Source organism: Setaria viridis, chromosome 2 (genome assembly GCF_005286985.2).
Source record: "Setaria viridis chromosome 2, Setaria_viridis_v4.0, whole genome shotgun sequence".
Taxonomy (NCBI): domain Eukaryota; kingdom Viridiplantae; phylum Streptophyta; class Magnoliopsida; order Poales; family Poaceae; genus Setaria; species Setaria viridis.
Genome location: NC_048264.2, coordinates 34,676,241 through 34,737,188, shown reverse-complemented (window position 1 = coordinate 34,737,188; position 60,948 = coordinate 34,676,241). Strand labels below are relative to the sequence as shown.

General features: G+C 46.9%; 6 protein-coding genes across 9 annotated transcripts; 5 read left to right on the top strand and 1 right to left on the bottom strand.

Annotated features, from left to right (window-relative positions):
- Positions 1-2,522: 2,522 nt before the first annotated feature.
- LOC117842340 (cinnamoyl-CoA reductase 1) lies at positions 2,523-5,846 on the top strand. Of its 3 annotated transcripts, XM_034722750.2 has the most exons (7): positions 2,526-2,732; positions 2,838-3,077; positions 3,241-3,410; positions 3,947-4,132; positions 4,328-4,490; positions 5,221-5,410; positions 5,502-5,846. In XM_034722750.2, the coding sequence occupies exons 2-7, from the start codon at positions 2,963-2,965 to the stop codon at positions 5,689-5,691; spliced, it is 1,014 nt and encodes a 337-aa protein (XP_034578641.1). In that variant the 5' UTR covers positions 2,526-2,732; positions 2,838-2,962; the 3' UTR covers positions 5,692-5,846. The 3 variants fall into 3 exon arrangements, with proteins under 3 accessions (XP_072147575.1, XP_034578641.1, XP_034578640.1); XM_072291474.1 differs by having other exon boundaries at positions 2,523-3,077; positions 3,241-3,414; positions 3,951-4,132; XM_034722749.2 differs by having other exon boundaries at positions 2,526-3,077.
- An 810-nt stretch (positions 5,847-6,656) lies between these two features.
- LOC117842406 (cinnamoyl-CoA reductase 1) lies at positions 6,657-9,039 on the top strand. The gene is made up of 6 exons (XM_034722856.2): positions 6,657-7,050; positions 7,166-7,335; positions 7,489-7,674; positions 7,950-8,115; positions 8,336-8,525; positions 8,667-9,039. Exons 1-6 carry the CDS (start codon positions 6,936-6,938, stop codon positions 8,854-8,856), a joined length of 1,017 nt encoding a protein of 338 aa, XP_034578747.1. The 5' UTR covers positions 6,657-6,935; the 3' UTR covers positions 8,857-9,039.
- A 210-nt stretch (positions 9,040-9,249) lies between these two features.
- LOC117842405 (cinnamoyl-CoA reductase 1) lies at positions 9,250-11,246 on the top strand. The gene is made up of 6 exons (XM_034722855.2): positions 9,250-9,496; positions 9,586-9,755; positions 9,874-10,059; positions 10,148-10,313; positions 10,498-10,687; positions 10,788-11,246. The coding sequence occupies exons 1-6, from the start codon at positions 9,328-9,330 to the stop codon at positions 10,963-10,965; spliced, it is 1,059 nt and encodes a 352-aa protein (XP_034578746.1). The 5' UTR covers positions 9,250-9,327; the 3' UTR covers positions 10,966-11,246.
- Positions 11,247-22,208: 10,962 nt separating this feature from the next.
- Positions 22,209-24,907, top strand: LOC117845615 (cinnamoyl-CoA reductase 1). 2 transcript variants are annotated; one of them, XM_072291473.1, is made up of 6 exons: positions 22,209-22,381; positions 22,498-22,671; positions 22,837-23,018; positions 23,127-23,289; positions 24,363-24,552; positions 24,639-24,907. In XM_072291473.1, exons 1-6 carry the CDS (start codon positions 22,249-22,251, stop codon positions 24,832-24,834), a joined length of 1,038 nt encoding a protein of 345 aa, XP_072147574.1. In that variant the 5' UTR covers positions 22,209-22,248; the 3' UTR covers positions 24,835-24,907. The 2 variants fall into 2 exon arrangements, with proteins under 2 accessions (XP_072147574.1, XP_034582571.1); XM_034726680.2 differs by having other exon boundaries at positions 22,210-22,381; positions 22,498-22,667; positions 22,833-23,018.
- Positions 24,908-26,167: 1,260 nt separating this feature from the next.
- Positions 26,168-29,431, top strand: LOC117845614 (cinnamoyl-CoA reductase 1). The gene is made up of 6 exons (XM_034726679.2): positions 26,168-26,494; positions 26,618-26,787; positions 26,940-27,125; positions 27,335-27,497; positions 28,101-28,290; positions 28,376-29,431. The coding sequence occupies exons 1-6, from the start codon at positions 26,350-26,352 to the stop codon at positions 28,575-28,577; spliced, it is 1,056 nt and encodes a 351-aa protein (XP_034582570.1). The 5' UTR covers positions 26,168-26,349; the 3' UTR covers positions 28,578-29,431.
- A 22,338-nt stretch (positions 29,432-51,769) lies between these two features.
- On the bottom strand, positions 51,770-54,761 carry LOC117843363 (benzyl alcohol O-benzoyltransferase). The gene is made up of 2 exons (XM_072291472.1): positions 54,129-54,761; positions 51,770-54,055 (listed from the first exon to the last, which is right to left on the bottom strand). The coding sequence occupies exons 1-2, from the start codon at positions 54,708-54,710 to the stop codon at positions 53,096-53,098; spliced, it is 1,542 nt and encodes a 513-aa protein (XP_072147573.1). The 5' UTR covers positions 54,711-54,761; the 3' UTR covers positions 51,770-53,095.
- Positions 54,762-60,948: the final 6,187 nt, after the last annotated feature.

Genomic DNA, 60,948 nt, shown 5'->3' with positions numbered 1-60,948 from the left:
TATTTAATACTTCTAATTAGTATCTCAATATTCGATGTGATAGAAAGCTAACAAACACCCCGCTTGTCTGCAAAACACGAGCAAAGTTTTACGGCACATTCTACTCTACTTATTACGGGGGCAAATTAACGAGTGAGTGTATATAAACTTACCCATCATCGTCGCATCCCCTGTCGGCTACGTGAGCTGATCCCTATCCGGCCGTCTGCTGTCCGGTGGCGAGCGGGTGTTCCTCGCACGACTCTCCATGCAGCCAGGGACGTCGAAGCAACTTGGTGGCTGCTGCGTTGCTACATACGACTTACTAGTACAGTACGTGTGCACAGTTTTATCGCACAGTATCAAAATTATAAATTAGATAACTGTGCCAGCGAAGTGTCATGGGAATGAAACTCCTTTCACATTTGATGAAACTCTCCACGTAAATGATATTGCCAAGTCAGCAAAATTGCTGATGTGGCATAAAATTTAATGTCCATAAATTTTTTCATGAAACTCCATTGAGACTGGGAGGTTCAAGATTGCATGTCTCGCGATTACTGGACCGTCTGGTCCCGTTTGGAGATAGAGACTAAATTTAGTCCTTATCACATCGAATGTTTAGATAAATATTAAATATAGGTTAATTACAAAACCAATTACATAAATAAAGGCTAATTTGCGAGACGAATCTATTAAGCTAGTCCATGATTTGACCATGTGATGCTACAATAAACATGTGCTAATCATGGATTAATTAGGCTTAATAGATTTATCTCGCGAATTAACCACAACTTATGCAATTAGTTTTATAATTAGTTCACATTTAGTCTTTCTAATCGGCATCAAATATTGGATGGGACTCGAATTTAAAATCAGTCCATGGATCAAACATCTGACCATCGCCGTCTCCAGTTAATTTGACCTTCTGATACCCACTCCCTGTCTCCCCATCACTGCTGGTCACCTCTGCCATGATGATGGAGGCATGGAGCATCAGCAGCGTACCGTCTGACCGAAACAAACCTGCAGCATTCATCGGCTCGCAGTTCTCTTCTCATTGCTGCCTGCCTTATACGCGCGTGGAACTGGCCATGCTCTACATGTTTTCGGTATGGCCGTATGGGCATGGCAGTACGACGACTCCATTCGGGGCGCCGCAGTGTTAAAAGAGGGCGGCAGCGCACACTGTCCCTGGCCCTGGTTCTCTCATTCATGCACGCGCGCATGTGCAATGTGATCTCTAGCCGTAGCCGGCAGCGTCTATCCATCTCCTACAATGATTTGAGCTGGGTTATCCAACGCTGGTTGATTGAGCCTGGGGGCCATGCCGCGGTATAGACATGGTAGGGAGGGATGTACAGATACTGATACACCAGCGTGGCGGCGTGCCGATAGGACACTGCGTGCCGAACCGAGCACGCCGGTCTTGTCGTCTTCGGAGCGAGAGCGACGCGCACGACGAGCGAACAGTGCGCGGGACGCCGCCGAGGCGATGGACGGCCGCCACACCAGGGGCGCGCCCGCCGGCCGGGGCCCGTGCGCGTGTGCGCATATACTTGCTAGTCGCCAGTAAATGCGGTCGGGCGACGCCGGCGGCGGTTGGGGCGGCGACGGGCGACGCTGGGCACCCGCGAACGGTACCGAGACGCGCGAATTTAATTAACGCAAGCGCGCGGCGGACGCGGACGCGGACACGCCGCGCCGTGTCGTCCGCCGTCGTGCTCTCCTCCGTGCATGCATTTGCGGCGGTTTTCTCCGGCGGGAGGTACTAGTAGACAGATAATGCGTTGGAATTGCTCGAAGTTACGTTGGCCACCAGCTCATCGCCGGTGGCGCGCTGGAGGCTGGACGTATACCCCTTCTCGCTCGCCGCCGCCGTGGGCGCACGAACCGCGCGTTCCGTCGCGGAGACCGATCGTGCGCGCACGACGTACGACTACCACCCTACCGCTCGAGATGTTAGCGACAACAAAGAGCGTTCTGTACGTTCGTATACGCGTGGCGGCAAGAGGCTTGGCAGGATCTTGGCCAACAGCGCTTCGGCCGGCCGTACGCCGGTGCATGACGGAGAGATGGATCGAACGGATGCTATAGCTGCCCAGTGCCCACGCCCACGCGAGAGACGGAGAGATGGATCGAGCGCTGGGTCATGTACTGTTCGTGGCGCATGCGTTCGGTGACGGTGAGCGATCAAGCCAAATGCGCATGTACTGTTCGTAACGAATCAAGCATCTCACAGTATCTCTCTTGCCTGCTGGGCTCGCTCATTAACTCGATGATCAGTACCTCAGTGCTTGTGGGGTGTGCGGTGTGCCCACTGTATCTGACGTGCGATCTCCGAAGAGATCCTCCGGACTGGAGTCCGGAGATTGAGACCCTGACAGCTGACATCTGTGTCCCGGGTTGGGCTGGGCCAATTGTAACTCGATGAAATGCTGCGCGTAGACGGGCCGAGATGGGCTGACCCTGACGTCGTATTTGAACCACCGGATCTCGAACGGAGGATCGTGATCGGAGGACAACCTGAAGCGGCGAGTCTTCACCTCACACGGCCCAAGGCCCAATCATTGAACCAAGCCAGTAGCCGTTTCCGGTCCGGGTCCTCTCGACGGCGGCGGCGGCGGCGCCGCCGCCGCGGCGTTTTCCGATGGTCATGGCGATCTCCATCCGGGACACCTTGGAGCGGCTGGGGGAGATGGTGGATGGCTCATGGCTGCAAGGTGGCTGACTGCGAGGTCCTCCGTTGCCGAGTCTGTCCCACTCCAACCACGTGCTTTTTGTTTCCTTCTGCACTTGTTTAGATGGGTCATACTGATTTACTCGGCGTGTTGTTTAATCGAATCTGCGGGTTCGAGGCTCCATCGATCTGCCGACTCGAGCTTAATTAACTGGCGGCGGTCGTATACTATGATACTATCTCGACGATTTCAAGTTGCGGGGTTCTCGCTCAGGAATCGGTGTAGGTGGAGGAGGGAGGGGCATGGCGCCGCCGCCGCGTGTGTGCGTGACCGGAGGCGGCGGGTTTATAGCCTCCTGGCTCGTCAAGCTGCTCCTCTCCCGCGGCTACGCCGTGCGCGCCACCCTCCGCGACCCAGGTAAGGATTAAGGACCCTCCTGTTTCTCAGAGTGTCACAGCTGCTCCTTCGTTGCTGATTTGTGTCTGTGTGCCGAACTGCCGATGTGCCTTGGAATGCTTCATCCATACTGCCATAAACCGATAGACGTGACCGTGCTAATTAATTGCGGATGCTCTATCAGGTAACCCAAAGAACGCCCATTTGAAGGAGCTGGACAAGGCCCCAGAGAATCTGCGTCTGTTCAAGGGCGATGTGCTAGAGTACGACACGCTAACACCAGCAGTGGAGGGATGTGAGGGGGTCTTCCATCTTGCCACTCCGGTGCCTGAAGATAAGATGGTTGATCCTGAGGCAAGTCCTTGCTCACTTGAGTCTAATGCTTATCTTAGTTAGCACTGTATCTACATGGATTGGTGGAGAATGACTAAGCTTGTATCGACCTCTGATTATGAATTGGTATTGGATCAGCTTGTGCTGTTCTAAGGTCACTTCTCAGTTAATGCATTTCCAGACTCCTATAATTTCAACCATGTTCCCACATATGCTCTAACTATTAAAGGATTAAAGGAAATGAGTAAGTAGGTTTTATCCTTGGAACCTTCAGTCGCTCATGCTTGCAAAACCAGGCTGTTTCTCTGACTTATGTTTTCAATTCTAGCTCTTGGAGAATATTAGCACAACCTATTGTAGCATTGGGTGAGTAATAAGTGAAAATTTAGATTATTATACGCTGTGTGTTAAGTCAGCTTATATCGTTAGGCTTGAATGCTGGAAGTGCTCTTTGTTAAAATGCAATGTTTGTTTGCACTGTGAATCTTGCTGAAAGTTTTGTGTTGTATGGTATGCTAGTGTTCTTTATTCACCACGTTGTGAATGCATCTATGCAGTCAGAAGTACTCGACCCTGCTGTGAAAGGCACCTTAAATGTATTAAAGGTCTGCTCTGCTGCAAAGGTTCAGAAACTTGTTGTCGTGTCCTCCAATGCTGCTGTGGATTTTAACCCGACTTGGCCTCAAGATACACTCAAGGATGAGAGTTGCTGGTCAGACAAAGAGTTCTGCAAGGAAAATGGGGTTAGTAATGCACGTTAGTACAGCAAGCTCTGCAGTAGCATAAACATACATTGTTACTCCATTTGTTGGTTCCTTGTAGTCATATCTCCCTTGAAAGATCTATTATGGTTTTTCCTAACATAGGCTAGTCTTTTTCCCAGAGATGATTTTTTGAGGGAGGTCTAAATTGGGACCTTCTGTGCTGTTTACTTGCAGGACTGGTACTCTGTTGCCAAGATTATGGCTGAACAGGCAGCCTTGGAATATGCAGATAAAAATGGACTGAATGTTGTTACACTTTGCCCGCCTTTGGTTTTTGGCCCTCTGTTGCAGCCTGTGGTGAATACCAGCAGCAAATTCCTCATCTATGTTATAAAAGGTTCCCTCATTAGTGCCTGCTCTTTACATTCCTTATATGTGTTTCTAGGTTTATCAATTCTTTGGCGAATTTAATGTTCTGACTCATTATGCTGATGTGCACCCTAACCACTAGTCAAGTTACGGAGTATGTTTTAATGCAAATTGTATCTATCCGTTTATTCTGGACTGCATTTATGTGGCCCAATCCCAATCTAAGGCCTTGAGATGAGATCACATTAATAGTTCCTGTTAGATGGATTTGTTTCAAATTCAAATGATGGGAGGGTTTAATATTGTGGTACTGATCATCACCTAGTATCTGTTGCTCACCATTATCTTTCCTGTCCCATGTTTGTCCTTTATGTTCTTTTCAGAAATAGCTGCTATGCCTTTTCTTAATGCTCTACAGCTGTTCAATCAGAACCTTCATCTACAGGCAGATTCTTCACAATCTATTGCATGTGATTCCAAATTTGGCTCATTTATTGCTGAAATTACATGTTTAAGATAAATACAAACGACAAAACCATGTATAGCATATTCAATGATAGAATTATTGTATCTTAGAAGAGTCTGGTCTACAATTATTCCTATTTTCCAGTGCATTAATGATGCTTTTACGAAACGAGTACTCGAAGGACTGATATTTCTCTCGAGCTAATCTCACTGTTGCATGCTGCAAAGTGCTACTACTGGGTACAAGTCGCTAGCTTGATTGCACTATATTAACTCCATTGGTTGGATTACAGGTGGTCCTGATGTGATGAACAACAAACTGTGGCACATAGTAGATGTCCGTGATGTGGTTGATGCTCTGCTTCTGCTGTACGAGAAGAAAGAGTCATCTGGGAGATACATCTGCTCGCCGAATCACATTCGCACCAAGGATTTGGTGGCCTTGTTGAAGAAGTTATACCCACAGTACAACTGCGTAAATAAGTAGGTTTCCTCATGCCAAAAAAATTCGGAACGCGTGTTGCTTTTACGCGATCTGATGAACACCCCACTCCTTTTGCTTTTGCGCTTGCAGCATCCTTGATGTCGATCAGAAAGCATCGCTAACATGCCAGAAGCTCATGGACCTGGGCTGGGAACCAAGGACACTGGAGGAGACGCTCGCAGACAGCGTCGAGTGCTATGAGAAGGCAGGCGCCCTCCAGGATGTGCCCGGGCATCCTTGCCGCCTTCCCCATCTCTTCCGTCTGGCTAGTGATCAGTGAATCAACTTGGGTGGCGGAGTTTCTTGGTTATGAACCCGTGGTGTCTCTCTTGGTCTTGGGCTCTTGGCACGCTGCTGAACTGTGAAATAACGAGGGGTCATTTTTTTTTCCCTCAAGAAAGAAAAAAAATAACGAGGTGCCATGTTCCAACGCTACGCTCTTCCTCCTTTCAGGATGGAATAAGGCCTGCTGCTCTCGTTGAGACGGTGGCCTTGCTGCCTCTCGACATATTGCCATATTGGCTCTGGAGTTGGAGATATGGAGTTCTGCTCGGGACACCCATAGCTGTCGAGATTGACTGCTGATGTGTTCTGGAGTCCATAGCGACAAGGTCACTGTGAAAAGGACATCCCTGCAGGTCGGGGAGAAAAAGATGTGCTCGGCTCCGGAAGGCAACAGTGAAAGACGAAACGATGCACCTGATGTTTGGAGGAATGGGAGGGGTTTCCGTCCGTGCACCGCCTCAAGTGACGCAAAGGACAAGAGGACTAGTGCCCATCCAGCCGAAGCCGATGGCTGGACGCGACGATCCCGGAGGACGTGCTCGACCGCGACGCACTGATCGTTACGCCTTAGGGGAGCATTTGATACGAGGTGCTAGACTTTAACAGTGTCATACGTTCGAATGCTAATTAGGAGAATTAAACATGAGCTAATTATAAAACTAATTGCAGAACCCTATGCTAATTCGCGAGACGAATTTATTAAGTCTAATTAATCCATCATTAGCAAATGGTTACTAATTAGGCTTAATAGATTCGTCTCGTGAATTACACTCCATCTGTGCAATTAGTTTTGTAATTAGCCTATATTTAATACTCCTAATTAGCATCTAAACATCCGATGTGATGGGTAAACCCTGTTGCCAAACAGCCCCTTCCGCGTCCCCTTTCAAAAAAAAATCGTTACGCGTCGGCACCTAGGATTCGCCCAAATCTCTCACCAGTGACCAGTCCGGGCGAGATGCGCGCGCGGGGAGCGTGCTAGCAAAGACAAGTGCTGCCTGGTTGTTGTTGCGTGGCATCTTCTGTCATTCACCGGTTAATAATCAACCAGTCTTGAGCGACTGCTCTGCAACCAGTTCACGATCCATCAGATCAGTCCAATCGCCCTGGCGATCCTCAATCTCGATTGACAGTTTCCCTGCAAATTGCGCGTGGACTAGCTAGAGAGCTCTCGGCCTGTTGCCGTTGTAGCCCTGCAGGCAGGGAGAAGCAACGAGGAGAGCCAAGAGGCAGCCGGAGATGGCGTCGCCGCCGCGGGTGTGCGTGGTCGGAGGCGGCGGCTTCGTCGCCTCGTGGCTCGTCAAGCTGCTCCTCTCCCGCGGCTTCGCCGTCCACGCCACCGTCCGCGACCCGAGTAAAACCTACCTCTATCCATTTTCACCGTTGTTTCGGCATCGGCACATATCCCTGGCTCTGTTTGAAAGAGCGTTGTCTTCTTCGACGCTGGCCGAATGGTGCTCGTCTTCCAGGGGATCCGAAGAACGCCATCCTGACGCAGCTGGACGGGGCCTCGGGGAACCTGCGGCTGTTCAAAGCCGACGTCCTCGACTGCGGCACGCTGGCGGCGGCGTTCGCGGGCTGCGAGGGGGTCTTCCATCCGGCTACCCCGGTGCCCGGGGACAAGATTGTCAACCCCGAGGTTCGATTATGTTGTTCCAGTGTTCCTAGATACAATGCACGTTTGCTGATACAAATGTTTATGGAAGCGGATTTACTGAAACTAGCCGAACAATAGAGTATCCCTGTGCTTTCAGTGACAGTATGTGCTGAAAAACATTGAATATATATGCAGAAAGAGTTGATGGATCCTACGGTGAAGGGCACCAAGAATGTGCTCGAGGCTTGCTCGGCCACGAATGTTCAGAAGCTCATCGTGGTCTCGTCCGTTGCTGCTTCCTGCTTTGACCCCAACTGGCCTGAAGGTAAGCTCAAGGATGAGAGTTGCTGGACAGACAAGGAGTTCTGCAAGGACACTCAGGTTACAACGCCTACTAGCCCTCGCATTAGTAGTAGATAGTTATGCAATTGCCAAAGCAATGAGATCCAGCAGACAACGCATGATAATTTGCTAATACATGAATCTGCATCAGAATTCATCATAGATAGATCCAGCATTTTCTGAAAGAATTAGTAAGTCCCAGTTGACCTGGTTTCCAAATCTGAACATTATCTTCTGCATTAGCGAGTACTTGTGGCAAATGATTGCTCGGAAGGATCACTAACTTGAGGACATTTACTTGCTGTGGTTTGCAGAATTGGTATTCTCTTGCCAAAACAGAAGCAGAAGAGATGGCGCTTGAATACGGCAAGAAAAATGGACTGCATGTAGTTACATTTTGCCCTGGTCTGGTTGTTGGCCCATTGTTGCAGCATGTGGCAGTCAATACCAGCAGCAAAGTTCTCCTATACATCATAAAAGGTTCACACCAATACACCATAGCGTATTTTATGCGGTACTTCTCATCTGTTACCTGGATACTACTACTAATTTTGAAAGCTTCAGTACAGTTCATAATCTGAAACAAAATCGAGCTATGTTCCTTATCTCATTATTTAAGCCACCTGAACAATTTAACAAACTTTCAAAGAGAACAGATCTTTCATGTTTCTCCCCTCTAATTCCATTTGTCTAATTGCAGGAGGCCCTGACACATTAAGCAACAAATTCTGGCCCTTGGTAGATGTTCGTGATCTCGCTGACGCTATGCTCCTAGCATACGAGAAGTCTGAATCCTCTGGTAGATACATATGCTCATTGGACCAGATGGACATAAAGGATTTAGTTTCTTTGATGAAGAGCATGTTCCCAAACTACAATTATACAGACAAGTAAGTGCCTTCATATCAGTTACATGTTTAAAGTTTTTCATCATAGAAAAAATCAGCAGGAGCTCTGTCATCCAATCAAGCGAGACAGGAACCCTTGGTGCTTGTGTACTTGCTATTCACAAATGGTTTGGATCAATGCAGAATGGTCGACGTGGATTACAAGGTTTATACCACATCAGATAAACTGAAGAACCTGGGGTGGCAGCCGAGGAAGCTGGAGGAGACGCTAGCGGATAGCGTTGAGTACTTCGAAAAGGCTGGGCTTCTGCAGGATGCAGACGGGAAACCTTGCCGGCTTCCCTATTTTTACCGTGTGAACGCTGAGGAATGAACGGGATCTGTGCTCTTATGATCGAAATATATTACAGAATAAAACGTAGATATTTGCGGCTATACAAGGACGCAGCTATGCACCTTATTATTTCAGCTGATCTCTTGGCGCCATACCGCCTTGAACAGTATTTGTTTATGCCAACTACTGTGAGATGTTAATGTTATTGTTTCAAACTCAAAAGCATCGTATTCCATTCCCATAAGAAATGCTCTGAGTGATGATAAATTATTTCTCAAGGGAATCGTTAGAACTTGTCAATGAACCAGTCCCAAACTAATCTGGTCAACTTTGTAGTTGCAGGCTACTCGCAATCTGCGATCGATCCATTAGCTTAGTTTATTCGTGCCGGCGATCGTACTTGTACGTCTGGAATGATATACTGCACTGCACACAGTGCGGATTGGGAGCTAGTTGACCTTCTGCTGCAGCCACTCTGAGGAAGGAAGGGAAGGGAAGCAACGGGTCGGGATGCAGACGTACGTGCACGACGCAGCAACAGGGCGGGGGGCAGCCGGAGAGATGGTGTCGTCGCAGCCGCGGGTGTGCGTGACCGGCGCCGGCGGGTTCATCGCCTCGTGGCTCGTGAAGCTCCTCCTCTCCCGCGGCTACGCCGTCCACGCCACCGTCCGCGACCCAAGTATCCATTGCCCTGCCTGCTCCCTTTGCCGCGACGTCGCATCGGCACGAGATGCTGTCTTCTTGATGCTGAAATGCTGTTCGTTTCAGGTGATCCGAAGAACGCCTTCCTGAAGCAGCTGGACGGGGCCTCGGAGAACCTGCGGCTGTTCCAAGCCGACGTCCTCGACTATGGCACGCTGGCGGCGGCGTTCGCGGGGTGCGAGGGGGTCTTCCATCCGGCAACTCCGGTGCCCGGGGACAAGCATGTTGATCCTGAGGTTTGAGCACGTTCCTTCCGTTATCCTTCTTGGTCAACCACCTATATGATGAGACAAAAAGAGTGTACCACTGTGCTCCCACAGTTTTACTGACTCTTCGGTGAACGCGATCGTGCAGAAGGAGATGATGGCTCCAACCGTGACGGGCACCAGAAACGTACTCGAGGCTTGCTCGGCTACGAATGTTGAGAAAGTCGTGGTGGTCTCATCCGTTGCTGCCGCTTGTTTTGACCCCAACTGGCCTGAAGATAGGCTCAAAGACGAGAGCTGCTGGTCAGACAAACAGATCTGCAAGGAAATTGAGGTCAGCGATACCGGATCTTATAAAACATAAACATCTTCAGTGTCATCGACTTCTTATAAATGAAAATGACTACCTGTTTTGGCTGCAGAGTTGGTATTGTCTTGCAAAGACCGAAGCAGAAGAGATGGCCCTGGAATACGGGCAGAAAAACGGACTGCATGTCGTTACATTCTTGCCTGGTCTGGTCGTTGGACCTCTGTTGCAGACTGCGTTGATCAATACAAGCATCAAAGTCTTCCAGTATATCATCAAAGGTTCATCCATATCCAATTCATATACAAGTTCTTCTCATCTGTTACCCGGATACCAATTCTAGACTGAAAAGTTTGTGTCTGAAGATAAATGGAGCTAGTTTCCATCTTTTGTTATTGCTTATACCACACACCTGTACAGGCTAACCAAGTTCAGTAAAATGACAAGTTTTTTGCGATGTCGCAGGAGGTCCTGACACGATGAACAACAAGTTCTGGCCCTTCGTGCACATCCACGACATCGCCGACGCTCTGCTCCTAGTATACGAGAAGGCGGGACCGTCCCAGAGATACATCTGCGCGTTGGAGCAGATGGACATCAAGGACATGGTGCTCTTGCTCAAGAGCATGTTCCCCAACTACGACTACGTAGACAAGTGAGTGCCGCCGTCCATCACCTCAATATTTCCAGCAGCAAATGGATCGCGCTTGCGCTCGTCGTTTACACTTCACGCATGCATGGTTTTGGGTTTGCAGGACGGTGGACGTGGATTTCAGGGTTGCGTTTACAGCAGATAAGCTGAAGAACCTTGGGTGGAAGCCCAGAAGCCTGGAGGAGACGCTCGTGGATGGCCTCGAGTTCCTCGAGAAGGCAGGCCTCCTTCGGGAACCCTGCCGGCTTCCCTATTTCTACCGCATGAACGCCGAGGAATGAATTTGGGCGCCGTCGTCGCTGTGCTAATTTCCAGGCCTCGAAACGCCGCCATGTAGGCTCGGGGGACACGGGCTGACGGGCAGCAGGTCTCGGTTCCTCACTTGTGCTTGCGCTGCTTCCTTTGTATGTTTCTCTTTCAGTTGGACTCGTGGTGCGTTTTTTTTTTTTGATAAAGTGGTGCCATGTACAGTTGTATCTGTATCGGTTTGTGACTTTGCGTGTCACAACAGTTTATCCTTCTATAATACTCCGCCCCGTATCTTATTATTAGTAAGATTCAATCCTAAAATTTCTCGCATAGTAACTGGAGACTCCTGTAGCATCCGCGTTAAAACTGTTTTGTAAAAATTTCCCACCGCGCTCTATAATCTGAAGTTCTAAACACATATTAACAGGAGCTCCGTTAGCACAATACTACCCTATACTATGGTTTGAAAAGGACTCGTATGCAATGATCCGACGGTTGAGATTAATTGTATACTACTAGAAACTTAAGCTATAGTATAGGTAGTATACATGAGTAGTATAGGTAGTATAGGGATATAATTGGAAAGATGTAAAATGGCACTGTTGAAATAGATCAAATCTTTCCTAATTATCATCTTCTTTCTTTTTTTATTCATCTTATCATTTCCAATCGGCGCTAGGGTTCGTCATTTCCCCTCGGTCCGGTTGAACTATGGTGGCGGCGGCGACTCCGGCGGGCAACCTCGAGCTCTAGCTCGCCCAACCGTCGGCGCACGGATCGCACCCGTCGCCGCCACGTCGCCTCCTGCCCCTCTCCCGCCCTCGTCGTCCCATCGGTCCGGTTGAACTGGGGCGGCGGCAGGCGGTGGCGACTCCTCGGCGGCGGCGACTCCGGCCGGCGGCCTCGAGCTCCGGCTCGCCCAACCGTCGGCGCATGGACCGCACCCGTCGGCGTCGTGCCGCCTCCTGCCCCTCCCCTGCCCTCGTCATCCGATCGGTCCGGTTGAACCGCCGTGGCTGCTCTGTGGCGGATCCACTTCGGATTAGCTTGGTTAAACATGATTTAGCCGCATGATACGCGACGCTCATGCCTAAACCGAGTAATCACTAAGTGCCGTCGGATTTCATCCGATTTAACCACTTAAACAGAACCAATTAGCAAAACCCACATGAAGGTGAGTGGTTCCAGAGAATACAACAAGTCCACCGAGTTAACAAATTACCCATTTAGTTTGGCCATAAAACACATCAGAGTTTACAAGGTTCAAAAGAAAAACAACAGAAGGTAAAACTACTAGCGGAAGTGAACTCGTCGGGGTCGGACATCCCTGGTGAGGCCAACCGGGATGTCAATGATCCCTCTCCTCACCGTCCGAGGAGGGATCCCACTCGACCGTCCAACCCGGAGGGAGTTGGGGCGGCCAAGTGCCAACAGGGGAGGACTCGGGAGCAGCGGCTTCACCTGAAAAGAAAGGCCACAACAAGGCTGAGCTACTAAGCTCAACAAGACTTAACCGACCGGGGTAACTACTCCACCACTTCTAGACATGCAAGGCTCTTTGGCTGAGGGGTTGGTTTGCCAAAAGCGCTAGATGTACCCTACTTTCAAGTTTTAGCTCCGGTTCTAAGTTCATTATCCGGTCTAAGTTTGCAACCTATTCTAAGCAATCATAGAACCAACCAAAAGTTATATATATAAACAACAAAACCATGTCATCATCAGATTTCTTACTTACTCAGGGTGACATAGCGATCAAGCAGTCTCAAACTGTGAGAGGCAGACGAATCGATTCGAGTTTCTTAACCATGCATGGCGAACCTAATCTCACGACATCCGCGCACCACAAGGGCCGCTTCCTATGTCGGTCGTCCCCATCAATTCCCAGGCGCGTATCAGGTCCAAACTTCCCTTGGCATGCAATGCTCCACAATCCCGGCCTCTACCGTACTGTGACCGCACTTGCACCCACATGATGCACCATGGGAACCTCGTTCCAGGGACATCAGGGGTATAAGCCACGCCCTAGTTCAATCAGGTACTAGGCTTCCCCATCCCATACTAGGTATGAGATTAGTACCTTCAAACACTTGATCACGAACACCACCACTGTCGGGCCTTAGCAAGTTTCATAGACAGACGAGGCGATCAACCGACCACCAAAGAGTTACCCAAAACCCTGCCCCATCCATCGTCCTTACAGTTGTAACAGAAGAGAACTCATTCAACTCCTATAAACTCGCGAGTGACGGGAAATCACTCGGCTTTTACCGCTTCCTACTTAAGCAAAGCATCTACTCGGTCCAACAGCTAGTGTTCAGATCAGGGGAGCTAAGTTATGCATCTAGGGTTCCAAACAACTCCTATACGTAAATGCACAAGCATGTTAAAGAAAGCATGCGCAAGTTTGGCAAAACATAGGGGATTTATGCATCCGGGGCTTGCCTTCGAGCAAAGAGGAAGGGAACTGCTCGACTTCTGGGGCAGCTTCGGCTTCTGGGGGCAGGAGCTCAGCTACACCGTCGTCTTCTGGCGCCGGGTGCAGCTCGTAGTAGCCGTCGGCGAGACGCAGCTCTACACGAATGCAATGCAAGAGTTAGCATAGACGGTTATATCAACAGCAACACTTGCAAGTCTGAGCCCAGAAACTTGCGACAAGTTACAGGAGGGTGGGGAGGTCCAAAGAAGTTGATGGAGGTGAAGAGGTAAGGGTCGGAGGGAAGGAACTTATGATCTGACCCTTAATCTAGAGGGTTTGATGTACTAGGGGTCCTCAGACTTAACGTTGAAAGGTCCCCAAGTTTTACACATACACCCTCGGTTCGAAGAAAAAGATACAACCGAGCCCTCGGGCGAGGCGGAGAAGGCTCGGCGGAACAGACAGGGTCGGGCGAGACGAAACCGGGGTCGGGCGGATAAGAGGGGTCGGGCGAAGCGAACAAGGGTCGGCAGAACAGACAGGGTCGGGCGAGACGGAAAAGGGGTCGGACGAACAGAAGGGTTGGACGAGGCGGACAAGGGGTCAGCAGCTTACCTTCGTCTTACAAGGAAAGCTTGGGGTCGGGAAAGAGCAGGTTCGGGCGGAGGAACTGGAACACTAAGACTTGCAGCGGAGATGTCCGATGGTGCTCCGGCGGCGGCGGTGCTTCTTGTGGATCACAAGTAAGCTCTTACGCAGCACGGAGGAGCAAGCGGCTGGGTGGATTGGGGGAAAGCGGTGTGGAGCGGAGAGGAGAGTTCCTCAGGGACTTAGTGTGGTAGCGCTGTGAGCTCGAACAGGGAGCAAGAGAGATGGCAGCTAGGGCAAGGGAAACTCTGGCGGGGCTTACGCATTCCCTTTTATAGCGGCGCGGGAGTGAGAAAGGGGAGCAGCGTGAAGGCCGGGGAAGAAGCAATGGAGTGCTCTGCCCGGGCGGCGATTGAGCGACGAGGGCGGTGGAGCAGGACTTCGGGGATGACGCCGGCGGTCATGGGGCACTGGCGTCAGGGCGGCGCAGGCGCGAGTTTGCCAGTGGTTGAGATTTGGCGGAGGTGGGCGTCGTCGTGCGGTGGATCTGATGGAAGTGACTGGAAAAACGGCGCTAGGAACGAGGGTGCACAGGTGAGAAGACAGGCGGCTACGTGCGCGCGGGCGAGCGCGGAGCAACAGATTGTCGGGGTGGCTTCTGACAGGGTGGGAAAAGGAGCTGTCGCTGCCGGGGTCTGGGTTGGCGGAGGAGGAATCGTCGTGTAGCGCGGACCTGGGCGGCGCGACTGTGAAGGGGCGACGGAAAAACCGAGAGACATCGGGACTTGCAGCCGGGGGTCCGGCGAGGTGATGATGGGCGCGAGCGACGAGGCGCTGCAGAAAAAGTTGCAGAGGGCTTCCGCTGCAATTGGGGAAAGGGGGCGCAGGAATCAACCTGGTCGCGGCCGGCGACGGGGCGGAGCGGCGGGTATCGGAGGAATTGAGCCATGCGGCGGAAAAGCGCTGAAGCGAGCATGCCACTCGAGTGTGTCGGCACCAGGAGATCTGGGAAAAAGATTGCGGATCCACCGGTCAGTCTCGGTTGGTCCACTGCTCAGATTGAAAGGAGGAGGTGTTGTGGGAAGACTTAGAAGATCCGGCGGGGTGGGTTGGGGTCGGCAGGGTCGGAACTGGGGAAACGGCAAGGAGGGGTCGGTTCTCAGGGGTCGGGACCAGACTGGAGGTTGAGCAGTTAGGCTTGGAAAAACTAAGACAGGTGATCAGGGGCTCGGATTAAGATTGACGCGAAGGATTTTTGTCCGAGGCCGTCACATGCTCGGTCCGTGCGCCGACGGTTGCGCGAGCCAGAGCTCGAGGCCGCCCGCCGGAGTCGTCGCCGCCCGACGCGTAGTCACCGTCGGGAAGAGAACGCCGCGACGTTGGTAGAGTGAGCGGAGCTCCGCGAGCTCGCGCCGACCCTGAGTATCCATGGCGCGTCGTTCGCGACCGACCCCACCGCCGGGCTCTTGTTGCCCGCCGCGGCGCAAACGAAGACGCCCGTGACAGCCGAGGAAGTGGCCGCGACGGCAGGGTCCTCGTGGAACCTGACGCCGTCGTCGTCTCCGAGCGACATGGAGAGGACGTCGACCCTGTCCGCGAGCGCCGACTCGACGGTGTGCATGATGGGCCCCTCGAGCACCCTGCCGCCGCGCACACCTGGTAGAATGCGAGGTGCGCGCGTGGCGCCACGCCGGACACCACCGCGCCGCCGCTGTCGCCGCGGCGCACGGGCGTGCCGGCCGTGACAGGGAATTTTATGGAGTTATGCTATAAATGTTCTCATACTTGTAGAAAGTGATTATGTACAAACAATTAAGTCTGCTTTCAGCAGTACATTGCTGAGAACAATATCGTTTCTACTTCTTTTTATATAAAACCCAAAACTCTTGCATACATGCAGTTATTCTTTTATAACATCATTAGACACAATTATGCCTATATGATTAGTTCCATGCTCAGAGCTTCCTCTTCTGATCATCCTTGAGCTGAACAGCATCGACATCCTCAAAAACCTGAAGCGTCGCCAGCTGGATGAAATCAGTGACCTGAATTCCCACAGGCCTGCAGTTTCATAAATCACAGCATGAGGATCATTTGTATCAGAACAAAGATTCAACCGTATCAGAGAACAGATCACCCTTTTTCTCAACCTTGCCAACACACCAAGAACCAAAATGCAGAATATTCAGATGCTCACCATGGGAAGCAGGCCTTCTCCGGCAACCTGATTCCGAGCCTGGGGCCTTCGTCATACCCTTCGCAGATCATCTCCCCGTTCTCATCTCTGTAGCAGATGATCCCTCTCAATTGATCCTCGTACACCTACCATTTACAGGACCATATTAGAACAAGATCAAACCACTACGCATACCTCCTTGATCATGTATTCCTGCATGTCAAATTTTCAATTTAGAACTGCTGCGACACACGTACCTTCTTGTCTGTCACAACAGTGAAGGAGAGGTTTGATGAAGAACTGCTGCCATGAGCAGAGGTGCTTGCGTACGGGCGGGGCGGCGTGCGGCGGTGGCAGCGCGACTGGCGGTGCGGCACGCGGGCGGCGGTGGCGCAGCGTGCCCTCGGAAAAATGGCGTGGAAAAAAAAATCCGAATAATAATATACGTAGTACTAATTACAATTTTACCCATACTAAAAAACAGTCTATACTCTATACTACCACCTGGTAGTATTGTGCACCGTAAAAGAGATCTCCGGAAGGGGGTGCCCTGTAACCTCCATGAGCGCCACTAGCTTCCTCCCTGTTGCCTCACCTTACACCATTCCCAGTCCGCGTCGGGAACCTGTACGTAAACTCACTCCTCCTTCCGAACCCTCTGCACGAACGGCAATGCAAGGGCGCCACCACGCCGGCCGCAACCTTGCTGCTCAATACCTGTAAGAGTAGGGGTCTTAGAGCTTATGTAAGAGATGGCCGTTAATGTCAACACCCCGATTACGACACAACCATGTGCACAGCAGTCAATCTACGACTACGTGGCCAGACATGAGGGTTTAGGGTTTAGCTTTTCCACCAAATTCTACGTTTTTGTTGGAAAAATCTGTCATGTCCACACCATAGGTTAACTGAATCATCTCATGTTCACGTTTGTATTCTCCTCTGCAATATTGTGCCCACATCTTAAACACACAGCCGTTCACGGCAGGGGTTCATCGCTTGTGATCTTTGCATCGAGAACATGGTGGGCCTGAGGAAAAATAAGGACATCCAGTAACGCTTCTTGGAGTCGGATTAACCCGTGTTGTACCACTGCGCACTGCATATAGTGGCAGAGAAGACGAGGGGCTCGTGCCCCCTCCCTCCCTCCGACAGTGATTTTGTACTAAATGTTTTAAAATTCAAATAAATTTAAAAATTTAACACTATGGCCGCGACATCTGCACCCTCCTCACGTGGGAGACCACTACCACGGTGCGCGAGAGAGCGTCAACACCAATTGTTTCTGCTTCCAGTTCTGCACGGTGATGGCCGACCACGATCCCGCTCACGCCATAAGGGAACTGTGCAGATGTACCTCGGCCTCGGCCGTGGAAGGAGTACTCCGCGTGATCTTCATGCAGTCTGACATCTCCGACGTGCTGGACCCCAAGGGATGGCTGCCGTGGGAGCGCCAAATCCCCCTGACACGCTTTACTTCGCCTAGTACAAGAACAAGGGACATGATGGTGTCGTGGTCGGTCCGGCTTCTTTGACTTGCTGAAGCAAAGTTACTAAATGCACAGTAAACTGAGTCTATGTGAACAGTAGCATGACGCGAATTATCGCTGCAGCAAAAAATACTATACTGATTTGACTGTACCAAAAATATTGTTCTACACTATACGAATGTCACGGTAACACGAGATCCGTCCACCTGCAAACGAACGATCCAAGAATCATCAAAAGTTCTGCTACAGTATCCACCTTCATTTCAGCTTGTTTTTTTAACAAACTGTTTATGGACCGTTCGATTGGTTCATTAGGCTCGGTAAAAATAATAATACCAAACTTTTATTTTATTAATATATTAATATTAATATTATTAGACTAAAATAAACTTAGGATTGGAGTTAAGTCAAATAAGTACTAATTAAGCCAATTTTGAATCTCGAAACGTCTGTGTCATCATAATTCATTAATTTGTGTTACTTATTTTCGTTACTTATACTTTTAGATATTATAAACATACTTAATTTATTATATTTTGATTAATATCTTATTTTATATTAACATTAATGTTGAACAATGCTCAGTTTTGTGAGCCAAATGAGCCGACTCGATCTTTTCAAACGAACCGAACCAAACTCTATTTTCAGCTCGTTTGCTTTAACAGGCCGAGCCGAACCATAATGAGGCGAACTGGCTTGTTAGCCACCCTAGTTAGCAGTAAGAAAGTTGTAATCTTTTGGAACAAGATACAAAAAATTGTAGATTTCTGCCACGACCGACCCGAAGCTGTAGTTTCGATTGTGGAGGGCTAAACCATGTGATTAGGTAGGGTGATTAATAGGGGGCTCCTATCCTGATAGAGCAACGAACTTTCAGTTCACCTCTGGCCCACTAAGCTTCTCTCCCTTCCTTCTCCCCCCCCCCACCCCCACCCCGAACCCGATGTCATACCCTGAAATTTTCAAATTTCAAGATATTATTAAAAGGAATAATTAAACAATAATTTTCTATAATTTAAAATTTTTTCTGGCATTTATTTTCTTTACAGGAAATTTAGTATAGGAAAAATAATTATTTGTTATTCGGAATTTAATAAGGTTGTTGTTCTCTATCTGTGCATTCATGCCGATGCATCTTGGTGCTTCATGAGTGAAAAAGTTTTAAAATATGTTTAGACGTTGTCCAAGTTCTTCTGAGAATTTTCAGTTTTTTCTGAAATTTATTCTCCTTTTTCTTGAGCTTAATCCAATTTTTTTGAATGGTTCTAAAATCCTTTTTATAAGCTCCAAATATTTATTTGGATTTCTTGTATCCCAAATTGTCTCTAAGAATTTTCCTAGAAGTTTTGGGATTTTAAGAGTATTTTTCGTGAATTAAATGAGTTATCCGGATTTTCTCTGGATTTTCTTTCACGAGACTTATTACTTGGAAAAAAAGGGAAAATCCTTTTGGGCCGAGCCTTGGGCCCGACCCACATCAACCTAGCTGGCCGGCCTCCTTCCACCTCGCACCGGCCCAGCGTCTCATTCCTTCACGCCGGCCCAACTTGTGCGGCCCAACTTGCACGGCCCAACTCTCCACTCCTCCCACCGGTTCAGCCCATCTCCTTTCTCTCTCCCTTTCGCTGCTAGGGCGGGCCCGCATGTCGGGAGCTTCTTCAACCTCCGGCCGCCCGTTCCCCTGCTCCAACCGCGCCGCCCCCCTCAGCACACCGGCGTCGCTCGCCCTCCCCGGCGCCCCTTCGGGTCCCCGGCGCCGCGAGCCTTCCCTTTTCCCGCGCACACGCACACGCCATCTCCTCCGCTTCCTCTTACCAACGGCCGCTGCATCATCTCCCCACCAGAAACGGCCGCTCCACCATCGCCGCCAGTTATGGGCGGCCACCGCCCCTTTACTTCTCCTCTACTGCGCCTCCTCCGCTCCCTCCTCCGTCCCTATAAATGGATGCCCCGCCGCCACTGGAGCTCTTTCCCCCGCTTCCCTCGCCTCCTTACGCCACCGAGCCGCCGCCATCAAAGCTCCGCTGCCGGCCAAATCCCACGCCTCCACTCCGGCCGCCGCCGCCTCGTGCTGCTTCCCTGGCCGCGTTGCGCCGCCGTCGCCCGCGCCACCTGCCACGCCGGCGCTGCCTGCACCGCAACTGCAACCGCGCCCCTAGCCCCGGCCGAAGGCACCGCCGGGATCCCCTCCGACGGTTCTGTCAGGTCGACCGGATGCAATCGGGAGATGGAAGAAGAGATAAGGTCGTTTTGCCGTGAAGCCCCTGACCATCTGTGTAATTCCTTCTATAATCTTTGTGCCTTGAAAAAAATTCAGATAACCCCTTGAACTTTTCAGTATCTCTCAATCTAATCGATGCCGTGGCTTTTTTCAGATCTAACCCTGATCTTTCAGCTTTTCGCGAGCTCTGTTCTCTGTGTCGGTAATCTTCTTTGCTAACCCCTGAGATCTACGGTTAATCTTGTTTAGGTCCTTAGAACCTTGTTTAGTCAGTAGATTCCACGTTTTCGCTCTGTTTTAATCCGTTCAAGTTGCGTTAGATTCGTAACAACATAAAATACAAGTTAGTAGTGATGTTGTACAACATTACATGTCTTTGAAAATAAATTTAATATTAATTTGATAATGCTTATTTAAATGCCTTTTCCTAATAAGAATTTAAGTAGGATTTACACCGATTTTTCATAATCAATATTAATTTGATTAATTATTATTCAATTTGTTTTGTAAATAAAAGCAAGTAGGTTCTATCCCGATTTTCATAAACTAAGGTTTGATTAATTCCTAATTATAACTAACTTTTCTAAATAAAAGATATCTAGATTATACATCGTTTTCATAAATAAAGTTAAGATGCTTAATGATATTATAAATGCATTTTCAATAATAATATGTTTAGTTGAATGTTATTCGATTAGATCTCTTATATATGCTCTGAGTTTCTAAAGTTAATTGTTAAATTGGCATAATACGTACTTGAATATTTACAGATAAAATATAATTAAGTTTACCGCGTTTTCAATAATTAAATGTAACTTGTTTAATTCCAAATAGGATATTTCTCTGAAATAACCTATGTCCATATTTTATTTAATTAAAATGGATCAAGCATATATTATTTTTATTTCTTTGATACATCAAATTTCTCGATAGTTCCGATCTCAGCGTTTCCTCCGTTTGCGTGACCTTAGATTGAGCCTTATCCCTTAGTACTCTATTTTAAAGTCTTTCTTTTGTTGTGGTGTATTGTTCTTAGTTGCACTTGTTTGTTTGTTTGTTGCTGATGTTTGGTTCGATTAGAAGGATTGCTGCTCGGAAACTTTGAAGGTTAAGACTTTCAAGAAAGTAAGATCTGAAGAGCAGTAAGAGTAGCTTTACGTTGGAGAAAGGAAAGTATCCCTAACCATCCTTCTACCTGTGCTTTATTCACAATATCATGATAATGTTTATTGGAACATGGAGAACCACCTAGGAAAACAGTACAACCACAATAACTATCATGGCTCTGGTCTTGGCTAATTAATTAGAGACCTTAGTCTGGGGTAACCTTACCGAAAGGGCAAGAGGGGTGGCAGCAGATGGGGTATAACTCGGTCCTCTTGGGATGTGGGCTTTGCTAAGATACTGTACCCACTATTGAGGGTTTATGCCCTGCTACTGATCCGGAAACCTTAGCGGGTTACCACTTACTAGGGAATCTTTGTAAAGGCCCCGTAGCGTCCCTATGCAATCACACCTCGGAATTGTGGTATGGTGCCTAGCTAGCACTGTATGGTTGGGTCCAAAGTTCTTTGAACTTTTACGTGACTTGTGGGTAAAGATGTACAACCTTTGCAGAGTGTAAACTGATATATCAGCCGTGCTCACGATTAAGAGCGGCCTAGACCCTCACATGATTAATTAAATTTAAAGATGGATTAAATCGTTATTCCGGTTAGTTCCCGTGGTCTTGCTGAGTACCAACTATAAGTATACTCACCCTTGCTTACTGCTACTCAGAAGAAGAGCTGCTATAAAGTTGCTATGAAGATGATGCTGAGTTCTAGGCGTACGCAACCCCAGTCGAATACCTGTGAAGTTTGGAGCCTTCGTTTCCAAGTTTTAAGCTGTGTTTCTCCGATAGTCTAAGTCTTTTTGTATCTTTTTTCGTGATACTGTTCCTATTATTCACTAATGATGTCACTATATGTATGTAGATCCTGGTATGCATATAGCTATCACTTAGTTTTGTTTTAAAATCAGGTGTGACACCCGAACCCTTAACCCTAAGTACCGCCAGCCTTGGGCCACTGCCCGCGGCCGTGGTGACCTCGTCGCTGAGCTGCCCTGCCCACCTCCTGCCCCTCCGGCAAACTTCTCCCGGCTTTCACCCCAGCGGCGAGTCACGAGACGAGGCGGCGGTGCGCGAAGAAGAAGAAGCTGGCCACGTGAGGAAGATGGAGATCGTGCGGCTAGTGGTGACCAAGATGGAGATCGTGCGGCTAGTGGTGACTGCACGAATCTCCAACATCAGAAGATCAAAGGTCTCCCAGATGGATAGGCTTTCAGGATTAATAGGAGCCTCTAGTTTTCTGTGAAGGCCCATGTCCTAAGTTTTTATCCTTTGTGGACTTCACAGGCACCGAGAATAATTGAGGCAGCGGCATGGCGTCGTCGGCGACGACGTCGCAGCCGCCGCGCGTGTGCGTGACCGGAGGCGGCGGCTACGTCGCCTCGTGGCTCGTGAAGCTCCTCCTCTCCCGCGGCTACGCCGTGCACGCCACCGTCCGCGACCCAAGTAAGCATGCACCACCCCATGCCGCTGTCTCTGCCTCGCCTTGATCGGCCGACGCGTGTGACGTGTCTGGAGTTGGGAGGGACTCATATGCACCATGGCGTCGGGCTCTGCTTCAGGTGGTCCCAAGAACGCCCACCTGCGGCGGCTGGAGGGGGCCCCGGAGAGACTGCTCCTGTTCAAGGCCGACGTGCTCGACCGCGCCGCGCTGGCGGCCGCGGTCGCCGGGTGCCAGGGGGTCTTCCACGTCGCCTCCCCTGTGCCCGCGGACAAGGTCCTCGACCCTGAGGCAAGTATTAATTCGAATCACATTGGGTTGACACCTATTGCTACTGGTTCCCTCCTATCAAGAGATCGATGCATTTTGAACCGTCTGTTCGATTGAGGTTTACTGCTCAATAGTTGTATAAAAGTTTTTTTACTGCTTAAACACACGTCGAGCTCAACCATGCAGTCAGAGGTATTGGCTCCTGCCGTCAAAGGCACTCTGAGTGTTCTTCAGGCTTGCTCAGCGAATGATGTTCAGAAAGTTGTTGTGGTTTCATCCACTGCTGCTGTTTATTTCAATCCGAGTTGGCCCCAAGGTAGAATGAAAGATGAGAGTTGCTGGTCAGACAGAAATTTATGCATGAAGAACGAGGTTAGTAATATTGTTTCAGTTTCTTTAAATAGATGTGCCCAGGCAATTACTTTTCTGGCTGATAACATAACTAGTGTTTTATCATTGCTAACCATGTTGTGCTCGCAGGACTGGTACAGTGCTGCCAAGACAATTGCTGAAACGACAGCATTGGAGTACAGAGAGAAGAATGGACTAACTGTTGTTACAGTTTGCCCTTGTATCGTTTTAGGTCCACTCCTGCAGCCGGTAGTCAATGCTACGAGTGAATTCCTCATCTACATTATAAAAGGTTGGCTGTATATATTTCTGCTAGTTTCTATTAGTTCTATCCTTTGATTGTGAAACTTAGGTTCAGAGTCAGTAGACTGGAGAATTACACAACTTGATGTGGTTAGAACAGAGTCAGTAGATTGGGAATAGTGAAAGTAAGGTTACTCCTTTGAACGTTCATTTGAAAAAAGGTTCTATTTATTCGATTACCATTCAAAGGAATTAGAGTGGGGCATGCTACTTGGTGGTGCAACACTACTTAGCTAAGTTACTATGGTCACCTCAAAAAAGAAATTATACTTCTTCCTTTAAGTATAAATATATAAAAATGTTGTTTAATCAACATTTCTTGTAAAATTTCTGAATAAAAAATCTATTAAAAAAAGTTGAGTCACCGAGAGAATGTTGAATCAACATTTCTGGTAAAAATATGAGTCAATAAATGTGGTAAGTAAAAAAAATTGATAGGGGAAAGGAACATCCTAAAAGAAAACGATGTGGGAAGTAATAGCCCCAAAAGAAAAGAGATAGGATGAAATTGGCTAAATGTAGGAACCGATTTCTGGTTAGCCAAGTCAGTAATGATGCACGCTCCTTTGTATGTTCGTCTTGCCTTATGCCTTCTCAGCAGCTGCAACATTGGCAATCATTGGAAGCAAAATTTTTAATTGCTAACTTCGATGTTAAATCAGATTCTAAGACCTTGTTTAGTTGGCCAAATTGGGAGGTGCCAAATTACTGTGCTGGCACTGTAGCACACTGTAGCGTTTCGTTTGTATTTGTGAATTATTGTCCAAACATTGACTAATTAGGCTCAAAAGATTCGTCTCGCAAAGTACAACAAAACTGTGCAATTAGTTTTTAATTTCATCTACATTTAGTACTCCATGCATGTACCGTAAGTTTGATGTGATGGGGAATCTTCTTTTTGCATAGTGCCAAAGTTGGGAGTTGGGGGTGAAGTAAACAAGGGCTAAGTTTGTTTTCTATTTTTTTGTTGTTATGTACTATTATATACCTCGCCCTCGTAAAATCATGCTCCGGTACAGTAGTTTCCATAACAGCACTGAAATTCCTTTACCTTGATTGCAGGAGGGCCTAGCGTGATGAAAAACGTGCCATGGAACATAGTTGATGTCCGTGATGTGGCTGATGCTCTGCTTCTGGTATATGAGAAAGTGGAATCATCTGGGAGATACATCTGCGCACCAGATTGGATCACCACAAAAGGCATGGTGAACTTGTTGAAGAAGGCCTACCCTAACTACAATTATGTAAACTGGTGACTACGACATCCCAATTGTATTGTTTGAACGTGAATGTCTATAGCTCATCGACCTTCACAATTGCATCTCTCTGCTGCTGCAGCGACGGCACGGACTATGAATCTGCAATCTCGCGAGTTACATCGGAGAAACTAATGAATCTAGGCTGGAGACCAAGGAAAATGGAGGAAACATTGTTGGATAGTATTGAGTACTATGAGAAGGCAGGGCTTGTGCAGGATGTAGAGGGCTCCCCCTGCCGTCTTCCTCATCTGTTTCATTTTGCTTCAGAAAAATGAAGCAAACTGGCAGTACATCTGCTAGACTACTACTTTTATCTTGTTATTAAGCTCAGAACGTTATTGATAACTATATCTTATTGCACAATATTATTTTTTCTAGAATATGTTGGAAAAATGCATGTCCTTGTGCTTATAGAATCCGAAACTGCGTTTGGACTGTCTGCTTTTGTCCTCTCTGCTGAGCTTGTTTTTCAGATGCAGGCTACTTCAATCTCCACAGCGATTGAATCGGGTAACAACAAGCTTTCGTATACAACAAAAGTGGTAGCTCTAAAACCACGTACTCTCATAGATGATGTGATGTGATGCGCTTTGGCACTGCTTAACAATCTACAGAGTATTCCCACCTAGATCATCAATCCACGACGCACTGTCAGAGGAAAAGTTACTTGTTATCTGAAACCATCTCAAATATCCTTGGACATACTACAGAGAAGTGTAATCGAAAATCATGGACCAGGAATGAGAAGACAAGTATAAATGAACTGTTCATTTTTTCCTATCAGCTTGTGCTTTTTTGTTTGCACGTAACTCAATGCAAAAGCGCATCTCGTTTGATGCAAATTTGCAGTATCCAGTGCTGCCTCCATTATTGCAGTGCTGATAACATGTGGGTTGCAGCTCCTGGAGCACACTGCGCTAGGAAAGCATGAACTAATTTGTTGCGCATTGCCAACCTGTGATTTGCTACCACTAAATGCAGTCTAGGTTATGTTACGAGTGTAGTCATAAATAAATAAAATCTAATGGCCAGCTAGCCATCGTGTGCCTGGCTGCCTGCACCGTCAACGAACACGATGGTCTGAGTCCCATCAGTCTCATCACCCAGATGCATACGCAGTCGGGTGGGCCATATACCGCTAGCCCGCTGGGCCAGCCCGGATCAAACCCGCACGCCCGAGCTCAACTGCTACTGCTTGATCCTGAATAGCCCTCTGGCCTCTGCCGCCATTGCAAAATGAGGAAGGTGCCGTTGGGGTTGGGGACGAAACCAAGCTATCCGCCAAGCGCCAAGGACCAACGTGCTCCTCTTCGAGGGATCCCTTTCCTGGAAAGATGCTCCACGAACAGTGCACTGTACGCGCCCGATATTGGCAGTCCTAATCATGGAAAGATACTCTGCGAGCACGCCTGTTCTTGGTTTCGTCCCCAACCCCAACGGCACCTTGGACTTGGAGGTTATTATCCACCAGCGTGAGGAGCAGATAGCTTGTGGACATGGCGCGGTGGCCGTCTCCGCACCGCACGTGACCAATTTGTCTAGGGTCATTAGGTAATAAACTAATAATCCTGCTGCCGCTTCAAAAAATAAAACTAATAATCCTACCTTTGCCGGCACCGAACCGCCACTCAAGTCACTCGTGAGCGTGAGCTGCTCTATACATACGTGGTTTACGCGTACGTGGGCAAAGCATTCAGCGCAGGCACAGCGCTAGGCCGCTAGCAGAAGCCGATCGAGGCCGAGCGCAAGAAGTGCTTAGCAGCAGGGGTTGGACACACACGAGTCACACGATGGCCGGGCGCGCGGAGACGGAGGGCGCTGGCGGGAGCCCGGAGAAGGTGTGCGTGACGGGCGCCGGCGGGTACATCGCCTCGTGGCTCGTCAAGCTCCTCCTCTCCCGCGGCTACGCCGTGCACGCCACCGTCCGCGACCCGTGTAAGCACCCTCATCTCGACCGAGAGCGGCCCTGTTTGCTGGCTGCCTGTGCGCTGCACATATATTTCTGGGGCCGGACCGGAACCGGTGACTAATGGCGGCGGGCCTATATATATGTTTCAGGTGATCCCAAGAACGCCCACCTGGGGCGGTTGGAGGGGGCCTCGGAGAACCTCCGGCTGCTCAAGGCCGACGTGCTCGACCACGGCGCGCTGGCCGCCGCGGTCGCTGGGTGCCGGGGGGTCTTCCACGTCGCCTGTCCGGTGCCCACGGACAAGGTTGTTGATCCGGAGGCAAGTATATCAATTGGTTTCGCTCTCGCTGACCCAATGCTATCAAGCAACTTGTAGATTTTTACTGGAATGTAATCCGTGCGCCCTACTGAACTTTACTGGTTAAACATCAACGGGGATCTGACTGTTTAGTGTTTACCTTAACCATGCAGTCGGAAGTGCTGGCTCCTGCTGTGCAAGGCACCGTGAACATTCTCCAGGCTTGCTCAGCTAACAATGTTCGGAAAGTTGTCGTGGTTTCATCTACGGCCGCTGTCCATTTCAACCCGAAGTGGCCGCGAGACAGGCCCAAGGACGAGGAGTGCTGGTCGGACATAGACTTTTGCAAAGAGAACGAGGTTAGTGGTGTTGGGACTTGGGACAGATCGGGAGTCTTAAGAGCTGATGAACGATGTCGGCTCATAGTAATCCTCGTGCCATTTTAGGCTTTCCTCGAAGAAAAAAAGCAGAGACTTGCTTTGTAAATAAAAATCGACCACAAAGGCTAATTATTGTTTCTACCGAGATTAATTAACTTAAGGCTAACCGTACCTCGTTCTACTGGCAGGACTGGTATATGGTTGCCAAGGTTGTTGCTGAAAAGACAGCCTTGGAGTATGCGGAGCAAAGTGGACTGAATGTTGTTACTGTTTGCCCTACTATGGCACTAGGCCCACTCCTACGGCCTGTGGTCAATGTCAGCCATGAATTCCTCATATACAATATAAAAGGTTGCATTATATTTGCTGTTGTTTTCTACTTTCTTTTTAGTTACTATAGTTTTAATCACAGGTGTGATGTTTTTCTTATCTTTTATTAGGACACTTATTTGCATTCAGTAATAACGAAATGACAAATAATACAAACTTCTATGTGGTTGCATTAGTTTCTTGAGATGGGATTAGTGTACACTAGCTTAATAGATTGATAATATTAGTTAACTCACCTAAATTACCATGAAGGGAATTCTCTTTTCGGTAGCACTAATCATCTTGGGTTCATATTTATGGGACCGATTAAAGCCGTGGGCACCTCTATGTTCTACCCATGTGCAATGTGTAAGAAGTTTCCCTACCTTATAATTTTTTATAAAAAAGAAAAAAATGTCTCCTTCAAAAAGAAAGGAAAAAAAAGATTTGCTTGCTACCTTCTTGTGTGAAGCTTTTGCCTATGCTATATCTTTAGAAACAAACTTCTTGACACTACCCTAATATTAATCAAATGCTGTTTTTTAATTCCTTTACTGGTGTGCTGCACAATTGTGTGCTTCATCCTGTTAAAAGCACAATATATGGAAAAATGCTACACCACTGAAGTTTCGTTAGCTTGATCAGGAGGTCCAACGGTAATGAAGAACATTCCGTGGCACATAGTTGATGTCCGCGATGTGGCTAATGCTTTGCTTCTGGTATATGAGAAAGAGGAATCAGCTGGGAGATACATCTGCGCGCCACATCATATTAGCGCAAAGGATCTGGTGAACTTGCTCAAGAAGACTCACCCCAACTACAATTATGTAAACTGGTGAATCTCTTACCATATATGCATGTGGTGACAGAAATTTAAATGGCTAGCTATGATTTACAAGGTTTACATGTATTTGCTGCAGTGACAGTGATATGGACCCTAACTCTATAGTGACACCGCTTGTGTCGCAGAAACTCAACAATCTAGGGTGGAAACCAATGAAGAAAATAGAGGAAACATTGTTGGATAGTATTGAGTACTATGAGAAGGCAGGGCTTGTGCAGGATGTAGAGGGCTCCCCCTGCCGTCTTCCTCATCTGTTTCATTTTGCTTCAGACAAATGAAGCAAACTGGCAGTACATCTGCTAGACTACTACTTTTATCTTGTTATTAAGCTCAGAACGTTATTGATAACTATATCTTATTGCACAATATTATTTTTTCTAGAATATGTAGGGAAAATGCATGTCCTTGTGCTTATAGAATCCGAAACTGCATTTGGACAGTCTGCTTTTGTCCTCTCTGCGGAGCTTGTTTTTCAGATGCAGGCTACTTCAATCTCCACAGCGATTGAATCAGGTAACAACAAGCTTTCGTATTGTTGGGGACCGCCCCCACAACACACCCTGAACGGCGCTGGCGGGGACTCTCTTTCTCTTAACCGACCCTAACCTCATCGCCTCCCCCTTTACGAAGCTAATAAATGACCGAAGTTAACTATCACGAAGGTGTCCATTTTGTTGTTCTGCAGGCAAGGACTCGCGAAGTTAAACCCCCCGTGGAGCTCTCAGCGTTTCGGCTTCGGAAAAACTCCGTGACCAGAAGTCGAAGTTAGCTGACTTCAACCAAAGAAGGCGGGAAGTCTACAGAAGGTTGCTCGGTCTCAACGAAGCTTATGAATAAGGAAGAAGACAGTCAAGACGGCCCTGGAACCGCTTAATAGCAAGACGACTCCGTAATAAGAATCTAGTACGAGGTTGGATATGTAATTTTACCGTGAAAGCGACGTTTTGAATAGGTACCAAGTTACTGTCTTGTACGGAATATTCTTAGGATGTAGTGGTTGAGTATGGGTATAACGGGGATGCGAAAATGTAACTTTATGACTCTATAAAGGGAGACGAACCGTCCCCCCGGGAGGGCATTAATCATCGATAGGACAGCCACTGTAACGTTTGTTTGAACGACCGTTATCTTCGTTCGTCATAATACTCTTACTATTGTATGGGAGGACCCCAACATTTGGCACCCACCACGGTCTAACTCGTTAAACAGCCCACGATGCCACCACAACGTAAAAAGAGACCCGCAGCTCAGAGGGAAGACAACACAGAAGAGGCCAACCAGCTCACGGTCCCCGAAGCCACACATCAAGTCCTCCCCGACAAGGAGGAACGTCTTGCAAGAGTCGAACAAGCCCTGAGGGCTAAGGCAATGAGCAACTAGCCCGCAGACGAAGTCAACCACCAAAGCCACCAACCCGTGGCAAACGAAGCTGCCAACCGCATTGACGGCCACCAGCCCACAACACCCGAAGCTACTGGCCCCTCCATCCTGGACAACGAACTGGATTCAGTCCTCCGAGAGATAGAAGAGGTCAAAAGAAAAAAGGAGCAGTTGGCACGACAAGTGCAACACCAGAAAGAGGCTGCGGCCAGGCTATCAAAGTTGAACGAAGCCAAGCGGCAACTAGAAGCACTACAGAAAGAAGTCGCGGAGCTCGAAAGCCCACTCGAGAATGCAAACCAGGCCGCAACTTATCTTTATCAAAGTCCCACTGTCGATCAGGCACAGCTCCAGCTGAGCCTCAACTTTGGCCAAGGCACCCAGCACCACTCGACGGGGGTGTCCTTTGTGGTCGACACAACATCGCCGCTCTCAATAGGGCTACAAACTGCACCGTGGCCAACAACTTACAAACCAACCACCTTGCCCAAATTCAACGGGCGCACAGACCCACGGCAATTCTTAATGAGTTACGAAGCCGTTGTAGCTTCGGCCATAGGGGATGATGTCGTCCTCGCCAAATCTTTCATAATTGCTTGCGAGGGCGCGGCGCTGAACTGGTATTCACTGCTCCCTCCACACAGGGTAATCAGCTGGCACGATCTCAAGACGAAGGTCACTCAAAATTTCCAGGATTTCCACCACCCTCACACGGCCCAGGCAGACCTCTTTCAGTGCAAGCAAAAGGACAAGGAACCACTTGCAGAGTATGTAAGAAGATACGTCCAACTTCGTTCTCAAGCACCGCACATTGAGGAATCTGTAGCAAAATCCGCTTGCATCGCGGGCCTAACCCCCGGCCCAACAGCGTCAAAACTGTCAAGGAAGGAGCCTAAAACTATGACTGCCCTCTTCAGCAAACTCGATGAATACATTAGGTCCGACGAGGACCATCGCAGAAGAGTGGCGGAACGCAACAAAGAGAGACAAACAAACCAAAACCGAAGCTGGCAACCTTCGCCTTACAACAAGCCTCAAAATCCAAACCAAAACCAAAACCGAATCATGAACATCGAGGGAAACCAAAACCAAAACCAGAGCCAAAACCAAAACAACAGCACCCAAAGAGGGGGCCACTCTGCCAGAGGACGAGGTCGAGGCAGACAACAAAATTCATTTTACTGTGTCAACCACGGCCATCAGAATCATCACAACACAGAGTGGTGCCCCAAAAAGAAGGAGGAAGGGAGAAAAGTTGTGGAAGAAGCTGCGAAGGCAGCCGCGCAAGCACGCAAAACAATCCACCACACAACTTTTTACCCACACCCAACCTTCTATCACAATCAGCCCAACTTCGCCAACTTCCCGCAACCGATGACTTGGCCTCTTCCACCACACATACAACCCTACCACCAAACAATCCCACAGCACCCCAATCTCAACCCGCCTCAAAAGCCCCAAGAAAAACTACCTCCACCCCCAAGCATGCCAGCCATAATGCCCAAGCCGGAACCCAATACACAAAATAACAACCAAAATTCCTTGCCCACCTTCGGGATGATAATGCCAATCGCCGGGGGCTCCTCACTAGAGTTTGAAAACAAGAGGCAGAGACAGAACTACTTCAGAGAAGTCAACGTGATCATTCCCGATGGACCTCCAGCAAAGCCAGAATGGGCACACATGCCCATAACCTTCACCGGAGAAGATTTCAAGCTCAAGACAACCTCGCATAACGATGCGATGGTCATCAAAGCACTGATAGCCGGCTGGACGGTAGGAAAAGTCCTGGTAGACACAGGCAGCTCCGCGGACATTCTCTTCGCAAATGCATTCAGAGAAATGAACATTGACATGAACACGCTCGACCCAGCTGACGTCCCGCTCCTCGGCTTCGGCGGAAAGCCAGTGAAGGCCTTGGGAAAAATTGCCCTCCCAGTTTCGTTCAGGGACCGTGATAATGCGAGGACAGAACACATCACCTTTGACGTGGTGGAGATGCATTACCCCTACAACGCAATACTCGTCCGTGGCTTCATCACCAAAATGAACGCAACAATTAGACAGTTGTACCTATGCATGAAAATACCCGCCCTCAGAGGGGTCATAACGGTGTACGGTGATCAGCAAATGGCAAGGAACATAGAAAAAGGGGTAGCTCCGGGCCAAAAGAACGTCCACCATCTAGCCTCGTCAAACGAAGCCGAAAGCCTAGCAAAGCAAAAGGCCCACGATGAGCCTAAAAGAGATAAAGAGAAGGTAAAAATCAGTGCGGACGGTGAAACAAAACGGGTACTTCTAGACGGGTACATCGCAGACAGATTCGTCACAGTTGGGGCAAATCTCAACCCATATGAAGAGCATGACCTCGTCGAGTGCCTCAACAAGAACAAAGACATCTTCGCTTGGTCCGCAACTGATCTAAAGGGAGTGGACAGGGAAATCATTGAGCACAGCCTCGACATCAGACAAGGAGCTCAGCCAAAGAAACAGAAGCTAAGAAAAATGTCCGACGAGAAGGTCCAAGCAGTAAAGGCCGAAGTTGACAGGCTACTCGAAGCCAATGTAATCAGGCCAATCCAGTACCCCGACTGGCTAGCCAACATAGTGCCAGTTAAAAAGAAAAATGGGAAATGGAGAATATGCATAGACTTCATAGACCTCAACAAGGCCTGCCCAAAAGATGACTACCGTCTCGAAAGAATTGACAAGGTGGTAGATGACACTGCAAACAGTGAAATGCTCTCGCTACTTGACCTCTTCTCGGGGTACCACCAGATCAGAATAAAAAAAAAGATATAGGCAAAACAAGTTTTGTGACACCCTTCAGAACATTCTGCTTCGTCCGTATGCCAGAGGGGCTAAAAAATGCAGGCCAAACGTTCTCTAGAATGACAGCAATAGTCCTAGACAGTCAGCTTCGGCGCAATATCTTGGCCTATGTAGATGACATCATCGTAAAGAGCGCTAAACGAAGTGACCACATCATGGACCTCACAGAAATATTCGCTAACTTGAGGTCAGCCAACTTAAAGCTAAACCCAGACAAATGCGTATTCGGAGTCCAAAGGGGAAAGATCTTAGGCTGCTTGGTAACCACGAAGGGCATTGAGGCCAACCCAGACAAAATCACGGCGCTAGCCAACATGTCAGAGCCAACATCACTCAAGCAGGTACAACGGCTCACTGGCAGGATCGCAGCACTAAACCGTTTCATTCCGAAAGCAGCAGAGCAAAGCCTTCCTTTCTTCAAAACACTCCGAAGCTCCAAAACATTTGAATGGGGACACGAGCAAAGCAGAGCATTCCAGGACCTCAAGGAATACCTGCATTCCATAACGAAGCTATGCCCACCAGAGCCCAAGTCACCGCTGCTGGTTTACGTATCAGCATCAACAACAGCTGTCAGTGCTGTATTGATCCAAGAGAAAGAAATCGAAGGCAAAATCAAACAGATACCAATTTACTTCACATTCGAGGCATTGAGCGGCTCAAAGATGCATTACTCTGAATTAGAAAAAATCGCATATGCGGTTGTCATGGCAGCACGGAAGCTACGACATTACTTTGAGGGGCACAAAATAGTCGTGGTAACCAGCCAACCTCTACATGATCTCTTCTCAAACAGAGAAGCTTCTAGCCACATCGCCAAATGGGCGTCTGAGCTCTCGAAGTTTGTCATCGATTTTGAAAGGCGCACGGCTATAAAATCCCAAGTGTTGTTTGACTTCGTCGTTGATTGGACCTCGCCTAAGAAAGAACCAAAGCACCTAGAAACGCCATGGGTCGTCCACTGTGACGGAGCATGGTGCCGTAAAGGAGCAGGTGTCGCAGCGGTGGTCACCTCGCCAACAGGCGTCAGAATCAAGTACGCAGCGAGGCTAGACTTCCCACCAACTGCGAAGTCAACCAACAACACCACAGAGTACGAAGGACTGCTCCTGGCCTTAAGAAAAATGAAAGCCATAGGGCAGCAAACATTCGTCATCAGAACGGACTCGAAGGTAATCCGTGATCATATTGAGAAAGACAGCGAAGCCAAAGAACCAGAACTTATCAAATACCTCAAGGTAGTCCGAGCCATGGAGAAACATTTCAAGGGGTTTGATGTCAGAAACATACCGAGAGCACAAAATGACGAAGCTGACAAGCTCGCAAAGGCAGCAGCGGAAGGCGAGCCAATTCCACCAGATACATTTTACGAAGTCATAACTTCGCCTTCAATCAAACAAGAAGACCCAGCCACCATCAACGCCATCCAGCGTTACGATTGGTGCACAAGCATAATGGCTTTCCTCAGAGGCCACTTTGAACCCCAGAACGAAGTTGAACGCACACGCCTAAAGCAAAGAGCAAGGGGCTACGCAATCATTGAGGGGCAACTATACAAAACAGGCATCTCAACACTGTGGCTTCAGTGCGTCGACTACGAAATAGGCAATGAACTGCTCAAAGAAATACACGGCGGTTTCTGTGGAGCTCACATTGGCTCAAGAGCCCTGGCAGGAAAAGCAATCCGACAAGGGTTCTGCTAGCCATCAGTCCACACGGACGCACACCTACTTGTACGAAGCTGTGAAGCATGCCAAAAAACAGCAAGGCAAACACATGCACCCTCACTCCCCATCCAGCTCATACCACCCTCGTGGCCTCTCCAAAGATGGGGGATGGACCTAGTTGGCCCACTTCCAGCAGCACAAGGAAACTGCAGGTTCGCAGTAGTGGCAATAGACTACTTCACTAATTGGGCCGAAGCCAAGCCACTTGCCGTCATCACGTCAGCCTCGGTGCAAAAATTTTTCTGGCAAAACATTGTCTGTCGCTTCGGAGTCCCAAGGGAGCTAACCGTCGACAATGGCAAGCAGTTTGATTGCATCTCATTCATGAACTTTTGCGCTAGCATAGGCACGAAGATAAAATTCTCGTCCGTATACCACCCGCAGTCAAACGGAGTTGTGGAAAGAGCCAACAACACGATATTTACAGCAGTCAAGAAATGTCTCTTCGATCAGAAAAAGGGCAAATGGATCGACGAGCTCCCAAGAGTCATATGGTCCCACAACACAACACAATCTAGAGCAACAGGCTTCACCCCATTCAAGCTCTTATTCGGGGCCGAAGCTGTAACACCTGAAGAAATAAAAAACAAAAGCCTAAGAGTCCTCAAGCACGATGACATCGATGAAATCGCTAGAATAGAGAAAGACATGATCGAGCTTGACATCAACGAGGCCATTGAGAACCTGGACAAATACCAGGAAGAAACCCGAAAATGGAAGGATCAACGCATTCGAGAAAGACAGATCAATGTCGGTGACCTCGTCATCAAAAGGAAGAAGAATTGGGAAAACCCAGGCAAACTGTAAGAGGCCTGGGAAGGCCCCTACATTGTCGCAAAAGCTAGCAGACCCAGCTCCTTCCATCTCACAGACCAACAAGGAAACGCTCTCCCACACACCTGGAACATCGACAGTTTACAAAAATACTACCCATAACTGTACACGTTACCTTCGGCCTGCGGAACTATAAGCAGTGCCGAAGGCAACAAAGTAATTTTGCCTTTTTTTCTTTCTTTTAAGCTACCCCGTTTGTAAGGTCATAGAGTTTGGTCTGCACTCTTTTCCTTGCTAGGGGCTCCATAACGGAGGCAAGGTTTTTAACGAGGCAGATCCATGTACACCTTTTCCTACAAAGAAAGGAAAAAGATTTCCCCTAAGAATGTTTTTCATTTGAGAAGCAACAACAAGTTGCGTAACCTCACGCTAGTGCGCGGAGGAGTCTTTCGCTTGAGAAGCAACAACAAATTGCGTAACCTCGCGCTAGTGCGCGGAGGAGTCTTTCGCTTGAGAAGCAACAACAAGTTGCGTAACCTCGCGCTAGTGCGCGGAGGAGCTTTTTCCTTGAGAAGCAACAACAAGTTGCGTGACCTCGCGCCAGTGCGCGAAGGAGTCTCTCATTTCAAAAAGCAACAACAAGTTGCGTGACCTCGCACCAGTCCACGGAGGAGTTTTTCATTTGGGAAGCAAGCAACAAGCTGTACAAAATCGCGTTCCAACATGCACAAAACAAGCTTCTCGCATACAGCCTCGGCAGAGCTCCAACAACGTTTTTTCGAAAGAACGCGGAAAGTTTTTGTGACCTCGCAAGAGGAGAGTCCGCAAGCACAAGTTATCTAACCTCTCTCTCACAATGTCGCAAAAAGGGGGGTGACGTTTTTTGAAAATACCTCCAAGTACATCCACTTCCAAAAACAAGTCACCACACCAACCTCACACGAAGTCACCACACCCAGCGACGCATACAGTTATGGTTGAAGCAACTGCAAGTCGCTGTATCAACCAGCTCTCGCAACAACTAAGTCAGCGGGTTGCCCCGCATGGCAACCCAGCTTCGACTTATCTAAACTGGCAGTTGGCCCACGAATAAGCGCAGCTAAACTACAGCAATTTAAGCAAGATACACAGGCACATGAATATTTCATAAGGCGTAACTTCATACACAATTGAAAGTATTTGACCTCGTCATCTTTACATAAAAACAAAAGACAAAAAATAGGTCTATAAATAAAAAGATCTACTCCGCAGCATCCCCCTCTTCGTTAGTAGCGCTAGGCTGCGAACGAAGCTGAGCTAATCGCTCGCAAGCCAGCCTCTTCACGTATTCCTTCCCAGAGGATGACCACATGCGCTCGAATAAATTCTTCTTCGCATTTTCCACAACGAAAGACTTCGTGGCGCATCCAATATCTTGGGCAGCCGGCGCAACATAACTATCCTCGGAAATGTTTTTAATATGCTCGCATCCTTGTTGCTCCAGCAGGTGAAGGGCGCTTTCCAAGCAGAACACGGCGGAGTAGTCGTTCAGGCCCTCAAGAACCTCGGGGAGACTTTTGACCTCGTCTAACAACCATTCAAACATGCGCTCACATCCCTCGTCCAATGGGCAATCTTCGGGTTCGGTGCCAAACACACCAAGGGAGGCCTTGTAAGCTTCATGAACCTTTTCGAACCTCTCCCTCAGTGTAGTTTCTATTTGGCTCAACAGCTTTGCCCTTGTTTCTAGCTCAGGCTCCATCTGTCCAACCTTAGCTTTTAAACCCGAGATAACCTCACTGTCCCGCTGGCCACCTTCGCGCAAGTCTTGGATAATTTTGTCTTTCTCTTTAACTAACTTTTCAAGATCCACCAATTCTGATGACACGCGATCGAGCTCGTCGCCCCTGGCTTCGTAATTTTCACCAAGTCTGCGAGAGTCCTCTTTCAACTCCGCATTCTCGACCTTGACCTTCTTCATCTCCAGGGACATAGCCGCAATGGTCGCTTCAAGTGAAGCCACTTTCTTCGCAAGCTCTGCAGCCGACTTCTCGCTCTTGACAAGTCGATCCCTTGTAATCATAGACGAGTAAGACATATGCAAAATCCAAACAAAAACATCAGACCAAGTCGTAGCAGACGCAACAAAGCTAGTAAACTTCACAAGTATCATCAAATCGACTAGTAGCCATACCTTCTTCACGAGGTTAGCCTCCAAGTTCAAAAGCTCCTCCGAGCTGATCGACTTCACAGATTGCTGAAAATCTGTGAATCAAGCATACAATCATAAGTACACCACGACAACAATGAAGTCCACAAACAACAATCACTCACAAGCAGCCATTACCTTCGTACCCCCGCGCCTCGATGGCGACTGGAACAATTTCTTTCCCCCTACCCGAAGCCACCGCACCCGCTTTCTCCATCTTCTTCGAACCTCCGGCATTTGCACAGCGCTTGCAATTCTCACCCTCCTTCCCCCAGTCCAAAATTAGGTTATGTGGATTATAAACCCTACCTTCGGCGCACGTCGCTAGAACCTCCGTGCGCCCGCTCAAGCCCAGACCTTCGTTAAGCCCTTGCAGACCAGCCGGCAATCTCTCACCTACATCATAACATTTAACTTTCAGCCTTACATGATCCTCACAACTAACCTCGCCAACCTCCCCCTTAGTTGCCTCCAAATCCTTCAAAAATGATGCCAAAGCCGGCCCGCAATCAAAGAACCGAAGCTTCGGCAAAACCACCTCTACATGCTTACCAGATCTAATAGCCTCGGCACTAGCACCCTTAGGATCAGAAGAGAACGCGTCCGCAAGCTTCGCCTTTTCGGCAGCTACCCTCTCCTCACGCTTCCCGGTTTCAACCAAAAGAGCCTTTGAGCTTGTGGAAGAAGGTACAATCTTGCTGCTGGCCCCCGAAGGCGCATCGGCCTTAGCACCCGGTACGATAACGCGTGCGAAACGAGGCTTGTTAGCCCCTTTTTTAGTCCGAGCATCAGGGCCGGCGGATGAAGGCGCATCAGAAGGAGGACGCACGGAAACAGGCACAACATATGCTGACCTGCTCAAGTCAACAGACGAAGCCATCGACCTAGACGGCAGCACGGCAGATGAAGCTCCCGCAGTAGCATCTTTCCTCTTCTGCGCTTCCAAGTTGAGGGTTTTTTGTTTTGCCTTCGCGGCTGTTTGTGACTCAACAACAAGCTTCGTCGTGCGAGTAGAATCAAATTTCACCTTCTTCCTCTGCTCAACATCAGCACCCCGACGACGCCTCTTGCCCATAACTTCGGGACGAGGTGGCACTGCGATGTCAAGCAAATCAAAAACCCGGTTGACACGCTGTCCATGCTCACAACAGTTTTGAAAGAGCGCCTCTCGGGCTGGGTCACCGGACCCAAAATCTCGTAAGCCATGTCCTCCACTGACTGTACAAACAGGTCTAAGTTGCCAACCTCATCCTTGTCAAACTCGAAACAAGGGAACGGCACAGCGTTCTCGCTCCAAGAAACTTTCTTCTCGGCGAGCTTAAGTGGCTTCGCAAAATCGGCAGACAAGGGCCACACTCGAGCAGCAACGAACTCCTCCACAAGATCTCACCCAGATATCAAGGGCCCAGCAACCCTATAGGCAGCTTCGCACTTTGTCACTATGGCTGTCTGGATAAACGAAGTAGTCGTCAGCACGTCCATCGGCCCAAACTGCGCATAGAATGGAAATCCACTACCAAGGTCGGCCATCTCGACTCTCACATAAAACCAGTGCGTCAGCCACGCGTCATCCCACTTGTTCCTCTGCGCGAAGGTAAGTTCTACCCTCGGCAGATTCCTCTTATCGTTCTTTTGGCGCGGCATGAAGGTACAGCAACCAAAATGGTTTTCGCAAACCCCCTTGCCATCATCAGAATAAGTCCTTTTCTTCTAAATATGAAGCTCATGTAACCTCGTGAAACCCTCCACATCAACGCTCCCGCCAAACGTGCGTTGCACCCAATAGAACTTAGACAAGTTCACGATGGCGTTGGGGGTCAGCTGGTGCAGCCTAACATGATAGCGATCTAGTATAACCGGCAGCTGCCTATCGCAGGGAAACCAAAGCTCCCTAAAAACAACAGCTTCGCCGACCTCGGGCGTCGGAACTGCCTCGCTCCCAGGGGCTCTGCCCATCCCCTTAGGGAAAAAGTTGCTCTCCTCAAAAAGTGTAATATCTTGCGAGGTCACCTGGGAGCGCCCAAAATAAAGCGTAGGAACACACAGAACCTTCCCCCGACGGATGCCCCCGACCTCACTTCAACCTCAGCATCCTCCTCCTCCTCACCCTCAACCTCGTCGACACCTTTACCTTCTGCCTCGTCTGAGGATACAACATGAATCTCGGCTTCCCCTGTACCCTTCGAGGTTTGACCCATTTCATCTGCACCTTCGCCCCCATCAGATGACCAGTCAGGCGAGCTGCTCCCCGAAGATCCCTCATCAGCAGAAACCAAACCATCCTTCGTATAGATTCGCTTCTTTGACCTCTTCCCCTCAGATTCCCCACTGCTCGCAGACACCGACTGCGAAGCAGGGCTACCTCCACCACCAGGGGCAACCTGAAGGGCCAACTCCTCAGAAGACATTGTCTGCAGCTCGGTCTGGTGCTAACTGCCACAAAAACGAAGTCAACACCCCACCAGGAAAACAAAGACAATAAAGCACAACGAAGCTGCGCAGCGAAGGCAAAAGGTGGCGAAAAATGCAGCTCGAAAGCGACAGCGTAAATATGGCCCGCCTCTCCTGGCAAACCTTTTATAGGCACGGTAAAAACTGCCTCAAACCTTTAACCGCCACATAAGAAATGACCTTGCTACCCTCGCATAACGGTAAAATGCCTCGGCCCGCGCCGCCCTTCAGGTTGACGTTTTGAGGGCATTTTTGGACTTTTCACGGGATCGGTCGACGGCGCCTCGGACCTCGCCCACAAAGGGGCTACTGTTGGGGACCGCCCCCACAACACACCCTGAACGGCGCTGGCGGGGACTCTCTTTCTCTTAACCGACCCTAACCTCATCGCCTCCCCCTTTACGAAGCTAATAAATGACCGAAGTTAACTATCACGAAGGTGTCCATTTTGTTGTTCTGCAGGCAAGGACTCGCGAAGTTAAACCCCCCGTGGAGCTCTCAGCGTTTCGGCTTCGGAAAAACTCCGTGACCAGAAGTCGAAGTTAGCTGACTTCAACCAAAGAAGGCGGGAAGTCTACAGAAGGTTGCTCGGTCTCAACGAAGCTTATGAATAAGGAAGAAGACAGTCAAGACAGCCCTGGAACCGCTTAATAGCAAGACGACTCCGTAATAAGAATCTAGTACGAGGTTGGATATGTAATTTTACCGTGAAAGCGAGGTTTTGAATAGGTACCAAGTTACTGTCTTGTACGGAATATTCTTAGGATGTAGTGGTTGAGTATGGGTATAACGGGGATGCGGAAATGTAACTTTATGACTCTATAAAGGGAGACGAAACCGTCCCCCGGGAGGGCATTAATCATCGATAGGATAGCCACTGTAACGTTTGTTTGAACGACCGTTATCTTCGTTCGTCATAATACTCTTACTATTGTATGGGAGGACCCCAACACGTATACAACAAAAGTGGTAGCTCTAAAACCACGTACTCTCATAGATGATGTGATGTGATGCGCTTTGGCACTGCTTAACAATCTACAGAGTATTCCCAGCCAGATCATCAATCCACGACGCACTGTCAGAGGAAAAGCTACTTGTTATCTGAAACCATCTCAAATATCCTTGGACATACTACAGAGAAGTGTAACCGAAAATCATGAACCAGGAATGAGAAGACAAGTATAAATGAATTGTTCATTTTTTTCCCTATCAGCTTGAGTTTTTATGTTAAACTAATTGGTGCACGTAACTCAATATAAAAGTGCATCTTGTTTGATGCAAATTTGCATTATCCAGTGCTGCCTCCATTATTGCAGTGCTGATAACACGTGGCCTTGTTTAGTTCCCAATTTGGGAGTGGCAAAATTGGCATTTTGCCATAAATGCGACGCTGTAGTGTTTCGTTTGTATTTGTGAATTATTGTCTAAATATTGACTAATTAGGCTCAAAAGATTCGTCTCGCAAAGTACAACAAAACTGTGCAATTAGTTTTTGATTTCGTCTACATTTAGTACTTCATGCATGTACCGCAAGTTTGATGTGATGGGAATCTTCTTTTTGCATAGTGCCAAAGTTGGGAGTTGGGGGTGAAGTAAACAAGAGCGAAATAATTTGTTGCGCATTGCCAACCTGTGATTTGTTACCACTAAATGCAGTCTAGGTCATGTTACGAGTGTAGTCATAAATAAACAAGGGGTGTCTGGTCCTATTACATCGAATGTTTGGACACTAATTAGATCTATTAAACATAGGCTAATTACAAAAACTCTTAGGCCAAATCGCGAGACGAATCTATTAAGCCTAATTAGTTCATGATTTGACAATGTGATGCTACAGTATCCATTCGCTAATGATGGATTAATTAGGTTTAATAGATTCGTCTTGCCATTTAGTCTAGGGATTCTGCTATTAATTTTATAATTAGCTCATATTTAATCTTTCTAATTAGCATCCGAATATCTGATGTGACAGGAATAAAATTTAGCCGTGATATCCAAACACCAGCCATCGTGTGCCTGGCTGCCTGCACCATCAACGAGCACGATGGTCCGAGTCCCATCAGCCTCATCACCCAGGTGCATACGCAGTCGGGTGGGCCATATACCGCTAGCCCGCTGGGCCAGCCCGGATCAAACCCGCGCGGCCGAGCCCAACTGCCACTGCTTGATCCTAAGATGCATGCCCTCTGCCGCCATTGCAAAACGAGGAAGGTGTCATTGGGGTTGGGTACGAAACCAAGCTATCCACCAAGCGCGAACTTTTTTTATTTTTTTACTTTTTATTTTAGTATTTTGTAAAAATATATAGTTGGATGAAAAAATTGTAAAACTAGGCTATTGTCGCCGGCTGGGCTGATGGAAGGCCTTACCGTCGGCCCAGGCGGCAGTTGGGCTGGCGGAAGGGCCTTACCGCCGGCCCAGCCGGCGAAAGGGGTACACCCCTCCGCACCATACTTTCAAAAAATCATAACTAATTCATATCCATTTAGATAGAGATAAACTTTATATGAAATTTGTAGATCTCGACGAGATCTACAACTTTGTAGTTAAATTTTTTTTCATTTGATATCATATTGGTGCTCAAATAATCGACACAAGTTTCAAATCTAAAATTTAATTTTTAGATCTGAAAATTGTATCGATTATTTCAGCAATTAAATGGCTCCAAATGAAAACAGTTTGAACTACAAAGTTGTAGATCTTGTTGAGGGCTACAATTTTCATATAAAGCTTATTTCTATCTGAGCTTGTATGAATTACTTATCATTTTGTGAAAGTGTGCTGCCTAATTTCAGATCTAAAAATTGAATTTTAGATCTGAAACTTGTGTCGATTATTTGAGCACTAATATGATATCAAATGAAAAAAAGTTTAACTACAAAGTTGTAGATCTCGTTGAGATCTACAAGTTTCATATAAAGTTTATCTCCATCTAAATTGTTATGAATTAGTTATGATTTTTTAAAAGTATGGTGTGGAGGGGTGGACCCCTGTCGCCGGCTGGGCCGGCGGTAAAGTACTTTCGCCGGCCCAACCGCCGCCTGGGCCGGCGGTAAGACCCTTCCGCCAGCCCAGCCGGCGACAATAGCCTATTTTACAATTTTTTCATTAAACTATATATTTTTGTAAAATACTAAAATAAAAAATATAAAAATAAAAAAAGTTCCACCAAGCGCCAAGGATCAACGTGCTCCTCTTCGAGGGATCCCTTTCCTGGAAAGGTGCTCCACGAACAGTGCACTGTACGCGCCCGATATTGGCAGTCCTAATCATGGAAAGATACTTTGCGAGCACGCCTGTTCTTGGTTTCGTCCCCAACCCCAACGGCAGACTTGGAGGTTATTATCCACCAGCGTGAGGAGCAGATAGCTTGTGGACATGGCGCGGTGACCGTCTCCGCACCGCACGTGACCAATTTGTCTAGGGTCATTAGGTAATAAACTAATAATCCTGCTGCCGCTTCAAAAAAAAACCCCTAATAATCCTGCCTTTGCCTACACCGAACCGCCACTCAAGATACTGTTCGGCTGGACTTATAAGTCGACTTATTTATTGTGAGAGAAAAACACTGTTTGGTGGCTGATAAGTCACTCGTGAGCGTGAGCTGCTCTATACATACGTGGTTTACACGTACGTGGGCAAAGCATTAAACGCAGGCACAGCGCTAGGCCGCTAGCAGAAGCCGATCGAGGCCGAGCGCAAGAAGTGCTTAGCAGCAGGGGTTGGACACACACGAGTCACACGATGGCCGGGCGCGCGGAAACGGAGGGTGCTGCCGGGAGGTTTTGGATGGATTTTTTTATTTGTATTTTTAATCAAGATTACATATTTTTTGAGAGAACATACATGTGGAACAAATTCTACAAATTTATGGAACAAAATAATCAGACACATCAAACAAATTATATGAACTCATAGAAAAAAAATATACCCACACGCATGCCGTTTTGAAATTTTAACAAGTCAAAAATCATAAACCAAGCATCTAAATTGGATTCCGATTGCACAACAAAATTTCTTTTGACAACATCTTCAAAATAAGATCTATGTTTGGATAAATTTTTTTAAAACTATTTTTTAATATAAAATATTAGTTTTGATTACAGCGAACAAATACTTGAATACCTAGAATAAATGATTGTCTAATGCGAACAAAAAATATAACATGATGAATAAATGATTATAACCAACGAATAAAATGTTGAACATTAGGAGATTTTATGATGCAAATAAAAGAGACTTACAAATAATAATATACTCAAACAAAAGATTAAAATTTGATATTGTACGACAAAATAGTAGAATATGAGCATCAAGTTGAAGATTTTTTTTTTCAAATACATATATCTCGAACAAGTTATATGAACTAGGGGAAAAAATTTATACCCATAGAACAAATTAAATGAACTCACAGAACAAAAATAAGTACATCTGGAACAAATTATATGAACGATCAAAATAATATTACACATTGAAGAAATTATATGAACTAATAGAACAAAAGATCTATATACCACAGACAAATTGCAGGAACTCACAAGACAGATATTTACACATGTAGAACAAATTATATAGACTCACCGAATAAAAAATTGTACACTTGAAACAAATGCATTTTGGACATATAACATGTGGAAGGAATTCTACGAACTCATGGAACAAAATAATCAGACGCATTGAACAAATTATGCGAACTCAAAGGAAAAATGTATACCCACATCCATGCATATTTGAAATTTTAAAAAGTCAAAATTCATAAACCAAGCATCCAAATTGGATTCCGATCGGACCACTTAATTTCAATTGACAACATCTTCAAAACAAGATTACACTTGACTATGTTTGGATAAAAAATTTTAAAACTATTTTTTAATACAAAATATTAGTTTTGATTATAGCGAACAAATACTTGAATACCTAAAACAAATTAAATGAACTCACAGAACAAAAATAAACACACACAGAACAAATTATATGAACTAATGGATCATATCAGTCATACACATTGAACAAATTATATGAACTAATAAAATAAAAGATCTATATACCACGAACAAATTGTAGGAACTCACAGAAGAAGTATTTATACACATAGAACAAATTATGTAGACTCACCAAATAAAAAATTGTACACTTGAAACAAATGTATTATGAAATTATAATCCACGAATCTATATGGTTGACCAATTCATATCATGATAGGCAAATACAAATTTTGAACAACTAATGTGTCTGTATAGAACAAATAAATATATTAAGTAATAACTAAAATTATTCAGTAGATTAGTTTAAAATATAATTTTGAATGTACCGCTAAATAAATTATGCATTAAGAAAAATATACACGGGGTCATGAAAATACAATAGAGAAGGAGTAAAAATAAAAAATGAATGGAGAAATAAAAATAAAATTAATGAGGGGAAAAGGAAGAAATCATGTACCAAGAAGGAATATATAGAAGAGAATCTAAATTCAAATAGAGAAAGAAAAACAAGAATCAAACTAATTAAAAGGAAAACAAAACAAAAGAGAGAAAAAAGAAATAAAAAGAAATGAGAAAAAAGGTGTGATTGGAAAATGGTAAAGAAAAGAAAAGAAGAAGAGAGAAGAAAAAAGAAAGGAAAAGAGAATAAGGAAAAAGGAGAAGGGATGATGAAAAGAAATAAATAAATAAAAGAGAAGAAAGAAAAATAAAAATAAAAAGAATAGAGAAATAAAAATAAAACAAAGAGACAAGAATAGGAAAATGAAAACAAAGAAAATAACTAAGAACGAAAACGAAAAGAGAGAAAAGGGAAAAAAGAACATTTAGTTATTAAATAGGTCCGTAGTTCAAATTACTAACAAAACACTATGTATCACAGTGGTAGCTCAAGAAAGTCTCATCAAGTATGAGAAGGCAGGGCTTTTGCCGGATGTGGAGGGACGCCCTTGCCGTCTTCCTCACCTTTTTCATATGGCTATAGAAAAATGAAGCAAACTCCGCACGGCTAGAAAAATGAAGCAAACTCCGCACGGCTTCTAAACATCGTTGATGGATATTTTCTAAACATACACCAATAATGTTTATGTTCAGCGGACCTGCTCTTTCAATCATTCCCTTTCAGCTAAACGTATGGTCTGTGTCCATCAGTTATAAGCAATAAAGTGTATTTTCTTTCACTCATTCCGTATGGAAGTTTTCTCTTCATGCACTCTCTCGTCCTTGTTTTCAGAATTCTAATATGCCTTTGGGCAGTCTACTTGTCAGCTATGTTGTGCTTGCTTTTAGATTCACGCCATGTTCGCTCTGACAGCGGCCACTTTCAGTGACTAATGGAGCAAACAAGAAATTTCTAACAACGTGTAAACCGTAGAATTTCTAACAACGTTTTCCTCACCTTTGGCAGTCTACTTGTCAGCTGTGTTTTGCTGTGTTGCTATAAAACTCTTTATACAAGAATTAGTTGTTGGCAACATGGTGCTAATAACAACGTGTGAACCGTAGACACATCTAGCAGATATATGTAAACAAACAAAGCAACACGTAAATGATAACACACATATATATGTTATCCAATCCTATGTAACATACAAATTGATGCTTCATGTCTAAACTCATAACCGAGAGAATTCATGGACTTTATGCGGTGCTTGACAAAGATGAGGCAGCGTGGCAAAAAAGTAACAATAAAGTAGAAAAGGAGTTCTTGAGGGGATTTTCACACATATACCGGTTCACTTGTTTTGTGCAAACCGATGAAGCAAACATAGATAAAAGAAGAGAATTTGAAGAAATGTGTATCTAGTTTTTTTTTCTTCATCGGCTCTGACTTCACTAGTGAAGCTGTTTCTGATAAAACCCTCCTATATGGCCTCATGGGAGGTAGATATCTACAATCCCATAGGAGGTAGACATCTCCAGGTCCTTTTGTGCGTTTCACATATAAAGATGCCCCACTAAGCAGTGACGACATATTTACATATTTATCAACAAAATAAATATGCTAAAACATAAATATTATTTAATTTTTTTCCTCCTATCGTAAAATAAATATCCTTATCCATCTTTACATATTTATCAACAAAATAAATATGCTAGAAAAGGTTTATATTTATTTAATATTTGCAAGTCTATTGCAGGTCACAATGTGACTCATGAAAAGAAACACGAATATGTGTTTACACCCAACACCATAGTCTCTCTATTAAGATATTTAGTTTAGAGATAGAGAACTCTTCTATCATAGTTGATGCACAGTTACCAGCACACAAGATAATTTAGTTATACATTCTTGCTTTGGGATTCTATAAATGAGTCTCTTTGGGATTCTACATTTTTAGACACCATCATGAGTCGCAGAAAAGATCTCATTGTGGTGGATTGGTGGGAATCTAATTTTTGGGATTGTACAGTCCTTTGTATGTATAATGAATTGGTACTCCATTCATAAATGTCTGTCACAATTGACTTTTGGATATGATACTTGATTATTTGTCTTATTCAAAAAATATAAATATTGTTTATAGTAACAAATATTTAGGGAGGTATTTCCTTAAAAAAGAATATTCAGGGAGGTGATAGTAACAATTGATTTTTTGGGATGCTTTATTTTTTTACTCTCTTTTGCGCAGTTCACACAGGATCAACAACTCCAGTTTTGATCAGGCTGTCTATCCATCACTCGGGTGATTTGAGGGCTCTCATTACCCGAGTGATTTGGCTCTTCAAATCACCCAAAACTCTGAGAGATATAGGATTTGAGTGATTTGTTGGCTGCCTCACACGGTGATTTGGGTACCCAAATCACACAAAAAACTGTATACTAGAATTTGAGTGAAACAAAGAAGCTGCTCACCCAAAATTGAATTGCAGACATAATCCAAATATGAAATCTGTTTTAAATCTAAATCAATCATACATATGAAATCTGTCAACCATACCACATAGATTCAAATATTAACTAACCAAAAGCATTCTATATTCACACAGATTTAAACAAAAGAGCAGACAAAATTCAAGCAAAAAATCAACTAGAAACCTACTATATGATGAAACATATTGCATGCAGCAGTATTAACAGATTGCATAGAACAGTATCATTGAAGAACAATACTTGAAATTACCATATTGTTGGGGGAAAATATTAATGACCTCCCAATGCCCATTAAAACATCAATCGTGAAGGCCCAGGCCCACATGAGGTAATGAAGATTGCCGTCGGCCCAACATGGGAGGGGAGAGCCCCGCTCTGCCTCGCCCGACCCAGTGCCCCGGGGTCGGACGAGCCCGACCCCTTGATGGCCAGACTCCGCCTCGCCCCACCCCTTGACAGACAGGCTCCGCCTCGCCCGACCCACGGACCCAGGGTCGGGAGCGCCCGACCCCTCCCCACAAGATTCCGCCTCACCTGACCCCGGGCGCAGGGGGTCGGACTCACCCGGGTCCACAAGACAAGTATCCGCCTCGGGCACAGACTGGAAGATAAGAGCGCGGATCTCGTGGGCCCTCCTGTCGATCTCGCCATAAATGCGCCGCGGCTATGGCGCGCAGAAAGGCTCCCGCACCCCCGATGCGACCCGCCACAAGTACCCACGCACGACCGCACAGCACAGGCTACAGTGGCCGCGGCTCTCCCCAATTCGTTACAGGGCACTCATGACCTGCGCCGCCCGGGACAGGAGGAAGCCCCGCCCGTTCTCGCGCCCCGCGCATCCGGCGACAGGGACGCGACATCCGCGTCCCGCGGGCCATCAGCAAGATGGCAGGATCAGCCGCCTTCCCGACGGGCACAGATGCCACGGCCGAACACCATCATCATGCCTGGCGACAACGGCCACCGGGGAGATTGTCGATAGGATTCGAAGGCAGCCGCCCTCTTCCGACGGACGCGCTGACAGGAGTCGAAGGCGGGAGAGGAGGCCGGTGACCCAGGGACTTGGTCCCTCCTCTTGTGTTGTATTTTACTTTACATAGCTTATCTCTTTTACTTCTCCTCACATCCGGTCTCACTTGTAACCCCGGTGGCTTCCTTGCACTATAAAAGGAGAACCGGGGGCCCTGAGATGGGGGACTCTCTATCAAGCCAATAGCACACACGCACACTCTCCTTCAGAGCATCAGTGCACACCCAAGAGACTTGGGACCAACTCCCTCTCTCGCCCTCCTGTAACCCCTACTACAGACCCCGCGTGGGCAACGCGAGCAGGACCTCACACTGGACGTAGGGCTTTTCCTTGCCCGAACCAGTCTAGAACCCCGTGTTTCCCACGCCACCATCCGAAGCCTTATGCGCATAAAAGAAATTCACTAGTCTTAGTCTTGATCCGCTAATCTTGACAACGACACATATTTTCACAGAATTCAAGATATGCAATATATATTACATATGCAAAATGAAAAAATTACATCCCTTTGCCTCAAGTAAGAATAGTAACAGAGTTATGTAATATATAAAAGAGAACTAAATATGTACTGAGAAATTTGAAAAATATGGCAGATCAAGAAAAACTGCACCATGAAGGTTCACATATAGATGGATAGAAATGCAAAACTCTGGAAACAACAAATATGACTAGGAACAATAGGACTGTTTGACTGTTTCTAATATCAAAGATCCTAAAATAGCTATCATTATCAACACAAAACTGAGATCACATTTAAGATAATCCCATTATTTGAATGATTGAACCAAAATGGAAGAGAATCTGTGTGATCTAAGCAGAATCTGTATAATCTAAACAGAATTATCACTAGATCAGCAACAAATACATGAAGGGAGCAAAAGATGTAATCAGTACCAAAGATAAAAATCAACAAGCAATTACCAATGCCCAGATCCAACTTGCTACTTGTTCCTAATTAAACCTATCAAAGTCACTGAATAAAAAAAGCACAAACTAGATCCAAGCACAGATTTTTTTTCTATGAAATGCAGATAACCAAATTTATTTGGATTGTCACTGAAACCTCCAAAGACATAATGATCAAATGTCACTGAAACCCCATAGACAGATTTCTTTTCTATGGAATAAAGATTAACAGGTTAATTTGGGTAGTCGCTAAAACCCCATAGATAAATTCCTCAAATGTCCCAAATTTTTAAAAAAGAAGATGCAAACTACTCAAATTACTCATATTTATTTTCTATGAATGCAGATTAACAAATTATTTTGGGGAGTCACTAAAACCTCCAAATACAACTTTCTCAAATGACCCAAATTTCCCCAAGTACAAATGCAAACTACTCAAATTACTCAGATTTCTTTTCTATGGAATGCATATTAACAAATTAACTTGGGGAGTCACTGAAACCCCCAAAGATAGATTTCTCAAATGTATCGAATTTCCCAAATGACAGATTCCAAATACTCAAATAACTCAGATTTCTTTTCTATGGGAAGCAGACGAGAAATTAATTTGGGGAGTCACTGAAACCCCCAAAGATAGATTTCTCGAATGTACCAAATTTCCCAAATGAAATATGAAAAATACTCAAATAACTCAGATTTCTTTGCTATGCAATGGAGATTAACAAATTAACTTGGGGGTCACTAAAACCCCAAATACAAATTTCGCAAATGAACCAAATTCCCGCAATGACAAATGCAAATGATAGAAAAGGGCAACTCCCAACCCAATCATTGAGAAGTGTGAATTTAGAAAAAAAAAATAAGACATGCCAATGGGACTAGTAAGAATTGGACCGGCTGACTATTTATGATATATATAGGCAAAAAAAGTAAATTTACACCTCAATGATGCATATTGTGCATAAATAAATATGGAAGTCAATGAGAAAAGGGCATGACAAATTGTGCAGTTCATGGCAAGAATCGAAAGAAACAAGATGATCCAATGAAGAAGCTGAGTCCGCAGAGTTGTCAAAACAAAATGAATGTTTAGGTCAATATACAAAAGAAGAGAAATGAATGGAGACCATACCTCGAGTTCTCCGGCTTCTACCAACAGCAGAAATGTTAGATGTAGAGATGAGAAAGTGGAGAAGCAATGAAGATAGCAGAGGGAAGAGCAGGTAGAAATACAGATGAAGGTAGTAAAGTGGCCCGCCAATAGAGAAGGCGAAGAGGTTCATCGGTTTTCACACCAGAAAATTGTTAACGCTCACTATTGACACACTTTTACCCCTGTTTATCTTCAATAATGACATAAATTTAATACCTAAACTATTAATTACACCTAAGAAACCTGTCATTTTCACATATGGAACATATTTTGGAGGATGTTCTGTTTTTGCTGGGAATTAGACCTAAAAGTATATTTTTGAATAAAGCACTGAACGAGCATCGAACTAGATGAAGATGGAGGCCAACGGGCCCAGGAAGGGCCTAGGCTGATTGGCCTAGAGGAGCCCAGGCCAATCGGCCTAGGGTCTTCTGGAGCCTTCCGACGCTCATCTTTGGCAAGCAATGCTCCGAGATGACTTAAGGGTTAAGTTTGTGAAGATATGGCAAGGATCACTTTGGGATGAAAGAGGAAACATTGATGCCAGGACAATGAAAAATGCACACTTAATTGGTGGCGACGGAGAGAAAGGATATACAGTTGGAGTCACCAATTTCAAGTTGACAGAAGATTGGGGATTTACCATGTGGGCAAGACTAACTGGCGGGAAGAAGAAATTTTATTTCCTGCAAAGAAAGATAAGAGAGGACACGGAATAGAAGAAGGCTCATCATCACAGGCAGCTCCAGAAATACCAGTGCCACCACCTAGCTCAAGCTACTGGCAGACGGAGTTTCATAGTGTAACAAGATACGAGGGAGTCCATGAAGGATGGCAGCAAGAACAGTGGCACGAGGCACTAGCAGAGGCATGGGCACAAGGCCCATATGGATCACAATTTCAACAGCCGGCGTATCCAGTACGACCAGAAGTTTAGCAGTCAGCGCAGCCACCTCCACTAGCACCATATGCTTTCCATGGTTATATGCCACCTCTCTTTCAGGACCCCCATCACATGCTCCATTGTCTGCTCAGTACGGCCACTTGCCACAGCCATAGAGAAGTGTGCGCATCATAGGCGCGTATATACAAAGAAATTTAGAAGATGCAGGTACTGTGAAGCAAGCCGCTCACAGAATTGAGGACAGCAACGTATGCTCAGAATTACAATATATGCATAGTTTAGGTTATTCTAGATTAATTACCTTTGGAACATAATTACATGGAAAGGAGAATAGAACCTGTATCATAGAGGCAGATGAAGCACCTAGCTCATCTTATTCCAAAAAAATTGTCCTTCTGGTTTTTTATTGGCTACACGCGACCTTGCAGGCAAAACTCTCACCCTTTCTTCTTTCTTTACACGATCTTGTAGATCTCTGGCTGCTACTTCTTTATTGAAAAATAAGAACTTTATTATCATAGGACAAAATAATATAGCTGTGAAGCATGAATGGGCAGATCTCTTGGTACAAGGGAATCTCTCGTTCAATGTAATATTACTTATCAGGAGCTGCCTCCAGTACTAGGGATGCCTGGACGCACATGCTATTCTTTAGTTTATGGTTCAGAAATGTTCAAAAGGTCCAAGCTCGTGGTGCGCGCATCACTACAAACAATCCGACCTTTTTATTGCCAATTTGCGATCTGTGACGATCAAAACAGTCCCAAACAGAGTCAAGTCATACCCCTCCTCGTGCCTGACCATCGATCGAGCCTACGTGAATCTAGAGGAAAACTGCTTTGGTTAATTGACTTGACTCGTCGCTGGCGCAGGTAGTAGCTCCTAGCCACTCCTCTGCTGCCCGGTGTTTCCTTTGGAAAACAACGACGGGGCGTGTGTGATCTGCGACGACGCAAAATCAGAGGTGCCCGATATCTCCGTACCTCTCAGATCGGCCCCGTGCGAGCGCGAGCTGCTAGGTTTCTCACGCCGTCAAATCGGTGAAGGCGCACGGGCCCTGCGGCAGTTAGTAATGGCCTCGGGGACAGGAAGCTAGTGGCGGAGGAAGAGGGAGGAGAAATCATTCAGATGCAAATCAATATCCAACAAAGATCAACAGAGAAACGAGGAGGAAAAATAGGAACAGATCACATAATCGCCTCACCTGGACGAGCTCGGGAGAGACGGTGCCAAAATGGTGGATTAGTGGGCGGAGACGACGAGCTTGGGAGGAGGAGAATGCAAAAGGAATGGCGAGCGGAGACGACGATGACCTCGATCAAAAAATCCGAGTGCCGGCAAGCGGGGCCCATATGCCAACAGAAAAAAGAAAAACGACTCAAACCATCGGACGGCGCACAGCTATCAGGAGAACGGATTGGACGGACACCAAGTAACAGATAGGTCCAAAAATACAAACAGTGCTGGCTGACACATGAGCCCATGCGTCATCGAGCCAAAAACAAAGTAGAGCGCGGGGTGATCCGACGGGCAAAAATTCGAGTGAGCGCAAGCCACAAATCACCTGCGTGACATATAGCTTTTCCTAAAAAAACTACAGTTTTGCCAGAACAGGACCGGGCACCAAGTTTGAGTTTATCTTGTCCCCATCATTCTCTATGGCCCCATAAGCTGTTAGTTCCTTCCTCACCTGTTGCTTTAGCCCCTCCATCGCTGGAGCTGGCAGCCTCATCGGCACCAGAATGCCGGCATCACCAGCTTCATTCCTCCCCTCCAGGTGGAACGTGGCCAGCATTATGGTCGCCGGCCCTCCGTACAGCGGCCTTCCCCACCCGAAGTCCACCGCCAGCAACCCCGCTTGCGTAACGTCCGAGATGAGGTACGTCCGCGCCTTGGGGAACGGCGGCCTCCTGCGCGCCGCGTTGAAGCTGGCCACCGACTGCACGTACCCCTCCTGCGACGCCCGGGCCTTCGCTTCCAGCAGCAGCTGCAGCGCGTAGCCGAAGGGCCTCCGGCAGAGCTCCCCGGCCGCCGCGGCCGCCGCCGCGAAAGCGAACGCGTTGCCGTAGTAACCCGGCGGCACCGGCCGGCGGCTCCGGTTCCTGACGCGCGCGTTCACGAATAAGCTCAGGCGGACGAGGTCGTCGGGGTCGAACCGCAGCGCGGCGGTGCGGCAGCGCCACATGAACGCGCCGACGAGGTCGAACCGCGAGGTGGCGGAGCGCAGCGCGGGCGGGGCCTGCGACCGTATCGCGGCGATCTCGCTGGGCCCGAAGAAGAAGGCGTGGTGCGCGAACACATCGTCGCCGGGGATGGCCATGTCTTTTCCGCGGTCGGGGAGGGGAGCGTACTCCTGGTGGTCGTATGTGATCTCCGGCGGCCATCCCGCCATGAAGAGCTCGCGCTCCCACACTGGCCGCACGGTCGGCGCGCCAGGAACGCCGCGCGCAAACTCGGTTAGTGCTGTCAGGAACTGCACAATCCCCGTGCCGTCGGCCATGCAGTGGCATATCTGGAACCCGAAGATGAAGCCTCCACACCTTAGTCGCGTCACCTGTTGAGATTAGCATGCACACACGTCAAGTGTCCGGGATAAAAAGTTGTTACCTGAAACTGAGTTCACTGACCTGAAAATAGATGAGAGGACGGTCGACGACAACTGCTGTTGGACTCTCAGGTTCGCACAGCAACTTGTCATAGCACGGCACGGGCGGCGCCAGGGAGTCTCCAAGGTCATCCATCCGGACGTCCGCGTCGGCCTCGACGAAGACGACCCCCTCGCCGGTGCACTCCACCACGAGCTTCCTCGTGGGCTGCAGCTCGCGTAACCGGCCAGCGAGAGGGTGGAAGTGCACGAGGGCCTCCGCGAGCGCCGACCTGATGACCTTCACGGGGTCGAGGCCCTCCCTGGGGGCGTTCCCGCGGTAGAAGAAGATGCCGGACCGGTAGAAACGGAGGACGTCCTGATCGTCGATGTCAGAGAGCATCTTGAAGCCGTAGGGCGTCGGCCTCGCGGGGGCCACGAGCTGCCGCTCGCCTCGCCGGACAGGGAAGCTGATCAGGGATGGTGCACCAGCCATGCTCTTACCCCAAAGAAAGACCTTGGAATGGCTACCCGTCGGCGCAGGATTCAGGTTGCTGTGAGCTGTGACTTGCGAGATGGTCGGCATTCGTCGTCTACTCGTCTGCCTATATAGGCGTGCGTGCATTCGTGGGCATGCGTGGGAGCTGACCCCTGGCCGATGTATAAGTGATGTTGACATGCTACAAGAGCAAATACAATACCTAGAACGAAACAAACTTACTCTGTTTTTATAAAGAGCGTAGATGTGCAAGAGGTACTACTTCACTAAATTTTGCGGCGATCCGTATAGAGGAATCTGGAATCATTCTAGGAATATTTGTGCCTCTATTTTACGTGTACTTCTTATGCTAGGAGGTGTTTGGATCTTTAATCCCGACTAAAATTTATATCACATCGAATATTCGAAGGCTAATTAGGAGGACTAAACATGAGCTAATTATAAAACTAATTACACAAATGGAGGCTAATTCACGAGACGAATCTATTAAGCCTAATTAATCCATCATTAGCACATGTTTACTGTAGCATCAGATTGTCAAATCATGGACTAATTGGGCTTAATAGATTCGTCTCGCAAATTAGTCTCCATCTGTGCAATTAGTTTTGTAATTAGTCTATATTTAATACTCCTAATTAGTATCTAAATATTCGATGTGACAGAAATTTTAAGAGCTACTAAAGAAATAAACACCCCCTCGGTATCACCGGTGTGCTTTCGATCGTTTTTGCTGTCCGATGATATCTTCATCTCATGGATTGTATGTTCCTTTGCCCTCGGTGGGAATCTTGTGTCGCCTTCATTCTGACTGTCCGAAGCAAACAAGTTCTTTATACCTTATATATGATAGCAAAACGGAACTTGTTCATCTCGTGATAATCCGTGCCCAGTTCAATTCTCTCAATTCTTCGGCAATCGCGCCAAAAACTCGAGTTCCTGTATCCGTTACAACAAATTCCTTAATGCAGCCGATGCAATCGGGCGCAAGGGCAAGGGATGAAGCGTCGTCTGCCGCTAGTTAACACTCTAGAACACTGCATGGGCGTTGTTGTCCAATGAGCTCTCCGGTTTCATACGTTGACTGAATGCTTAGACAGACTCAATAAAACTCATAAGGCCACTCCTGTCACATCCTGGAATTTTTGATTTCAGGATGTGATTAAAAGGAATAATTAAACAATGATTTTATCATAATTTTAAATTTTTCAACATTTATTTTATTTAGAAAAAAATCTATTTTATTCCCTGCACCTATCCACTTTGTCCGCTTAACCCTCTGAACAAAGTTTTAGCTCACTTTACTCCCCTGAACTATTTCATTTGGTCCAATCTACTCCCTAATTAGATTTCTCTTTTTATTTCTTTGTGTATGAGTTGAATTTTGAGTTCAAATTTTGTGAGCATATACAAAACATGATGCCTTATGTTAGAAAATTATACTAAGAATTTTTCATGTTTATTTTCATAGGTTAGCAATATTTAATACTAAATTGATCTTCGATATACAAAACTGTACGAAAAGTAATCATGAAAAAAATTCTAATATATTTTTTTAACATGGAGCATCGTGTTATTGTTGACGCTAAAAGTCGGACGATGATTCCGACTCCTGCGTTGGACGCACGACCTAGGAGAATCTGCTTAGCTCCTGTTCGGGTTATTGTCCTGGTGCGGTTTGCGCGGCGTGCCAGCTAATCTGACATGTTGATTGCCAAGGAAGAAAAGATATCAAATTCCAGAGATTCGATCGGCTAAAGTTCCGATTTAGTGTAAGGATGACCGGCTATGCAACCGCCGACAACCACGTGGCAATTGCAAAAGAAACTACTGGAGTAACCTAAACAATGCCACAGGGACAACACTTGGAACAGATCTAATCGGCTGTACTATAATAAACAATATGTTGATATAGCCGACAGTTCGTATCTCAAGCTAGATAACTGGTGATAAAAACTAAAATAACGGGTAAAACCTATAATTCTAGTAAATACCGATAACTAATGAATAAATCTAAACGAAACAATAGCGATGCGCCCGAAGTTAAAGCTTAGATATTGCTTGATACGTGGAACTTACAAATTGGCCGGAGGTCGTATTGATGCAGCCCTGCCAACTCGCACGAACTCGTGAAAAGAAAAAGGATTTGGCGAAGTCGCCGACTTGAAAGTAAAGTTACATGAAAAAGTAGATTTGTATTGATGATTGTTGTGTTGTTTTACAAGCCTTACGAGGCACCTATTTATACCCTGCTACAACTGATTTCCTAACCTACTATGATTTTATCTCTAATTCAAAATAACAAATATTTACATACGGATATAACTCGCATTGGAGTCGAACACTAATCAACTTTTCTATGGGCCAATCCCCGCCTTCATCTTGTCACTGCCTTGGCCCATTCAGGCTCATATCGGCCAAGCTGCTCTGGCTCCTAGTCGGCCAGTGCTCATCGACTCCCTCGGCTAATCAGCCGAAACACTGTAGCTCTATCGGCCGATTCCCCAACCACAGCTTCTTGCTTATCCGCATCGACCATTTTTTCTCTTCTTGACGCCGACACTAACACGTGTCAAAAATCGGCGTCAACACATGCCCCCCAGTTTCGGAGTGAACATATCTTCTGCTCCGAAAATTTTTTCAACTCCGATTCCTTCCTCCGGAAGAGACGTAACAATAAATGCGGGAAAAACCTTTCCGCTCCCAAAATCTTCTCCTTGATGATTGCATTTTTTCGATTAGAACGCCCATGGGCAACCGCTCTTTTCGAAATTTGCGCGGGTGGCGTGGTAAAAATTCCATATTTACCCCTTTCTCGAGCCATCCTCCGAATACTCATCTCTTCCACCGCTTCTTCTTCCCTGAGCAGGAAAAAGTTTCCCTTCCGGCGAATCATCTCCCGACGCACTCTGGCACCCCTGCTTATTCCGCCTTCAGGTGCATTCCAGTGCATTCCGCTGACTTTCTCTCATTCTTCATCAATTGCGCCAGTCTTCTAAATCCCAATGGCAGTCCCTACAGCTACCATGGCCTTCGTCCTGGAGGTAAATCTTCTGATCCCCCCCTCTTTTCTTTTACCTTTCCATGATTCCTAGATCTGTTCTTAGTGCTTTTTTATATTTTCTCAGGAACTCAGACAAAGAATTACCATCCCCATAGCCGACACCCCTAGACTCATCGGACTTGGCCCTATGGGAGATCCTGACCGAACTGATCTGATTAACCTGGAAACTCATAGAATCCCATTTAAACCATCAACCATGGATTTGGACAATTGGACGGGCACCTTTAGGTCTTGGCCGAATGAAACTCCCGGATGGAGAGAGTGGTTCTTTAGGATGTCGAATTCCAAGAGAGTCTTTTGGGATGAGTGGAAAATCGGCCACTGCATAAATCTGTCCCTGTCTCATATGGAAAGGAATGACTCTCTACTCATCATGACATCTTATTTCTGGTCTGACGCCCTCAATGCATTTCTTTTTGGTCATGGACCAATGACTCCAACTTTAGCCGATGTTCTGATGCTGACTGGCATCGATATCTCCTCCGCCGATATGCATTTTGATCTTTTAATCAAACCCACCCACCGGCTAGAAACAAAAGCCATCGGCGATTTATTGAGAAGAACATGAAGACCGAACCCATCACGGAAGAAGATCACACAACCTTCTTGATGATGTGGCTAGAAAAACACTTTTTCAGTGGCAAATCAGCTGGTCCTACCTCCAACACGTAAGCCTTAGCCGAAACGCTAGCAAGACGCGTCGCTGTCCCTTTGGGAAAACACTTGCTTGGGTCAGTATACTACATGCTGCATCAAATCACCATGAAGCTGTCATCTGGGGAGCCCATCGGGAACCCTGGTGGTCCCTGGTGGTTTATCAACCTCTGGCTCAATTTATATATGAGCAAAATCTTCAACGAACGGATCGAAACCAAGACTTTCCCTAACGTCGAATTAGAAACTGACCCATTGGCAAGGCGCCGCTGCACCTCTTTCGGAGAAGCTGTATCCTCTTTCCCAGGCAGTAAGCTTACTTCCTCAAGAATAGCCGAGTACTTCAGATGCTTTTATAACAACTTCAGTGAAGAAGTTATGAATTGGTATCCATACTAGAGAGAAAGTCCAACTTTTGAGAATCCTGACTGCTTCGACTTGTGTACTAACTCTTTTGACGACAGGGTCATGGACATTTTGATCAAACCTGGAATCTTGCCGGCGAACTTCTTCTCTGGGAAGGACTCTCCGACATATGAATTCTACAGCCCGTCGGTAGCAGCCCGGCAATTTGGCTTAGGACAAATGCCCATCGGAATTCACTTCGTCGGTCGGGTGAAATTTCGAGAGTCGGTCTCTAGAGGATTTGAATACAACAGATTATGTAATCTGACACTGGACTCCAGCACTATTGACCCGAGCACCTGGCTAGTAGCACCCTTTTCTACTCAGCAATTCAAATTATGGTGGGCCGAGTGGAACAACACCTTTTCTGTGCGGCTCCTGTGGTGTATTGCAATCAACTGGACCCTGCTCATGCCGATCCAAACGCAGAGGTAACAATACTCTCTCGTCCGATTCCTCGCTTTTGCTCTTTTATGCCACAGAGCTTTCATCACTATCTTCTCTTCTCTGCACAGGTTGATAGCCAAGTGCCCCCTACGCACAGCCGGAGCGGTAGGCCGATAGAAACCCATCATCCGTACATGTCGTACCCTCTTATCGGCTATCATGCCCCATCGATGGAAGATATAGCCACCGGCCGATTGAAGCACAAGCTCAATATGTCCACCACAAAGAAAATGAGCCATAGGGTACGAGCTGGTACCAAATCGGCAACAACTCAGACAGCCGACTAATCGGCCGCGACGTCAGTCGAGCCCTTAGCCACACTAATCCAAGTGGATGTTCTGCCGACAATTCAGGACATCGACCCCCAGGCGGCATCAGAAGCTGGGTCGGCGGTTGCATCTCTTCTGGTGGAGGTCATACAGGTAATCTTACTGCTCTAACTTCTTCAAGTGTATTGCCAATACTAAATCTGTCTCTTCTTATCAGGCTGCACAACTCACTCCAGAGCAGACTGCCCCTCAATCGACCAATCCCCAAGCAGAAACTGTACCACCAGAAAATCTTCCGATTGAGGTAAGGAACGCGCTTTTCACTTAACCTCCCTAATTTTTTCAACTAAAATCGGCTGATTCTTGGCACAGGATGCTCCAAACACAGCAGTCATCCCCTTTGAGCAACCATCAGCTGCGCGATCTCCAGAGGTAGAAAAACCAAGACCCACATTTAGATCTACCATTCTTTTTATACTCACAAATGCTTCCCTCTCCCTTCTCAAGGAGGCTGGCCCAAGCACTTTACTGGCTATTACCAAAGAGCTAATTATTGTTGAATCTTCTCCCTCTGATGAACTACCGTCGCCGATTTCGGAAACGGGAGCAGCAATTCTGCCAATCCAGGCAGAGGAGATTCGTTTTGAAGAGGTAAGGGCCTTCTATCCCCACTAGCCGATTTCTTGCTTTTGTCGGCTAAAACACTTTTTTCCCTTCCCTACAGAAACAGGATACGCCAAACAACAACCTCTTCTCTTTCACAGTTGCAGTCTCCGATGATGAGGAAGTCGCATCACGCCAGATAACCTTAGGCTCAATATCAGAAGAGATCCGCGCCAAGCTTTAAAACATGCGAGCCCTTCTCCAAGACAATGTCGGTCGATTGGTGGAGGATGCCGAACCGATACGGCAAATATTCAATGAGATCAAAGGCCAAGTCCCAGAAGACACTCTCACGCCCGCAACATAGATTGAAGTCATGCAGATTCCAGTGTTTAGAGCCTAGCGACGTATGGCCGATCGTGCTAAGCTAGAGAAGGCGCGTCAAGAAGAAGAATCTTACAAGCATCATGCGCAAGAGGTACACCGGCGGATCAACATCCTCAATACCTCTCGTCCGAGCATCATCAGTGCAATAGACCGGCTTAAATGGCGCAAAGCAGAACTTGCCAAAGGAATGGAACAGGTCGTAAAAGCCATCGTTGCTGAAGAAAAGAAGCTTGAAGTCCTTGTCGGGCATGCACCCCAGGCCCACGAGTAGACCTTGGATGGCCCACTAAGGGACGTACTCGGATATGATTAGGACAAGGGGATAGGCTTATCCCACTCGGACTAGTCAAGTATGTGTATGGAAAACTACTCGGGCCATACCGAGTAGAACTCTGTAATAGTACTCGACTAGGACTCGGACTTGTAACCCTGTCCTCCCATGCATATAAGGGCGGGCAGGGACCCCCCCTCAAACAGAACAACTCCAAGTTCATCCAAGATCAATACAAACAAACACACAGGACGTAGGGTATTACGC

Bases quoted from the DNA above. Each gene is read 5' to 3' on its own strand.
- LOC117842340 (XM_072291474.1), top strand. From the start codon at position 2,963: ATGGCGCCGCCGCCGCGTGTGTGCGTGACCGGAGGCGGCGGGTTTATA. The intron at 3,078-3,240 runs GTAAGGATTAAG...ATGCTCTATCAG, and splicing joins CGCCACCCTCCGCGACCCAG to GTAACCCAAAGAACGCCCAT. The intron at 3,415-3,950 runs GTCCTTGCTCAC...CTATGCAGTCAG, and splicing joins GATGGTTGATCCTGAGGCAA to AAGTACTCGACCCTGCTGTG.
- LOC117842406 (XM_034722856.2), top strand. From the start codon at position 6,936: ATGGCGTCGCCGCCGCGGGTGTGCGTGGTCGGAGGCGGCGGCTTCGTC. The intron at 7,051-7,165 runs GTAAAACCTACC...CTCGTCTTCCAG, and splicing joins CGCCACCGTCCGCGACCCGA to GGGATCCGAAGAACGCCATC. The intron at 8,116-8,335 runs GTTCACACCAAT...GTCTAATTGCAG, and splicing joins TCTCCTATACATCATAAAAG to GAGGCCCTGACACATTAAGC.
- LOC117842405 (XM_034722855.2), top strand. From the start codon at position 9,328: ATGCAGACGTACGTGCACGACGCAGCAACAGGGCGGGGGGCAGCCGGA. The intron at 9,756-9,873 runs GTTTGAGCACGT...GCGATCGTGCAG, and splicing joins ACAAGCATGTTGATCCTGAG to AAGGAGATGATGGCTCCAAC. The intron at 10,688-10,787 runs GTGAGTGCCGCC...TTGGGTTTGCAG, and splicing joins AACTACGACTACGTAGACAA to GACGGTGGACGTGGATTTCA.
- LOC117845615 (XM_072291473.1), top strand. From the start codon at position 22,249: ATGGCGTCGTCGGCGACGACGTCGCAGCCGCCGCGCGTGTGCGTGACC. The intron at 22,672-22,836 runs GTATTAATTCGA...CCATGCAGTCAG, and splicing joins GGTCCTCGACCCTGAGGCAA to AGGTATTGGCTCCTGCCGTC. The intron at 23,019-23,126 runs GTTAGTAATATT...TTGTGCTCGCAG, and splicing joins ATTTATGCATGAAGAACGAG to GACTGGTACAGTGCTGCCAA.
- LOC117845614 (XM_034726679.2), top strand. From the start codon at position 26,350: ATGGCCGGGCGCGCGGAGACGGAGGGCGCTGGCGGGAGCCCGGAGAAG. The intron at 27,126-27,334 runs GTTAGTGGTGTT...TTCTACTGGCAG, and splicing joins ACTTTTGCAAAGAGAACGAG to GACTGGTATATGGTTGCCAA. The intron at 27,498-28,100 runs GTTGCATTATAT...TAGCTTGATCAG, and splicing joins CCTCATATACAATATAAAAG to GAGGTCCAACGGTAATGAAG.
- LOC117843363 (XM_072291472.1), bottom strand. From the start codon at position 54,710: ATGCACGCACGCCTATATAGGCAGACGAGTAGACGACGAATGCCGACC. The intron at 54,056-54,128 runs GTCAGTGAACTC...TAATCTCAACAG, and splicing joins GTCCTCTCATCTATTTTCAG to GTGACGCGACTAAGGTGTGG.